The sequence below is a fragment of the Lactuca virosa genome, chromosome 4 (genome assembly GCF_052849685.1).
Source record: "Lactuca virosa cultivar CGN04683 chromosome 4, Lactuca_virosa_CGN04683_v6, whole genome shotgun sequence".
In the NCBI taxonomy this organism is placed as follows: Eukaryota; Viridiplantae; Streptophyta; class Magnoliopsida; order Asterales; family Asteraceae; genus Lactuca; species Lactuca virosa.
Genome location: NC_136429.1, coordinates 3,183,195 through 3,255,283, shown reverse-complemented (window position 1 = coordinate 3,255,283; position 72,089 = coordinate 3,183,195). Strand labels below are relative to the sequence as shown.

At 37.8% G+C, this 72,089-nt stretch overlaps 5 protein-coding genes and 1 long non-coding RNA gene across 8 annotated transcripts; 2 read left to right on the top strand and 4 right to left on the bottom strand.

Annotated features, from left to right (window-relative positions):
- Window positions 1–22,002: 22,002 nt before the first annotated feature.
- LOC145109604 (uncharacterized) lies at window positions 22,003–23,264 on the bottom strand. 2 transcript variants are annotated; one of them, XM_079046800.1, is made up of 2 exons: window positions 22,509–23,264; window positions 22,003–22,353 (listed from the first exon to the last, which is right to left on the bottom strand). In XM_079046800.1, the coding sequence occupies exons 1-2, from the start codon at window positions 23,115–23,117 to the stop codon at window positions 22,153–22,155; spliced, it is 810 nt and encodes a 269-aa protein (XP_078902926.1). In that variant the 5' UTR covers window positions 23,118–23,264; the 3' UTR covers window positions 22,003–22,152. The 2 variants fall into 2 exon arrangements, with proteins under 2 accessions (XP_078902926.1, XP_078902927.1); XM_079046801.1 differs by having other exon boundaries at window positions 22,620–23,264.
- Window positions 23,265–39,194: 15,930 nt separating this feature from the next.
- LOC145169159 (Gap junction beta-4 protein) lies at window positions 39,195–41,299 on the bottom strand. Its single transcript, XM_079087726.1, has 4 exons — window positions 40,515–41,299; window positions 39,984–40,224; window positions 39,796–39,913; window positions 39,195–39,720 (listed from the first exon to the last, which is right to left on the bottom strand). The coding sequence occupies exons 1-4, from the start codon at window positions 41,114–41,116 to the stop codon at window positions 39,623–39,625; spliced, it is 1,059 nt and encodes a 352-aa protein (XP_078943852.1). The 5' UTR covers window positions 41,117–41,299; the 3' UTR covers window positions 39,195–39,622.
- A 4,076-nt stretch (window positions 41,300–45,375) lies between these two features.
- Window positions 45,376–48,608, bottom strand: LOC145109625 (uncharacterized). The gene is made up of 7 exons (XR_013709102.1): window positions 48,466–48,608; window positions 47,987–48,377; window positions 47,585–47,887; window positions 47,195–47,319; window positions 46,665–46,746; window positions 46,474–46,587; window positions 45,376–46,392 (listed from the first exon to the last, which is right to left on the bottom strand). It is a non-coding gene; the product is annotated as an uncharacterized LOC145109625 (long non-coding RNA).
- Window positions 48,609–50,118: 1,510 nt separating this feature from the next.
- LOC145169158 (glucose-6-phosphate 1-dehydrogenase 2, chloroplastic-like) lies at window positions 50,119–54,061 on the top strand. Of its 2 annotated transcripts, none has more exons than XM_079087725.1 (10): window positions 50,119–50,539; window positions 51,650–51,717; window positions 51,808–51,902; window positions 52,007–52,121; window positions 52,246–52,451; window positions 52,531–52,680; window positions 52,753–52,873; window positions 52,967–53,196; window positions 53,257–53,457; window positions 53,557–54,061. In XM_079087725.1, the coding sequence occupies exons 1-10, from the start codon at window positions 50,338–50,340 to the stop codon at window positions 53,810–53,812; spliced, it is 1,644 nt and encodes a 547-aa protein (XP_078943851.1). In that variant the 5' UTR covers window positions 50,119–50,337; the 3' UTR covers window positions 53,813–54,061. The 2 variants fall into 2 exon arrangements, with proteins under 2 accessions (XP_078943851.1, XP_078943850.1); XM_079087724.1 differs by having other exon boundaries at window positions 50,120–50,539; window positions 51,479–51,717.
- Window positions 54,062–55,314: 1,253 nt separating this feature from the next.
- LOC145169157 (cation-chloride cotransporter 1-like) lies at window positions 55,315–60,443 on the top strand. The gene is made up of 13 exons (XM_079087723.1): window positions 55,315–55,469; window positions 56,140–56,283; window positions 56,610–56,688; window positions 56,874–56,968; window positions 57,059–57,173; window positions 57,264–57,364; window positions 57,450–57,511; window positions 57,597–57,821; window positions 57,911–58,025; window positions 58,103–58,297; window positions 58,384–58,784; window positions 58,866–59,027; window positions 59,176–60,443. The coding sequence occupies exons 1-13, from the start codon at window positions 55,315–55,317 to the stop codon at window positions 60,264–60,266; spliced, it is 2,940 nt and encodes a 979-aa protein (XP_078943849.1). The 3' UTR covers window positions 60,267–60,443.
- A 467-nt stretch (window positions 60,444–60,910) lies between these two features.
- LOC145168624 (uncharacterized) lies at window positions 60,911–62,171 on the bottom strand. The gene is made up of 3 exons (XM_079087394.1): window positions 62,079–62,171; window positions 61,323–61,472; window positions 60,911–61,249 (listed from the first exon to the last, which is right to left on the bottom strand). The coding sequence occupies exons 1-3, from the start codon at window positions 62,169–62,171 to the stop codon at window positions 60,911–60,913; spliced, it is 582 nt and encodes a 193-aa protein (XP_078943520.1).
- Window positions 62,172–72,089: the final 9,918 nt, after the last annotated feature.

Below are 72,089 nucleotides of genomic sequence, written 5' to 3'. Positions count from 1 at the left end.
AACCTGAGCGAAGGAGGCTCAGCAGACAGAGTCCTACCAATTCTAGTCCGCCGGGTTGCCCGAAATGAAATTCAGGGTAGAACAGCCATCAACCAAATCAGGGAAGTTGTTGCCAATGCGAGAATTAATACAGTCCGCATTCTTCGTCTTGAATATGCTAGCGAGAGGCCTACGAGAGACAATGAGTATCTACTGCAAGAGTTAGCAGAAACTCGAGTTGAAGTCATAGAACTCTGAGCACGTCTGTCAGTATATGAAAGACATCTGCTTGCTGTGGAGCGTCAACTGGTTGAGTTGAGGTTTCATCCAAGAGATACCCGTCGCCAGTAGAAGATGCTCTACTCATTTCCTGTTCACTCTTTTGGTTATAGTTAAGTCTACGGATAGGTCCTAGCGTTATTTTTCATGTTTTTCAGTAAGACCACGGAAATTTTATTTTCGGTAGGTCTGTATAATGTCGATGTTTTCCCTAGAATTAGGTATATTTTAGATCTGTTTAGGGTCAAGTTTTCCAAACTTTATGTAATCAATATGCCAATTCAATCGACATGCATTTTCATAGTCTTTGAAAAATAACCATTCAATTTCATATCATTCTGTTACAAGTTGTACTTGTCGTAGACTTCTATTTTCAATTCATTACAAGATTCATGTTGAACTATATGTTTTAGTTCAGAGATATCAAAATTCATATTCACTTTTGATATCTTACCATCTTTGTATCTTTTTACTTTTATAGAAAAAGATGCCTCCTCGTAGAAATCCAAGACATAACATTGTTAATGAAGCGCCTGTGCCACCTCCGCCACCACCTCCTCAGTTCGACCGCGCTATGTTCCAAGCGGTGGTCACGGTGGCTGTAGCTGCTGCCATGTCTCATATTAATACTCCTGGTGCTAGTGGGTCAGGAGCTGGTGCAAATCCTTCTAACCATGGCGAGAGTCATGGGCACTCGTGAGAGTGCACTTATAAAGATTTTTCCAATGCCAAACCTAGGACCTTTAATGGAACTGGAGGAGTTATGGCATTAAGACAGTGGATAGAAAAGAAAGAAGCAATTTTCGAAATCTGCTCCTGTCCTAAGAGAAGCAAGGTCAAATTCGCTGCTTGTACTTTTTCGGAAAGAGCTTTAACGTGGTGGAATGGCCACATTAAGTCACTTACTCTGGTAGTGGCTAATTCGATAAGCTGGGAGAACTTCAAGGCCATGCGAATGCGGGAATACTGTCCGCGAGGAGAAGTTCAGAAACTCGAGCAGGAGCTCTGGGGTCTTACAATGGTTGGTTCTGATATATCAACCTATACTAGTAGATTCTGTGATCTGGCAATTCTTTGCCCGGATATGGTTGCTCTGGAGAGCAAGAAGATTGAGAGATATATTTGGGGACTGTCACCCCAAATTCAGTCAAGTGTTTTAGCTTTGAGGCCTGTTACTTTTGACAGTGCCAAAGAGCTGGCACAATCTCTTATCGACCACGGGGCCCATCAACACTCAGTGGTTGCTGTACCAGAAAAACCGAAGGGAAACAACAACAACAATGACAACCACAACAACAAGAAGAAGGGTCGGAACAAGAGGAAGGGCAAGTTTTCACAAGATTCCTCAAAGAAACAACAGCTAGTTACAGTTAATGCTGCTACTATACCTGCTGTTGTTCATGTTAACCCAGTACCAGCTAAGCCTTATGCTGGTAATCTCCCCAAGTGCAACAAGTGCAATTTTCACCATAATGGAAATTACAGGGAAATGTAGTGTCGTAACTGCAACAGAAAAGGGCATACTCCCCGATTCTGTAGAGCACCACCCCAACCACTTAACCAAGTACATGCTGCTGGAGTAGGACAAGCGTGTTATAATTATGGTGAAGTGGGACATTTCAAGAAAGACTGTCCTAAAGCTGGAAATGCTGGTGGAGTTGGGAGAATTTTAGCCTTAGGTCACGAAGAAGCGGTAGCAAATACTGTCGTAGTCACGGGTACGTTCCTTCTCAACAACACTTATGCATGCATTCTATTTGATTGTGGTGCTGAGAAAAGCTTTGTGAGCCATAATTTCAAACACTTGCTAAATCAAAACTCTCAACCATTCACAGTCGAAATGGCTAACGGGAAATTCGAATCCACCAACGATATATACATAGGATGTACTCTTACCTTGAATAACTTTTCGTTCCCAATAGACCTTATGCCAGTCTCTATCAAAAGTTTCGACGTCATAATAGGTATGGATTAGTTATGCCCTAACCGTGCTGACATCCTATGCTATGAAAGAGTCATTCGTCTGAACTTGCCAACTAACGAAACTCTTGTTATTTACGGAGACAAACCCGAAACGAACCTCCATATCATTTCTTGCATCAAAGCACAGAAGTACCTTCGCAAAGAGTACTGTGATTTCTTAGCTCACGTGGTAGACAAAAAGAAAGAAGTGAAAGACATAACGATCATTCCTGAAGTTTGTAACTTTCCCGACGTTTTTCCCGATGATCTTCCAGGAGTGCCTCCCGAACGACAAGTCGAATTCAGAATCGACTTAATTCCAGGGGCTACCCCAGTAGCCAAATCTCCCTATCGTCTTGCACCTTCTGAAATGCAGGAATTATCCAGCCAGCTTAACGAACTCCTTAGCAAAGGTTTCATAAGACCAAGCTTCTCACCCTGGGGAGCACCGGTCTTGTTCGTGAAGAAGTAGGATGGATCATTCCGTATGTGCATAGACTACCGCGAGCTGAATAAACTTACCATTAAGAATCGATACCCTCTGCCTCGCATTGACGATCTATTCGACCAACTTCAAGGTGCGAGCTACTTCTCAAAAATAGACTTAAGATCTAGGTATCACCAGTTACGGATTTTGGAGAATGACATTCCCAAAACCGCGTTCAGAACTCGTTATGGTCATTATGAGTTCGTAGTGATGCCATTCGGATTGACGAATGCACCTGCTGTGTTCATGGATCTAATGAACAGAGTTTGTCGTCGATTTCTGGACAAATTCATCATAGTCTTCATTGACGATATCCTTATCTACTCAAGAAGTGAAGAGGAACATGGACAACATCTTCGTCAAGTTTTGCAAATTCTTAGAACAAAGAAACTCTATGCGAAGTTTTCAAAGTGTGAATTTTGGATCAGGAAGGTTGAATTCCTAGGTCAGGTAGTCAGTTCAGAAGGAATACACGTCGACCCTTCCAAAATTAAGGCAATTGAAAACTGGTCAGCACCCAAAACACCTACATAAATTCGTCAATTCTTAGGTCTTGCTGGCTATTATCGTAGATTCATCCAGAATTTCTCTCGAATAGCTAAACCTCTTACCACCCTGACGCAAAAGGGTGTAACTTTTAGCTGGAGAGAAAAACAAGAAACGGCGTTCCAAACGCTGAAACGAGCCTTGTGTAGTGCACCAATCTAGTCTCTCCCTGAAGGGACAGAGGATTTCGTATTGTACTGTGATGCTTCTAATCAAGGGCTTGGATGTGTTCTTATGCAAAGAGGAAAGGTTATATCCTACGCCTCAAGACAGCTAAAGACACATGAAGTCAACTATAAAACACATGACCTTGAACTAGGAGCAGTGGTATTTGCTCTGAAGATCTGGAGACATTACTTATATGGCACGAAATGCACAGTATTCACGGACCATAAAAGTCTTCAGCATATCTTCAATCAGAAAGAGTTGAACATGAGACAACGACGATGGGCGGAGCTACTGAACGACTACAATTGTGAGATTCTTTATCACCCTGGTAAAGCTAACGTAGTAGTTGATGCCCTTAGCAGAAAAGAATACTAGGGACGCCGAGTAAAGTCGTTGACCATGACAATCCATTCACATCTGTCCACACAGATCAGAGAGGCTCAACTCGAGGCCTTAAAACCTAAAAATGTGACAGATGAAGCCTTGAGAGGAATGGATAAAAACTTCAAAGTCAGGGATGATGGAGTCTATTGTTTCATGAACCGGATCTGGACACCAAAGTTCGGTGGTTACAGAGACGTAGTCATGAATGAAGCACACAAAACCCGATACTCCATTCATCCAGGTTCAGACGAGATGTACCTGGACCTCAAGAAACTACACTGGTGGCCTAACATGAAGGCCGAAATTGCTACCTTTATGGGCAAGTGCCTTACTTGTGCCAAAGTCAAGGTACAATACCAGAAACCTTCAGGATTATTGCAACAACCTGAAATCCCTGAATGGAAGTGGGAGCGGATTACAATGAATTTCATAACCAAGTTACCTAAGACATCGGGTGGTTATGATACTATTTGGGTAATCGTCGATAGATTAACCAAATCCGCACACTTCTTACCAATCAAAGAGACAGACAAGATGGAAAAGCTAACAAGAACTTACCTCAAAGAAATCGTCAGACTGCATGGTGTTCCAATGTCTATTATTTCTGACCGAGATAGTAGATTCACTTCTCGTTTCTCGCAGTCTTTATAAAAATCTTTGGGAACTAGGCTAGACATGAGTACAGCCTACCATCCACAAAATGACGGACAAAGTGAGAGAACGATTCAAACTTTAGAAGATATGTTGCGAGCTTGCGTGATAGAATTTGGTAAAGCATGGGATACTGTCACACCCCAAAACCGGAACGGCGGAAACATTCGGGGGTGGTTGACGTCATGTGTAGTATCACAATAATTGTATCATAGCAAGCATAGTAAACACAACCAAACATTGAATACATATATGAAAAAGGTTTACATTTGTCTTAATACATAATTTTGTTCATATCAAAAGTAAATAAAAAGGCGTGACTCTAACGCTCCGATTTCTCCAACTCCTGGAAGTACCTGTCTACTAATTCCCTGAGAATACAAGCAGTTTTGAAAGAATATCAACATAAAGCTGGTGAGTTCATAAGCATTTAGTTTTGGTGGAAAAATGTTCTTTGATTCTTTTGAAGAGTGTTTCTCAAGAAAATCCTATATTTTCTTATGAAAGCATGTTTAAAAAACCCATTCCTTCCATGACATCCCGGTTCGTACTAAATACGCACAATCCAAGGAGTCATGGAATGAATACAAACGTCCATTAGTAGAAAATAAACCATCAGTTTTAGAAATGCCAGTGTTATCCTGGGAAAATCCTATATTTTCCCTAAAAGCAGGTTATCTGTCCTAGAGGTAGAGATGCCAGTTTAGAAATCCCCGATTACTATTAGCATATAAAAAAGTAGTTTTACTACTCAAAATAAAACAAATGAAGATTAGAGTCCATAAACCAAAGTTAGTTTATACTTATTTGTGAGTCGTATAACCATACTTGATATGACCTAGAGACCTTTATAACGTTCTTCAGGCGTTAAGCTAAATGACATTTGTTCACCCCAGGCGTGCCCGCCTAACTGTAGCTAGCAGTTCAAGTGTGCGATTGTCAGTCCCGAATAGATCTATTCACAAATCTCACGCTCTCCCTCCACGAGACTCTGGTTATACTATGATAGGATTTAGTTCCGTACACTAAAGGGTACAGTATTGAAGTAGAGCCTCACAATTCTGTATAATCTAGTTTACTAGCGAGAAACAGTATAAAACAATAATTAACCTTGAATAATAGTACTTTATACTCCTGAGAAAATATATAACATAAACTAAATCTGCCATAGTTTATACATATTTATTCATGAAATCTGATTTGGTGAAAACTGCCTAGAGGGTTATCCCAAACTATACCCATTATAGTTTAAGAGAATTGATATGAAAATGCTTTGTAAAAACCTTTCTGAAAGCTATGAAATTAGATTTCCAATATAAAAGTTTCCCTTATGCTCAACATATTAAAAAGGGATAAAATATCCGAATATGTTATTAAACGTAGAAATCGTTGGATTGTATTAATAATTTTAAAACTTAATAAAATACTTTGAGTTTGGCTTGTATTCCCCACCCCCTGAAAACATTAAAAACACGGAAAATGTAGGGGTATGAACTCACCTGTATTGAGTGGTTCTGACGTGTGGTTGGAAGAGGAGTGCAGAGTGTCAGGTGTAACTTTGAGCACACAACAATCCTAATAGACACATATAGACATGTATGTGTATGAATTTAGTGTATAGACGACTAAATAAGAAGGGTAACACCCTTATTGGCTAGGAAACTCTAAGATTTATGGGATACAATCATATATGATTGCATAACTAGGGTATATGGCCACCCTATAGAGTTTACGGTCAAAGAGGTATGACCATTGGAGTTCACGGTCCAATGTTTACGGTCTTAGTGTTTACGGTCCAATGACCTTACGGTCATGGAGTTCACGGTCTAATGACCTTACGGTCATAAGGTTTACGGTCCATGGGTTTACGGTTCCATGGGTTCACGGTCCATGGGTTTACGGTTCATGGGTTTACGACCCATGAATATACGGTCATTGAAGGGTGTACGGTCTAAGGAGATACAACCGTAAACTCATCAATCTTGCACAAATGATGGTTTTCAAGGGCTTCATTCAAAGGCATCGGATTCTAGGGACCATGCTTAGCCTTAGGAAGGGTAAAGGCTATAAGAACACCCTTTATAAGGGATTACGGTCTATGAAGATTCATAGGACCGTAAACTCTTTTGTTCAAGCAAAGAGTGATGATCTTAAGTCCAAAATGAAGGATTTTAACTCGATTCATGAAGGGGAAGATGATACTTACGGTTTTTGAAGGCAAAGAAGGTGTTTTCGATCCAAAACACAACCGTGTTCTTGAGGATTCTTGAAGATAACTTGAAGATCTTGGAGGAAACTCGATAAAGGTAGAGAGAGAGTAGAGAGAGAAAGCCTTTGAAGTGTTTAAAGTGTGAAATGAAGGCCAAATACTCTATATATAGGGTAAAGTTCTCGGTCAAAAAGGGGGGCCACCTGACTGTAAACGGGTTTACGGTCTACATGAGTTTACGGTCGTAAACTCGTCCTGACCGTGAACTCGGTGATTTTTGAGTGAAGGTTCGAGTTTTTTTTTCGTGATTCTGGTTCAATCCGACTCGTATAAAATAAATATTATTTATTTAAAACGTAAAGTCTTTCTCAAACTAAGAAATTTGACGGAATTAAAGAAAAACCCAAATTTTTTAACGGAAACTGGGTAAGGATAACGGGAAAAGTTTCGGGTTGTCACAGATACTCATTTACCCCTTGTCGAATTCTCTTACAATAATAGTTATCACACTAGCATAAAGGCTGCTCCTTTCGAAGCTCTCTATGGCCGCAAGTGCAGATCACCTCTGTGTTGGGCTGAGGTGGGTGACACGCAGCTAGCTAGAAGTCAAGTTCCTGACAGTACTCTCACTGGTCCGGAAATCATTCGTGAAACCACGGAGAAAATCGTATAAATCCGGGAGCAGCTTAAAGCTTCCAGAGATAGACAGAAAAGCTACGATGACAAAAGAAGAAAACCTTTGGAGTTCCAGGTTGGTGATCGCGTCATGCTGAAGGTCTCCCCCTGGAAGGGCATGATACGCTTTGGAAAGCGTGACAAGTTGAATCCAAGGTATATAGGACCATTCGAGATTCTTGCTAGAATCAGTCCCGTAGCTTATAAACTCCGACTACCTCAAGAACTAAGTCACATACATCCTGTTTTCCACGTCTCAAACTTGAAAAAGTGTCTGTCCGACGAGACTCTTGTTATCCCACTCGACGAAATCGAGATTGACGAGAGCCTCAACTTCGTGGAAGAGCCAATAGAAATCATGGACCGAGAGGTCAAGCAAACAAAGCAAAGCCGTAATCCTATAGTGAAGGTTCGCTGGAATGTCAAGCAGGGACCTGAATTCACTTGGGAACGCGATGATCAAATGAAACTGAAATATCCTCATATTTTCGCTTAGTTGTTTGTAATTGCTTGATTGCTTAAACTCTAATTTCGGGACAAAATTCTCTCTAACGGGGGGATAATGTAACATCCCGTTATTTTCTGTTTGTAAAGTCAACTCTAGTCAACCAAAGTCAAACAAAAGTCAACTAAAGTCTTTTTTTATTGTTTGGGTTTTTATTTAGGTTATGATAATAACCTTTATTTGCTAAAATCCTTATAATATCCATAGTTGAATTTAGAAGGAAAATGTTTGAAAATCCGAGAAACTTCGCATATTATTCATTGCCTCGGACCGCAAACACTTCGGGCCGCAAAGAGTTTACGGCCGTACACTCCTCGGACCGTAAACTCCTCGCAGCCGTAAACGAGGCCTCGGTCGTAAACCCTCGTATATATATATATATATATATATATATATATATATATATATATATATATATATATATTCTTCATTTTTCCTTCATTTCTCATATCCTCCAGTCAAGAACTCTCAAATTCTCTCAAGTATCATCAAGAACACTTCTAATTCTCACCAAATTTGTAAGTGATTCTTCCAATCCTAAGTTGATATCCTTGTTTAATCTAGTTAAAACTTATGATTTCATCCATGAAATCATCTCTTTTGGTTAGATCTTCAAGAAAACCAAGAACACACTAGTTCTTTAGACCGTGAACACTCCCTTCAAGCTTCAAAACGTAAGTAATCTTCTATATACTAGTTATCCTATAGAAACTTTCAACATACAACCTTGAAAACAACCATTTACAAGAACAACAAGAGTTTACGACCATGAGCATCTCCCTTGGCCGTAAACTCCCATGAAGAACATTGGCCGTAAACTCCCCTTGGCCGTAAACACCAAAGGTGTGGCCGTAAACTCCAATGAGTGGCCATAAACTCCATTTGATTCAATCACATGTGATTGTAACATTTCAATCTAAGTGATTCCTAGTCCCTAAGAGGGTTTCTTAACATAATTAGTTGTTTAAACACTAATTATATCCATATATGTATCATTATATGCTTAATAGGATCCGTTATGTTCAAGACTTCACTTGAAACTTAGCATCCTACATCGATCTTTCATTTGAATAACTTACAACCGGTGAGTACATACCCCCGTATTTTTATAGTTTTTATTGTTTTAGGGGGGGGGGAATACAAGTCTAACACAAAATTTTTGTGTTATAAACAAGTGATTTTCATATATCTTATCAAAATGGATTTCAGTTATCATCAAATCAAATGGTTTTAAATGATTGTTTCAAAATGACATCAAGTCACCAAAATGGATTTCAAAATATCAAACTTCTTTTAAATGTTTTTATAAACTTATATTTTCCCCAAAAATTATACTAGTATACGTATATTTATATAAATAAGATTTAAAAGGCTTAGGACTGATAACCCACTTTGGTTCCTTTTCCTTGTTTGGATGTGGGATTATAAGTATCAGTTATTTGTCCGAGTGTCATTTAAATTTTATTTATATATATTTGTATATGTATACAAGTATAAAAGTTTGTTCATTAAGTTCAATTACCCTTTGTAACATGTTGAGCAAGGGGTTACATTCATGAATACTCGTTACCAAATCAGAAGGTACATATAAATTATTATAGGTATAATTTATGATTCACAGAACATTAATTCACGATTCAAGTATACTAGAGTACATTGTTTTACAAGAACAAAGGTTTAATTCAAAACTATTCAAGGGTATACATTCTTTCAGATACATGTTAAGAATACTAATCCAAGAATATACTATCAATCATTTATTTCAGAATGATTAGGTTTTCATAACTATTATACATGTAACGTTTATATGCTTTTATGAGTCAAGTAGTACAGGCTGTTTAATTCATTTAAACAATATATCAAAGTCCTGACATTATAACCAGAATCTCCAGCCGGGGATCGAAACAATGTGTGTATAGATCTATATTGGGATTGACAACCCCGCACTCGGACTGCTAGCTACAGTAAGGCATACATGCCTGTGAGTGACAAATTGTTATCAACATGTTTTCAGCGCACTCATAGCGTTGGGTCAGGCCATCTAGTCGGTATGGTTATAATAACTCATATAAAGATATTAACAATACGTTAGTGTATAGTTAACTAAACTCATGTATATTTTCAAAGTACAAAGTTTACAAGATACAGTTTTACAGTATTACATTACAGTTTACAATAACAGTTGGTGAAACCAGACATACTCTCAGATACAAGTTTACAAAAGAATTACAAATACAGAACATTGGTTTACAATAAGAACAGTTTTATGTAACTAAAACTACTTTTCTATACAGCAGAAATTATAGGATTTTCTGGAAACAGATTACATATTCAAGGAACAGAAAACATTCTTTCAAACATAAATACTTATGCACTCACTCAACTTTTGTTGATACTCTCTTTTCAAATTACTTGTATTCTCAGGGAACCAGTAGACAGGTACACCCCGAGATTTTGAGAAGATGGAGCTATTTATGTCTTGTCTTCTTCTTTTGTACAACTATTTAGTTTCAGAATACAATGTTGAAACACATGTAAAAATTTATACTTTTTAAATACGGTGGTTGTTTGTACTCTGATTACTATAATGCATGTGTTGTGATACTACAAATGAAGTCGTCCACCCCCAGACGTTTCCGCCGTCTGGTTTGGGGGTGTGACACATACTACTCATAGGAAACGACATCCCGAACCTGAAGGAAGTTAAGTCCTGGCTTGGGAAGTGTTTCGCTATGAAGGACCTCGGAGATGCTGCCTATATTCTGGGAATAAGGATAGTGAGAAACAGGAGTAAGAGACTAATAGGACTTAGTCAGAATACTTACTTGGATAAAGTACTAAAGTGTTTTAGTATGGAGAATTCTAAGAAAGGGGAGTTACCAATCCAAAGCAACGCCAAACTGAGTAAGACTCAGACCCGAGTACAGAGACCGAGATAGCAGAGATGAGCCGAATACCATACGCTTCCGCAGTTGGCTCAATCATGTATGCTATGACTTGTACTCGCCCTGATGTGGCCTTCGCTTTGAGCATGGTCAGCAGATATCAAGGAAACCCTGGCAGAGCACATTGGACCGCAGTCAATAATATCCTTAAGTACCTTTGGAGGACGAAGGAATGGTTTCTAGTCCTCGGTGGGAGTGATGACTTAAGGGTGCGAGGGTATAGTGACGCCAGTTTTCAGACCGACCGAGACAACTACCGCTCTCAGTCGGGCTGGGTCTTTACCCTAAATAGAGGAGCAGTGACTTGGAAAAGTTTCAAGCAGGAGACCGTAGCTGATTCAACGTGCGAATCAGAGTATATAGCGGCGAGCGAAGCGTCAAAGGAGGCGATATGGTTGAAGAACTTCATTGGAGACCTTGGAGTTGTGCAAGCCATAAAGGAGTCTATGGAGATTTTCCGCGATAATGAAGGAGTGGTTGCCTTGACCAAGGAACCAAGGGATTATGGCAGATCTCGACATATCGACAGGAAATATCACTTTATTAGACATCGGGTAGAAGAGGTACTCCTCGTAGTGAAAAGGGTATCGTCAGAGGATAACCCAGCAGATCCCCTTACGAAGGGACTGAGTAGGGTTAAGCACTTGCAGCATGCTAGGAGCATTGGGATGAAGGACGATATTAGTTTAGATAGATAGCTTCAAAACATGTAATAGATAAATTGTTATTAACATTTGATGATTAAATAAAGGAGTATTATTTATAAGTAGAGTTACTGTCTTGTGTTAATCATTTACCTATTGTTTCACTTTGCATGTTTTGACTTCCTGAATAATAAGATTATTCGAACAGTCCACAGTCGCTCATACTTTGGAAGTATGTATGAAAGAAGACTGTCATGAATTGGTTTGTAGATTGTCTAAAGTGTATTAGACATAGCAAAAGTTTGCTACAACGTTCATGAGTGCTTATGAACTAAGATTTGAGCATTGGATTAAACCCACGCTTGCTGGTATCGCTTCATGGAATTTATCATGAGTGATCGCAAGACGATAATATCATATAGTCTTTAAACCTAGATATATGGTTTATTGTTTGCAAGTTGGTTGTGAATTGATAATGCGTAAACGCATCAGTAACTTGATGTTATAAAACGCATTGTTGTGTACGATTTGATGAGTGAATAGTAAATGCATATAAGTCGAAGTTTATTTGTTCCTTTTATCCTAAGAGGTTAAAAGCGATATTTGGGCCCCTCGATGATTTGGTTTGACTTATGTGTCGGGCCCGATCAGGACTGAATTGATGTGTTCAATTAAGTTCTATGTCTGCTGGACAATAAGTATGACTATGTTCCATGTATTTTTCCGCACGATATCTAGAACGGAGGATTATACGATCCCTTATCTAAAGGACAGGTTACTGATAAGATCAGAGTTCAACAGTGTCTTTGAGAGCTACGATTTCTAATCGGATCCTAAATTCGTACTTGCATTTATAGTTACTAGACTTATCCAAGTGGGAGACTGTTGGATTAGTGTCTAAGCCCGTAACTATATTTGGTATGTATTTGACCCGGTTGTGCATGGTCCTTTTGGGTTGCCTTCACCAAAGCAACTGGACAGGATGATTTCTGGAGAGAAAGAGGTTATTATGGTTTATTAATATATTATATGAATAATTTATTAAAAGAGAAATCATATTGTTTAATTAATATTGGTCAAGAATTAATTAAGAATTAATTTTGTGGCTAAAAGAGATTAATTAAATAAGGGGGACTGGAACTGTCAATTATAAGATAATTGATTTTGGGCTGTGAATCCTTATGGATATAAGGGAGGACAAAATCTAGAGTGGAAGCCCACTCTAATTTCGTCCAAGGGGCCTTATTCCAGAAGGTTCTTGAAGCTGCTTAGGGCCTAAGTTATCCAATTAGGGTTTTGACTGAAACCCTAGTAGCTCAACTATTTAAGGGACCCCAGGGCTACAGATTTCGGCCACCTTGAGAAACCCTAGAGTTACTATAGCCGAAATTGTACCTCCTCCTCCCTCTCTTCTAGATCATCTTCTTGCTTTGGTGTTTGTAAGCCATTTGAGGTATTACACTTGTGATACTAAGCTATTGAAGATTGAAGATTCTTGCAACTATTGAAAGGTATCATCTAAACTTGTTTTATTTCAGATTTCGTTTTCATAGTATGCTATATTAGGGTTTGCAAGCTTTGGATAAATTTGCTTGTACAATAGAGAAACCTAGATCCAAAGCTTTAGGGTTTTGCATGTGCATATAGGATGTTCTTTTGCTCAAAACCCATCAATAATTGTCTTTGTGATAATTGTATGGTATATCACTATCTGTTGATATTTATGTGCTTGTATGCTATGTTATTACGTGGTAGTGATAGGGGTGAAATAGTCCCCGTAACCGTTCGAAAGGATCGAATGGGTAGGCCAGCACCCAGATATGCTAGGCAGTATGTGATTTATGTGTATATGCTAGGGTATTATGTGGTAGTGGTAGGGGTGAAATAGTCTCCGTAACCGGTTGAAAGAGACCTAAGGGGTAGGCCAGCACCCAGGTATGCTAGGCGGTTACCGGTTGAAAGAGACCGAAGGGGTAGGCCAACACTCTGATATGCTAGGTGGTTACCGGTTGAAAGAGACCGAAGGGGTAGGCCAGCACCCGGATATGCTAGGCAGTATGTTTATTGTATGGTATGTGGTATGATGGGCGAACTCATTAAGCTTCGTGCTTACGGTTTTCGGTTTTGGTTTCAGGTACTTCTTCTTCGAAAGGAAATGAGTCGGCATGATCGCAGCGCATCACACCATGATTTCCGCACATGAGATCTTTGGGAGTTATACTCTAATGTTTTTTTTATTATGACTTGTTTTGAATATTGACGTATTGGTTTTGATATGGGATGATATTATGGATGTTTTCAGACTATTGGTTGTACAATTACTTAATTAAAAACAAAATTTTTGACTCTGAATTTTGAGATGTTACATAAACAAAATACGAGATAAATACAATTGGTTTTATGTATTTTTTCTCAACAACTTCTATATTATTTTTTAAAACAATATTAATCTAAATAAAAACTCTACAAACCAAGTGACTGCTAATTTTAATAAACAACATAAAACCATTTTTTGGAAATATGGATAAAAGGACATTATATATGATATACATACTTGTGGATCGATTATAATCGTCAAATAATTAAAAATTACTAATTTCAATGATTAGTTAACGATATGAAAAGTATGTTATATGTTTATACCAAATAAAATATGAATATATCTTTCATGATGTAAATTGAGTTTTTTGTACACCAATCGTAATAAAAGTAATTTATAATGTATAAAATATAAAATAATTGGCAAGAAAATCATATGGATAATGTTCAATCAAATTATCCCATGGGGCAGAGTTAAGGATGCATATTATCTCTCATTTTGCAATTTGTAATTTCTTTTAGCTGCTTTGTGTTGCTTCTTAGTACTTTAATGTAAACTAGTAGGAATTAGATGTGCCGTTGGCGTTGGATTGGATGAAGTTTACCTAAATGTTGATGCATTTTTGTTTTGTATTTGGTTCACTTCACTTTAAAAATGGGGTTGTGTTAAGTAGAGAATAGTTTTCTTTTGTGTACAATAGTCGTTTATTTTGATAGTAAACACTATGAACTTAATTTATATTCACGTTGATTACAACTGCATGGATGAAACAACATACGTTCACTTCTGGAACCGAAAGATAGTCAAAAGAAGAGAGGGTCTACATGCATAACATAAGGCAAAAATACTCGTACATCCTTTGATTAGAATAATGTCTGCAATCAGCCTCCAGGCACTGGACTTCAACAATGTAACTTCCTGTAGAATAATTACCATCAACAAAGATAGTAAATAAAACTTGTTTTGCTTTTCAATCGTTGGTTTCTTTTATATCCCAACAAATAATAAAATACCCTTTAGTAAAAACCTCATAAGCAATCTTCGTTGGGAAACTCTCAATCTGTATATCCCACCAAATACTAAAATACCCTTTAATAAAAACCTCATAACCACATTTGTTGAAGGGTATTAATGTATTCAGTTTAACTCTTCTATTTGTTGTGATTAGCGTTAAAAGGAAAACAAAAAAAATAAAAATGTAACATCATCTTGCTCAACCAATTTCAGAGTTTGAGTTTGAGGGGTATTTTGGTAATTTTGCACTGCCAACGTCTCTCGTGCTGCGATTGAATCCTTGTGCCAAAATAAATAAAAAATTAGTAAAAATATATAAATAAATAAAAACATGTGGTATTTATAAATGGGGATCGAAATAACCTTCATAAAAATATATTAATGTCTAGCCGTAGGTGTACGCCAATTCAACTCCGAATCAAGATCCAATCTCAGCAGCAAATCACAAAAAAAAAAAAGGTAAACACACACATACTCAAATACACATCAGCAACATAAGTGATCATATTTCAAAAAAGAATCTGTTACTCTTTTATTGAAAACAAAAAAAAAATTTAAAACCAAATTTTTGTAAACGGTTAAACATACATGAACAAAGCGTACACACACATCAAAATTAGTGTAAGAGTTCAAATTTGAAAAAAAATATATATCGCCCATGTTACTCATCTATTGAAGAAAAAAAAATTCAAAAAAAGATTATAACCTTTTATTTTCGACCAAAATACCCTTGTGTTTCAAAACATTCCAGAACCGCTTCAATCTTATTCGCGTTTTCAAAAAATAAGTTTCTCAAAACCATTTCCATACTAATTAAAACCTACTTTTCAAAAAATAAGTTTCACAGAGCATTCCAGTGTCGTATAAGTTGGAAAAGGCTAGGACATTCTCCTAACGTGATAATAAATACTAAATGCAGTTAAATAGTTTTTTATGAAAAAAAAATCATGATTGACACTATTGGACATGCATTTACATTTTCACAGTCAACGGAAAAATAATAAAACTGTCGATGGCTGTTTATGGTAACTCTTGATAGGTATGATGTTCATGGCCATGAACATGTTACCAGTATGTGGTATCATATCAGGTTGCTCAGCTTGAAAAACCTCAGAGATTTTGTTCTTAAAATAAATTAGAAAGGTAAAAAATATATATATTTTTTACTCAAGTATATTTTAATTTAGATATGATGATAGATGGTGTACATAATTACCTCATTTCACATGTAGTTTTTGTTGACATCTGAGGTGAATTGAATTTACCTTCACCCACTCCTGAAAGAAATTACACGTTTGATTATTGCGTTACCGAAAAAAAAAGAAAAGGAAAATCTCACCAAAAATGAAACACCACTAACAAACTAACCTTGATTGAGTTTGCATGTATACCAACCATCCAAGGCATAAGAAACAAAGCTGAAATAGCAAAACGACCTATTAATATTTGAATTTCAAATACTTATAGTTGATATGCCTTGTTCTTTTGCACTTGTTATGCAAGATGGGATATGACAAACTATTTACAGTATTTGGAATGTATTTTACTAGAACTTGAATAATTCAATGGTGACACGCTTTCGATTTGGTTTGTGTTTGTGTAAAATACGTGAATGCCCTTCCATCGTCACCATAAAAAACAAAATAGCCCTAGAAAGGTTTCCCAGTATAACAACACAAAACCATAACTGGAATTCGATTAAACCAAAACAGGAATAGGAAGTTAAGGTCACTACAAAACTTGATAAAATTGAAGTTTCAAGTGAAATTATTGAATAAAGATTTGACCCATGAAAAGTCAAGTCAAAATCAGTATCTTTTTGAGACTTTAAGATGAATTATGGTGATGTTGAGGTAGCTAGCTGAATTTCCTGCCTGTCAACTCCTCTGCCTCATAAAATATGTGATTTATAAGTCCTCTTGCTGCACTACAAAAATGCAAATACACAAAAATCAAAAAAGTTTCTTCTAAAACTGTTTCTGTAAAAACTGACATAATTAATACAAGTCAAGTCTAACACCAGAACAATCAAATATAAAACTATTCATAGTTTATACATTGAAATTTTAGTCTAGACCATCCAAGAAAAAGAACTCATTGTGTTTTCAAGTTGGAAAGAAAGTGAAGGAAAACTGACAATCTTACAATTCTGCCTTATATGATAAAAAATACAAGACGCATCTAATCTTCTTCCTTATATGATAAAAAATTGGGTGAAACCAAAAACACAGCAGAAACAGTGATGAAGTCTGGAGGGAAGTTACAATAAAATCAAACTCTAAGCTATTTCAAATCCAAAATTAGGGGTGAGATACCTGGAACTCGCAAGCCAACCTTGAAGCCCCTTTCAAATTCGACGAAACCTACATAAGAATGAAATGAAATTAGACGTAGCCAGCCGATGCAAAACCGGAACGAAGCAGAGTGATGTAAGGGACGATGATAGAGACGTTGGAGGGGTCGATGCTCCGTCGAGCACTTCCACCGACCGCCTTCGCGAACACCGGTCGCCTTCAACGCCGACAAAGCACCTCCGGTATATCATTTTCTCCCACGAAGCGACTAGGAACAACAATGCTCCTCAAAGGCACTCCTCATGTATCGCCGCCTCACAAATGTACAGGAAGCCATCAAAGGAAGAAAATGGTGGGTTGAAGAGAAAACGATGAATAGCAGAAGAAATTGGAGCCAGGCAGCAGCAGAATAGCAACGAAAGTAAAGAAGGAAGAAGAACGAAATAAGGAAAATGTATTGGACGACGAGGGCGGCAAGGCGGCCACCAAAGCGGATAAGAAGGAAAGGAAAAAAGAGAAGAGTTTGGCTGCTTTTATGAAAATGTAAACTTGAGTGACAGAAGAAGAAAGATAAAAAAAAGTTACTGTTCCCCAACTTTTTAAGCTTTTATGGTATATATAATTCATTCAACTTCAAAGTATAGTTTGTGTTCTCATGTCATCATTTCTTCATCTTATTCTTTGAACCTTAGCATTCTAATATACATATATGAATTTTATCTATATCTCCATTTTAACCAATTATTAGATGTCATAAGTATTAATTAATTATCATAAATTGAAAAACTCTTGTATGATTAATTGGTTGGAACCTGAAGAGTTTTAATAATAAAATAAACTCTTGAGTTGTATGGTTAATTATTTTGAACCGTATTTATTTGGATGATCTCTGTTACAGTACAAAATAGACTAGGCAAATCCTCGTGCGTTGCGCGCGAATATAATTATTTAATTAAAATAATAAAATTTTACAAATTGTGATTTAGTATTTATAAATGCAAAAACCAATTTCAGTAGCAAAATAAAACATATAGTTAACCTATTAGTTTTATTAACTGTAGTAAGTTTATATCATTGGTTATTTCTACTATTAATTGATAATTTTATAGACCGTTTTATGTTGTATAAATTGTATATCAAACGTATGTTGATTTCTATATATATCAAATAACAAAGTAGTATGAAAAAATAAATACTATAACTTCTGATGATTTTATAGACCGTTTTAAGTTGTGCAATTCTATATAAAACATATGTTGATTTGTATATAAAACAAATAAGAAATAATATGGAAAAATACTACAACTTTTAACAACATAAAAACATTACAACATTTAGTATAACATTTATATCAAACAAAACTTATTAAACACTTATAAATCATTCAAAATCAATATTTATAAATCAACATACATTTGATATATAGAAACATTGTTATAAAAAAAATCGCGTTGAATCAAATATTTTCAAAACAACATTTAAAATAGAAACTCTTGAGTTGTATGCAATAATGTAATATAAATATCGACAATTATATGTTATAATAACAATATTATTGGAATTTATCATTAAAATAATGATTTTTACACTAAGTTGTAACTAATTTTATAATTATTTTAAGTATACGATAAGATAGATATAATAAGTTGTGTTTGAATTAAATTAAATAAAGTTTTTTATTTAATAATAATTACAGGTAGTTTTAAATGATTTCGAAATAATTTATTTAAGTATTTTTATTTCATTTATTATTATTATTATTATTATTATTTCAAATAACAATCATTTTTTAAGAGTAAATTACACGAAAGGTCCCTATGGTTTGGAGTAATTTGCGCACTTGGTCCTTAACTTATTTTTTTAACTTGGAAGGTCCCTACTGTTTGTTTTTGTTGCGCGCTTGGTCCCTATTATTTATTTTTGTTACACGTTTGGTCTCTGTCTTACCTAAAAAGACTATTATTTAAATAGTGAAAAATGGTAGGATATATGTAAGGTAAGGTAAGAGTGTGGGATTGGAGGTGTGTTTATTTAAATAAATTAAAAAAATCAAGGGCAAAATAGTCTTTTTAGGTAAGACAGGGACCAAACGCACAAATTACCCTAAACCATAGGGACCTTCCGAGTTAAAAAAATAAGTTAGGGACCAAACGCACAAATTACCCTAAACCATAGGGACCATGCGTGTAATTTACTCTTTTTTAATATAATATAATCCACTTTGTAGTTTTACGTTATTTTAAACTATTATTATTTTTACTTAATTAAAAACTATTTGTTTGAAATTTTTTCATTATTATATTAAAAAAAAGTTAGCATACTTAACTATTGTACTTTTACTTTTGTCCTTAAAACTTTGAATATGAGATATTGGTAGGGAATGAAATGTCCAAGTGAAATAATGATTTGAAATTCAAATTTATAGTAATTGTTAAGTACTAAGACCAATCTTAAAAAAACATGTTTAAAAGTGGGTTAGGAAGTGGGGAGTGTTATACGTGAAATATATTTTTAGCACTTATATTTTCTTATAAAAGTATTAATATTTTCTTTATTTTTACTTTAATTTTACGGTGAAGAACAAATAGGAAAAAGAAAATTGACTAATGTAATAAGATATAATAGAGTGCTTATTTTTATTAATATAAAAAACATTTAAAAAAGGATACATAGATATAAATTTTGCGAGAACATAATGAATGTATTTTTATAATACATAAATAATCCTTGGGTTTCAACAATGAAGTCATATCATATTTAAAATCATTCGTTCTAATTCGTCGTTATCACCAACAATTTGGAATAATAATTGTACTCCTTTTATCAAAATCAATTATCAAAAGTTTCATCAATGTTGTTTACAACAAAATAAACGAAAGAAACTAACATAGTATTTAACTAATAGCATGAAATACATGTTGAATAATGTTCTTTTGGACAGAAAAATAGATTGTTTTAACATAAAAGAGAAAGACGACATAAAGATACATACATGTTAACAAAGTTAATTGCTCTAACTACAAATAGCCTAAAGGTTGATTTACCAAAAACTCATGAGAAGTAATTATCAGTCTCACTTCATCATCTTGTGTTTATAAAAAGATCCATCACATAAAATTAAAAATATCGTCTCAAAGTATACATTTACACATATACCCAAATTTAAAGCTTGGTTAATATATAAACTTTATATGTACCAAATTTGTATTTACTTGCATTTACATTTGAAAAAGTTGCAATTGCTCTCATACATCCATGGAACCACTCGCATAACTCTTCAAACTCTACCAATATAATCTATCATTTTGTGTTGACATACATGCAATATGTAAGCTATAATGTTCTTATATAGGCTAAATATTTCATTTAACCTATCAATTAAATAGCATGATTTGAAGAGTTTTAGAAGTTACAAATCACAACATTTCAATTAATCATAAATTAAATTATATAAGTTGAATAGTCTTGAAAGTTTCAAATGCATGAAGTTCAAAGAAAAATATTTGTTTTATAAGATAGATAAATATAGATATAGATATAGATAGATAAAGAAAAATGTTTGTTTTTTAAGATAGAAAGATATAGATAGAGATACACATAGATAGATTAGTAAAGAAAAAACACCCTCACCTCCCACACACTCATCTTATTTTTCTCTCTCTACTCTTCATGTTCTAACTAAACACTCCCTGCTAAAAGAGGAAGTCTTGGCAATATTAAACCAACTTTAGCAAGGTGGTATGGAGATCGGTATCGTGCTTGAAGTGGTAGTGCATTGCAATATAATTTTTATTTTATTTAATGAGCTTATTATACATAAACACATATTCATGCATTGATATGCATATATTACTCGTAGGCACATTTTATTTAATTTTTTCAATCACGTTAGTTTGGAATTATCTTTGGAATTATAATTTTGGAACTTACTTTCAACTAGTGATTTTTTGTGAATGTTTGATCTAAATCACTTAGATCTTTATTCTTAGCTTGTAAATCATTGGATTAATGATGAAATAAGGATGTTATTTAATGTTTATAACAAATATTTGAATGTTAGTAATCATCCAAAGTCATTATATTTTGAAAGAAGGAAGTTAGTATTGGTTTGGATAAGTTTTGAAAGTTCAAATGAAAATAAAGTCGAAGTGTTGTTATCAGGAGAATCTAATTACAAGACAAATTCTATTTGACAAAGTAAACCTTTATTACTACAGGAAAAAAATGTCAAAAAATAATAAAATCAGTCTCATATGTAATTAGTCCCCAACGCATGAGAGACTGGTTTAGTCCTTCATTGGCTAGTCCTAAATAATAGTTTTTTAGTGTATCTAAATAGTTTTTTTTTTACGTATTTAGGACTGAAAATCAGTCCCTAATAAAATCTTTGATACAACCTAATTCAGTTTCTAATATTTTCTTTATATTCTTAGTTTTATATATATATATATATATATATATATATATATATATATATATATATATATATATATATATATATATATATATATATATATATAAGTCTTGATACTATCTTCTGATTAAAGTCCTTAATGTCTATTTGAAATCACTTATGGTTTATCAATGACTAAATTCGTCAGAGTTTTAATGAGTTAAAGATTATTTTTTTTGTGTATGATAAAGGCCATTATTGTGTATGGTGATAACGTAATACCTATCTAAAAATAGGGCCTACATTTGTTTTTATGGATTTCCAGAACAGTTTGAGCATTCAGACTCTTTCTAGCAACGCTGGGCAATAGTGTATATATTTTGTATTGGTTTGTATTGTATTTAGCCTTTTAGCATAGCCCATATGGACAGGCCCTTGAGCCCATTGTATCATGTATTTATATATACTTTCCTGTTTAATGAAATCAGTTATGGGAAAACATCCGTCAAAAGTCAAAACACAAAAAATATCATTTACAACTTGCAAGTACTAGTATATAAGGAGGAAATTGTTCAATTATCCTTGATGTAACTATTAAACGTATGGTACATACCCAGCAAAACTGCCAACATAGCTTAATTATATCCCATACAGACAGACGCTGTTTTTTGTTTCTTCTACTCAAAGCTACAAGGAATTAATCGGACTTTTTATCTCGACGCACACCCGCAAACTGTTTGTCTTCTCCCATCTTTCTTTGGATTTCATTTCTTTCCCTGAAGTATTGATCGAATGCTTTTGGAAGGAACCTCGGAATCAAAAACACAAACATATTGATCGAAAAATATCCAAGATTTGCCACGGCTAAACCCCTTCCAAACCAAAACCATGCTACATCCTGCTCCAAAAACATAACACCGGCTAGAAGAATGAATGAACGGAAAAAAAATAATAAATTATAAAAATAACTTGATCTAAGATGAACAAAAAAGAAACATTAACTATATATATATATATATATATATATATATATATATATATATATATATATACCTGGATTTGGGCATTTGGAGAGAGGGTCTTGTTAAGCCACACATCTTGAACCCAATCCAAAATAACAAAGATCCTTCTAACAGTATACAAAATTGGTACTAAAGCTCTTACCGGAGGTGAAAACAAAGATAAGCCACTTATGATGTTCTCGGTGAGTATCTGACATGAAAGAAGAAATAAGTGGGGTGTTGCTGACTGGACAGCATGTTCGTCTCCCCTTGCAAATCCGCCTAGAACATAAGCCAATGGTAAAAACAATCCAACTGTGGTACCGAATATCACGTATGCTCGGAACACCCGGTTTCCTTGGAATATTTCTTTAGAAGTGGTGGTGGTGGAACCGGGAAAAGCTAGCCGTGATAAGAGGAGGAGGTAGATGGTGGTGAAAACCGGGAAGGCGAGGTCAAAAAGTGGGACCAGACCACTGGCTGAGAACACCATAATGAAAGCTACCAGTTGGAGTTCAATCACACGAAGGGACCCCATTATCCCACCCACCACCGTCTGTTCTTGCTGACGGTGGTGCTGGGTTTTCTGGTCGGCCGTGGTCGTGGTGAAGGTTTCATCGGGATCGGATCGAGGAGCCACCGCGAGGGATACACCCGACATATCGAGTAACTGAAAGCTAAGAACGATGAAATAAGAGATCTTAATAGTTAGCTCCTTGAAGTAGATTTTCTTTCAAACGTGCACAGAAAAGAAAAATGAAGAAGGAGCGAGGCATGATAACGGATAAAAGCTAGCGCAGAAGATGATATCGGAGATGCCGGGATTAGATACGTGTCATATTTACAGCTCATTTGTTACCACGTTGCATTTATCGCTTTGCACACGTGTAAATGAAGATTTTGTTGCTTATCAAAATCACCTCCCATCTCAATGCAATATTATGTCGGATCATTTGCGCTAGATTCGTTTGGTTCATTTTTTGGGAGGTTTTTACCAAAATATTGTAAATTAAAAAAATATTTACGAAAGTCTAGTAGTTTTAAAATTATTTACAGAAACATGGTAAAAAGGATTTTACATGTGAAACCATTTTCCTTATAAAGATAATAAACAAATAAAATCACTCTTTTTATTTGTAAGGACCATCATACCCTTGAGATTGGTTTGCTCGCCGGGATGTTTGCTTAATCCCTAATTTGAAATTATATACAACCTCTACGTAGGGATGCAAACGGGTGCGGATATTGGCGGATACTGCCATACCCGTCCCCGAACCCGACCTCCGATACCCACACCCAGCCCCGCCAAATGCCCGACGGATTCGGGTGAAAAAATCCCCGCCGGATTCGAGGAACCCGATGGATACCCGTTAAGTAATAAGTATTATTTTAAAAAAACATAAAATATAAAAAACAACAATATTAACAACAATCACTTTATTCTGGTATATGAAAATATGAAATTGTTTAAAATATTAAAATATGAATTTTTTTAGTAAATAAACAATTAAAAAAAACGGATTCTTAAGTAAAAGTTTTGACACTCAACTTTCGCCATTTGAAATTGATGTATAGTAATTTCATTATGGGGTTGGCTAAAAAGACACCCTTTTTTACCATTTAGACAACCCTAATTAATTTTGAAGTATTTTTATTGGTTGAAATTGCATTGTTTTCCGAAATCGAAGAGCCACTTAGACACCCCTTTCATTATTTGTTGCAGTTTGCTTACTAAATCGAAGAGCCACACTTCCACACGCATACTAAACTCATCAATACCCTATGCCTCGGTTACTTAAGATGCATTTAATAAAAGCGATTTTTGGTAATTTTATATATATATATATATATATATATATATATATATATATATATATATATATATATATATATATATATATAACCAAAGGGCTTCTAGCCCAGCGGTATCCGGTGTTGCCCTCCCTCCTTGAGGTTGAGGGTTCAAGTCCCGTCGTGGACATAGGTGGATTTAAGGTGTAGTTTTAGGAGTAGGTTAGATTTGCCGTTTCAATATATATATATATATATATATATATATATATATATATATATATATATATATATATATATATATATATATATATTGGGTCTTTAACGGGTCGGATAATAGTATATCCGTCCCCGCCCCGTCCCCGCTTCGGGTAAGAAATCAAATACCCATCCCCGACCCGTTACCCGATCCGCTTGCATCCCTACCTCCAAGTGTTTCTTGAGTTCTCAGAAACCATGCATGGATCTAACCCTCTCCTTTCATCGCATGATTCCTCCATTGTTTCTCGCTCTTAAAGTTCTTCACTCCTCTCAGTGAGCTATAAACCTCATTCGCCATCCTCCTCCACATCGTCTGAATCCACATCGTTGTAACCATGGTCCATGGCGGTGGTGGTATGGTTGCGGTGGAGGTTGCTACGATGGCAACAACATGCCGCACATCCGAGTGCTTTTGTTGTTGCTTGAAGACATGAACTCCATGTATCCTCAAGTGATATTCTCATAGATGAAAGCCGCATCGTTCTTTAAGCGCTCTAGGGTACAACACTGACGGTGGCTTTAATAGTCAATATCCGACTGCTCATTTCGGTGTAACTGAAATACCAGATCCACCATATCGATATGGGTTAGATTCATCCATGATTTCTAAAGAGGACTCAGGAATTATATCAAGTGAAAACATTGTATATTATTGCCATATAATAATGGTCTCTGGCAAGTAAACCAAACTCAAAGACAAGACAGTAAGGAGCATTAACAAACTAAGCTTGTGTATAGATTATTTTTGAAATCCATTCATGAAGATTAGCTAAACGGCTAGATTTGGGTGAAAACAGAGAAACGACCAACCAAGTTGTAGCAATATATAGTGGAGAGATGGTGAAATGGATGGAGTACAGCCTGTGCAAAGATGGTGAATCGATGCTAAACCATTAGGTTTACAACCGTGAGGTTCTTAATAATATCTTTAGTAAAATTAACGGTGAGCTATTTTAAAATTTCCGGCGAGATCAATGCATGTGAGAAGAAGATGAGTCCATTTATTTTTATTTTAAATAAAGAGATGGAAACTCGTGCTCCAAAACAACGTTTTCTAATTTCTACTATGTTTCCGTAAATAATTATAAAACCACAAGACTTTGGTATATATTTTTCAAAAGTACAAGCCTCTAGAACAAAACTCCATTTTTCGGATGGTGTGGTTCTTTTGTATCTTAGGCTGGAGGGAGTGGCCCTCGCTAGGGACTCGCCTCCAGCTCGTCAACCTCGCCAAATCCACTCCCATCAAACTCGCCAGAAGCATCTCCAACATTGTCTCGCCATCCCACTAACGAGAGGAAAGAGAAAGAGAAAAGAAGAGAAGAGGCTTCCTATTGGCTGTTTTATTTTTTTTTCTTTTTTATTCCAAAATAAAACCTAGTATTAAATAACACAACATTTGGGATGCTACCACTCTTTACCTTTTAACAACCTCATGCTATCATTTTCTTTATCCTACATGGCTTCAAAAAATCTTATGTGGCAAAGTGTTAGGAGTGCTACCACTCCTCTTAGCCTTAGAGTCAATAGTTTTTTCGTAAATAAATAAGAAAATGTGTAAATTTTATTATGCCACATGTGATAGGTGGCTAAATTTCATGGATGGTATGTTTAGTGTAGTTAGTAGCCTGTGTATTTAGTCTTTAATTTTTTTTGTAACATTCTAAAAATTAAAAATTAAGATAAAATTTTCATTTTTCAAAATCAAACCACAAACCATAAATGTTTATAAAACTTAGTTTTCAAAAGTCAAAATCACAAATCAGAGTATCTCAAAATCAAATTTCATAAAAACTGAAGGATGTGCACGATCAAACCTTCACTTTGCCCCGATCATCTGAAATACCTAAAACATAAAACTTAAACTATAAGTCAAAGTTTAGTTTCCCCAAATACCACACAATAGAACATATACAAATAATACATTCTGGGTCCACAACCTCCTGGTTGGATTACCCCTGGCCTACAATCTACCGGTTGGATTGCCATACATATTGCATACTGGGTCCACAGCCTCCCGGTTGGATTACCCCTGGCCCACAACCTTCCGGTTGGATTGTCTGGGTTTGTTGACTGGCACCACAAAGCAGTACAGTCTCAACCCAACCACACTATGTCGACATGTATAACAGATAAAACACACAACAACAAACAAATAATCATGCAGATCTTAACAGATTACTACAAAATAACAACATTCTAAACCAGAATACACAATCTACTAGGTTGGCATTGGTGTCTTCGACCCACAAGTACAGTGAGGAAAACTCACCTCATAGTCTGAAAAGATAGCAGAAAAGAACATTGCTCCAAATGCCAACTCTACAGGTCACATATACAACAAACAGTGACCTAAACTCAAACTACAACTCAAAATACCAAAAATGCCCCTAAGTCAATTTGGTCAAACCCGTAGTCAAAGGTCAAAGTCAGCAAGATAAATGTAACGTCGTGAAAATTCAAACTAATTTTTCATTTTCAATTCATAAAAACATATATTATATTGTTCAACTCCAAATATTCATTTAACAAAGTTTTCAAATCATCACATAAGATCTAGGATCCACAGTAGCTCTTCCCAAAACATAGTGTGTGTGTACAATCATGCCGGTGCCTTCCCGCGATCCTGATAAAAACCTGAAACACATAACATGGTAAGCACGAAGCTTAGTGAGTTCCCCAAAATACTACATACAGCACATAAGCCACTCGAGGCTATAGCTCTACGAGACCTTCCGGTCAATGTGTCTCAGGGGCCTTCCGGTCCCACAATCTGAGTAGACCTTCCGGTCCTACTCTGTCGACCTTCCGGTCCATACCATATTGACCTTCCGGTCCATACACTGCTGACCTTCCGGTCCATACACTGTTCACCTTCCGGTCCATACCATGCTACTCATAACATACATAACATATACATCTCACCTAACAACATATATCACATACTCGTCATAGTACATAAGACCTTCCGGTCACACATAATTACCACTCTAGGTAAGGTATAGTGAGAAGACTCACCTCGTATGATGAACAGCCTCTAGTAATGCTGCCGCTATACTTCGTTCTCTAACTCTGTGCAAAAGCCCACAATCACCCCAATTAGGTACTACGTCCAACTCTCACTCTTTAGGTCTAATAATAGCCCACTGACCAGCCCAATAATGACCTAAACCCATTGGACCCACCAAGGCCCAATTCTCAATCTAATTGGCGGGCCCAACACTAGATAAACTTCCTAAGTCCACTAACGGCCCACTTTGCTAAACTGGGCCCACTCCCTCCAATGGGCCTCACCCTAAACTCAAATACATCATTGGCCCATAACTTCAGACTATTGATGGCCCAACTGCCCAAGGCATGGCCCAAAGCATGGCCCAAAACACAAAGTCCAATACAGACAAGTTACGCGGGGCGTACTCCTACGTACGCTAAGCGTACCGACTCGATGGCGAGTACGCTGGGCGTACCTGCACGTACGCTCAGCGTAACCTTCCTGTTAAGCCCTTTTTCCATTAAGTGCTTAATACTTCATTCCAGAGGCCACAAATTCAGATCCAGGTCCTTATTATCCTCTTAATCCTTAAAGTCATAATCTTGGTGACTTGCAATCCACCAAATAAGCTCAAACTCAAAAGGCATCAACATATTTCCATAACAAGGGCTAGATATCATGCATGAACTCATTAGGACCATCAAGATTGAAACTTTACTACTTATGGGACCCTTTTAGCTCTGAGGGTGGCAACCCTAAGCTCAAAAACAAGATTCCAACATAAAGGTCCAAACTTGGGACCAAAACAACTCCAAAACTTCACTACACAAGATCTATGCATTCTTAAGTAAAGTTATGAACTTTATACCTCAGAAGAGCTCCAAATGATGAGGACATTCCAGATCTATGAGCTCCAAACTCCCAAGGTCTTCCTTGCCAACTTCTTCTTCCAAGCTTACACCACCAAATGAGCTTCATATGGAGAAAATCACTAAAGAATGAAGGGATGGGGCGTTCTAGGGTTTTCTGAGGGTAAGGGAACGGATAAGGAGGCTAGGGTTAGAACCAATATGTTCTTTATATAGTGGCACACCCTAAATTTAGGGTTTCTGGACTCTGGATGTACGCTGGGCGTACGCCAAGGAGCACCCGCGACCATTTCCCTTATATGCTGGGCGTAACCCAGCCTTACGTTGGGCGTACCCACGCGCTTCCATTTCACATGCATGGCCTTCCATGCCAACTTTTCTCCTTAAGGGACCGTTTATGCCAAAAACTTCCAAGTGTCATATCTTCCTCACCCGATGTCCGTTTTCGACGAACTTTATATCCATGAAAAGGTAGCGAGAAGTTCTACACTTGAATCAACTTTATTTCTCCTAGAGCCCACTCGAACACAGATCCAAAATTCATGAAAAGTCCAAACCAACACTTGTCGATACCCTTGGGACCTAAAGCACAAACCGAACCCTTTTCTCACACAATCCACCCTATCCATATCCAAGAAGACCTAAACATATCTTTTTCAAAATCTCGAAACCTTCTCATATTCAGATTACGGCCCACGAGTCTTGAATCTCAAACAATCTGAAACAGGATGTTACAATTCTCCCCCACTTAATTTAGATTTCGCCCTCGAAATCGTTCCTTTTCTTCGCATAGATCGAAACCAATAGTCCGGGAAGCACAACCGGAAAATCTCTTAACATTCAACGATCCTCCTCCCAGGACATCCGAAACCAAGTAGAAATTCCCAAGCCGGAGAAGGACGGACCCCTTTTTCCCGTGGAGGTATCTGCTCTAACTCTCCAAAACTGGAAGACTACAGTGGTCTGTCTCCCCGCCAGACCGCCCATGAAGAATATCACCCTGATAATCGATCATCGATTAACAGACTCGGATAAAACACTTCCAACTCTAAGTACCAGGTCAGATCACGACCCAACGGTTTCACCTCCAACGGCTACCCCTTGCACACCCAATATGATAACTTTACAACCCTCCTGCTCGCGATAGCTACCTCAGCTCATCGTGACGCACAAGTCACGTAGTTCGCTTTACCCCAAGCGAATGCTGCAATTTATCTGATATCGCCTTACCTTCGACCTCTGCCGTCTACCATCCACTGATTCCATGCGTTTCACGGTTCTTCCCATACCGATGAGCTAACTCACTCTGGTTTAATACATCTGATGGGGAACAATACTTCTCTAAATGAACCCATCTACGAATCCGACACCTCATATTGCCTACTAAACACACGAACGAATCCAGACTCAAGCTCTAGAGTCGGATTCAACAACAAAATTGGGTCCACTAAATTCCAATCTGATACTCAACTCATGATCCAAGATTCGCAATCCACGCGTACACCACTTCTTCAATTCCCTTCGATTGTGATAACCACGACTCAACTTAGAATATAGCGATTTCTGACAAATATGGAGACCTAGGCCTCGCCCCTGGTCCAACCACCAGGCTCCCAAACTCAATCATTAGGGCTACCCAAGCCTAAAACCCTTTTGTGTCATGCTCTGACTAGTGAGTACTACGGCTCCCCGTAGTATCACAACACCCTCTCACTGAATAGTGAGTACTACAGCTCCCCGTAGCATCACTGCAACCTCTCATTGAATAGTGAATACTACGGCTTCCTGTAGCATCACCGCAACCTCTCACTGAATAGTGAGTACTACGGATCCCCGTAGCATCAACGCCACCTCTCACTGAATAGTGAGTACTACGGCTTCCCGTAGCATCACCACAACCTCTCACTGAATAGTGAGTACTATGGCTCCCCGTATCATCACCGCAACCTCTCACTGAATAGTGAGTACTACGGCTTCCCGTAGCACCACCGCAACCTCTCACTAAATAGTGAGTACTACGGCTTCCCGTAGCATCACCACAACCTCTCACTGAATAGTGAGTACTTTGGCTTCCCGCAATATCACTGCAACCTCTCACTGAATAGTGAGTACTACGGCTCCCCGTAGTATCACCCAACCTCTCACTGAATAGTGAGTACTACGGCTTCCCGTAGCATCACCGCAACCTCTCACTGAATAGTGAGTACTACGGCTCCCCGTAGTATCACCGCAACCTCTCACTGAATAGTGAGTACTACGGCTTCCTGTAGCATCACCGCCACCTCTCACTGAATAGTGAGTACTACGGCTTCCCGTAGCATCACCACAACCTCTCACAATCTCATCCTCAGTTCGACGCCGCACGACGATCATTAACTCATGTCCTGCGGACCAACCACCTCGAAAAATTTCCTATCTACCACCAGGCCTCTGATCAACGGCCACCTGCCGTGCAGACACTCATCCTTTCTTGAACACGTACAACATGTATTAACTCTCTCTGCAACTCACTTCGACCACCAATAACCCTGGTCTCATGAATCCATAGTGCATGTCTCCATCCAGCTCCCTAACCACTCTTGAACAAATCTCTGATCCTCTCGATAGAATATCCAGTTCTCCCCCACTCAGGGTTCGAACCATCACCAATTGGCGCACCAGTAATCTATTCCACAGACTGTTTCCACCAGAAACGTCACACTTACTCTTGGAAGGTACTACGCAATGCTCGGTGGTCTCCCCGATAGAGACCTCGCAGCTCCAAATACCCCGAATCTCAGATGAAATCCTCAGAAACTTCTCATCATGGTTGCTCTAATCATACAGAATCTCATACCATCCCATTACCGGACATCTCAATTGTCCAGTAGTAACTCTGACTCTTAATCTGAAAGTAATGAACTATCATACTCCTCATCCTCGACTCCTCAACCAACGTTCCATCACGTGGGTCGTAATAAGAGTGGAGACCTCATTACTACACTCGATACTCATCATAGACAATAAGGGCCACCGCCCCACTATCCTCTTTTTGATCGTCCACCGCTGCAGCTAATACATGCCCTACTATGCTCAAATAGGGTGTATCCTTGTCCTTAACCATCTCAGTCCCCACTAACAACCTGCCCATGCTCTAACATTACCTCTCGGCAGACATACTGCCCAAATATTCTGATGGAAAGTCGCCATCAATGCTAACCCGCAAGGTTTTACCCCCAAGTTCAGAAACCGAAATCCCAACACCTCTTATGTTTCCCACAGGAAACGGAAATAACACCACCCAGGTCACAGAAAGTGACATCTTTACTATTGGCCGGTCGCTCAGCCCAGACCGTATTCTTCCATAATGTACCATCCCTACACAACCGTGAGTCTTGCGACTCCAACTGGCATCTCACCAACAATTCCTTGGAGCTAACTCGATTCCCCTCTCAAGGGATGCTCCACTAAACTCGTTCATCATGGCCTTCTAGCCCCATACTCTTTCATATCTAATCTCAGTCTAGACAATCACTACGGAATAACTGGTAAAACCAGAAGCACTAACCGCCACATGCCATGGTGCTCAAACCGTGTGGCCACCTCTCGATCTGCTATCTCCTTTTAATCTACTACGAATCATGGTACTCGAACCATGTTCTCTCTTCTCAATCCGCCTCAAATCATGGTACTCGAACCATGATGTCACCTCTCGATCTGCTACTTATCATGGTACTCGAACCATGTCATCACTTCTCAATCTGCTACTTATCATGGTACTCGAACCATGACATCACTTCTCAATCTGCAACTTATCATGGTACTTGAACCATGCCATCACTTCTCAATCTGCTACTTATCATGGTACTCGAACCATGACATCACTTCTCAATCTGCTACTTATCATGGTTCTCGAACCATGTCATCACTTCTCAATCTGCTACTTATCATGGTACTCGAACCATGTCATCACTTCTCAATCTGCTACTTATCATGGTACTCGAACCATGTCATCACTTCTCAATCTGCTACTTATCATGGTACTCGAACCATGTCATCACTTCTCAATCTGCTACTTATCATGGTACTCGAACCATGACATCACTTCTCAATCTGCTACTTATCATGGTACTCGAACCATGTCATCACTTCTCAATCTGCTACTTATCATGGTACTCGAACCATGACATCACTTCTCCTCATCGCTAACACCGCTGCTCACCGGTTTGTGTCGTGTACCCACCATGATATCTCACATCATAAAAGAAAACAGAGACTCTCTTGAGTATGCTTGCACTCGATCACTCAGCCCTACTTGTTCCTTAGCATCCCAAGGATTCTTACTTGGACTGCTCACTGATCCGGTGTTTCCCGTTGTACGGGCCCTATACTACCTTCCACACCACATCAGTTTTCACCCCAAGTCCTCCTCCTAGGATTCCAGATCACAAGTACTCTACATCTTATCACACATAGACCACTTTCCAGTAGACCTCTCATAAGCTCCTCTCTGCTACCTACCCATTCTCGAAGTAACTCATAGTAGCAGTAACTCCTAGGCTAAGGCATCACAAATCAGGCCACTCTAGTCCTAGATATGAATACCTAGCCTACTCTCTAGCGTGCATACCATATCACATAACATCTCATAACATATAACGTAAGGGTATTTTGGGAAATCACCGTTCGGGCGCTGGCTGATTGTACACACTGCTCCTTTCCGCTTTCTTGAAAAAATTTTATGTATCTTAGAAAATCGTTTCTTTTTGAAAACTTTTCTCAAATCCTCAGTTTGAGTTCAGATATGCCCGAAGGTGTATCCGAATCCCTCAAACCAAGGCTCTGATACCAACTTGTAACGTCGTGAAAATTCAAACCAATTTTTCATTTTCAATTCATAAAAACATATATCATATTGTTCAACTCCAAATATTCATTTAACAAAGTTTTCAAATCATCACATAAAATCCAGGATTCACAGTAGCTCTTCCCAAAACATAGTGTGTGTGTGTACAATCATGCCGGTGCCTTCCCGTGATCCTGATAAAAACCTGAAACACATAACACATAACACGGTAAGCACGAAGCTTAGTGAGTTCCCCAAAATACTACATACATCACATAAGCCACTCGAGGCTATAGCTCTACGAGACCTTCCGGTCAATGTGTCTCAGGGGCCTTCCTGTCCCACAATCTGAGTATACCTTCCGGTCCTACTCTGTCGACCTTCCGGTCCATACCATATTGACCTTCCAGTCCATACACTGCTGACCTTCCGGTCCATACATTGTTGACCTTCCGGTCCATACCATGCTACTCATAACATACATAACATATACATCTCACCTAACAACATGTATCACATACTCGTCATAGTACATAAGACCTTCCGGTCACACATAATTACCACTCTAGGTAAGGTATACTGAGAAGACTCACCTCGTATGATGAACAGCCTCTAGTAATGCTGCCGCTATACTTCGTTCTCTAACTCTGTGCAAAAGCCCACAATTACCCCAATTAGGTACTAAGTCCAACTCTCACTCTTTAGGTCTAATAATAGCCCACTGACCAGCCCAATAATGACCTAAACCCATTGGACCCACCAAGGCCCAATTCTCAATCTAATTGGCGGGACCAACACTAGATAAACTTCCCAAGTCCACTAACGGCCCACTTTGCTAAACTGGGCCCACTCCCTCCAATGGGCCTCACCCCAAGCTCAAATACATCATTGGCCCATAACTTCAGACTATTGATGACCCAACTGCCCAAGGCATGGCCCAAAACACAAAGTCCAATACAGACAAGTTACGTGGGGAGTACTCCTACGTACGCTAAGCATACCGACTCGATGGCGAGTACGCTGGGCGTACCTGCACGTACGCTCAGAGTAACCTTCCTGTTAAGCCCTTTTTCCATTAAGTGCTTAATACTTCATTCCAGAGGTCACAAATTCAGATCCAGGTCCTTATTATCCTCTTAATCCTTAAAGTCATAATCTTGGTGACTTGCAATCCACCAAATAAGCTCAAACTCAAAAGGCATCAACATATTTCCATAACAAGGGCTAGATATCATGCATGAACTCATTAGGACCATCAAGATTGAAACTTTACTGCTTATGGGACCCTTTTAGCTCTGAGGGTGGCAACCCTAAGCTCAAAAACAAGATTCCAACATAAAGGTCCAAACTTGGGACCAAAACAACTCCAAAACTTCACTACACAAGATCTATGCATTCTTAAGTAAAGTTATGAACTTTATACCTCAGAAGAGCTCCAAATGATGAGGACATTCCAGATATATGAGCTCCAAACTCCCAAGTTCTTCCTTTCCAACTTCTTCTTCCAAGCTTACACCACCAAATGAGCTTCATATGGAGAAAATCACTCAAGAATGAAGGGATGGGGCGTTCTAGGGTTTTCTGAGGGTAAGGGAACGGATAAGGAGGCTAGGGTTAGAACCAATATGTTCTTTATATAGTGGCACACCCTAAATTTAGGGTTTCTGGACTCTGGACGTACGTTGGGCGTACGCCAAGGAGCACCCACGACCATTTCCCTTATACGTTGGGCGTAACCCAGCCTTACGTTAGGCGTACCCACGCGCTTCCATTTCACATGCATGGCCTTCCATGCCAACTTTTCTCCTTAAGGGACCGTTTATGCCAAAAACTTCCAAGTGTCATATCTTCCTCACCCAATGTCCGTTTTCGACGAACTTTATATCCATGAAAAGGTAGCAAAAAGTTCTACACTTGAATCAACTTTATTTCTCCTAGAGCCCACTCGAACTCAGATCCAAAATTCATGAAAAGTCCAAACCAACACTTGCCGATACCCTTAGGACCTAAAGCACAAACCAAACCCCTTTCTCACACAATCCACCCAATCCATATCCAAGAAGACCTAAACATATCTTTTTCAAAATCTCGAAACCTTCTCATATTCAGATTACGGCCCACGAGTCTTGAATCGCAAACAATCTGAAACAGGATGTTACAATAAAAGTCAAAGAAGATCAAACTGACTGAGTACACCCCGCGTACTCAGTCTCTACGTTGAGCGTAGTCGATACTTAGCCAAAAACACGGGTGTTTAACCTAGTACGCACAACGTACCTTTTGGTACGCCCAACGTACTCCGCTTGGGTCCAAATTTTCTTATTAATTACTTATTCCTTAAAGACCTTTCATCCAAATTCAGATCTAGACCCAAAACATCGCTCTAAGTCATAAAGTTTCCACCTTTTTGACTTTCCATGGCTAGAAAAGGTCCAAAAGCTAAAACCTTAACTTAATAATCCATTAAGACATCATAACTCTTGCATGGAGGGGATAGAAGGACCAAGATCAATTTTTTATGGTTCCTAATAGCTCCATAATGGATAAACTTTCCAACTTTATCCATTAGGATGGTCCAAACAACCAAGATATAGTCTTTAAGTCTTAAATGGACCAAAAATGCATCTTTCTCAACTTAATCCATTGAGTCCACGTCTCCAACCTTCATATCTGAATCAATATGATGTTTAGATGGATAAAGTTTCCAACTTTATCCATAACAAGGTCACAAATTTTCAAGATCTAAACTTTATGCACTATAGTGACCAAAAAGTGACAAATATGAAAATTAACAAGATCTATGAAACTAATGAGCAAGTTTGAAGCTTTTTACTCACAAAGGTTTAGAAATGATGTAATCTTGCTAGATCTATGCTTGAATCCTTCTTCCATACACTTTGTCACCACCTTGTTCTTCAAGATCCCACTTTCTAATGGAGATTTAAGCTCATAAATGATGTCAATGCTCAAAATAAGTGAGATGTGGCTAGGGTTTCGAGTTAGAGGCTCAAGAGAGTGGAGGCTAATGATAGGAAGGATCCCCACGTGGTTAGAGACCTTAAATAGAGCTCAAAACTATGAAATTAGGGTTTTAAGACTGCGGCGGTATGCCCAGCATACCAAAAGTTACGCCCAACGTAACACCCTAAAAACGCGTTCCTTCAGCCTAGTACTCCCAGCGTACTACCCAGTGTACGCCCATCGTACTGTCAGCCTTCCTTTTCCAGCTTAACTTCAAACAACCATAACTTCTTCGTTTCAACACCGTTTTCGGCGTTCTTTATATGCGCAGAAAGGTATTGAAGAGCCCCACAATCCTATCTAATTACTTTTGACCCAAAACATACCGAACTAAAACTCTTAATTCGTGAAAGAAGTCTGAAACATCGTTTTTCCCATTTTACCAATGGGGTCTAAACCCTATTCCTTGAAGCTCAAGGCCTTCACCTGATCTATTTATTGTCCAACATCCTGAAATAAAAACTTCTCGAAATAGGATGTTACATTTTTTTTTGAGTCGTATCCTATCATCTTTTAAACTTTATTTGTATATAAAAAAGTATTTTTCATTTTTATCAATATTTAATGTATATAATATTCATTTGTTATTAGTTTTACAAAGTAAATAAGATAGGCCACTTAGGCTTGAGGGAGTGACCTCGCCTTCCCTCTCGCCAAAAGGCTCGCTATGAGATGCTACACCATCCCCACCAGCTCGCTAAGGCTGGAGGGAGTGGCTCATTGGCCAAGCTCGTTTCCAGCTCGCTAAGGGCGCCAAGTCTATTGTAAGAAACTTACCAGGTGAGGCTCGCTGCCTGGTTAGCGAGAAGAAAGAGAAAGAGGTGAAGAGAATAAAGGCTTGTGATCGGTCATTTTTTTTTTCTTTTGTTATTTTAAATTAGGCCTTTTAATTGGTTTTTTTCAATTGCTTTTTTTTTCTAAAATCCAAGTGTAAATTTTTTTTAATGATAAAAGCTTAGGTGAAAGGTAAAAATGTGATGTGACAATGTGATTAGCATGTGTTAAGTATGCTACCACTCCTTATAGCCTAAGGGACTCGCCATCATCAACTCGTTGAGGAGCTAACGACATGAGAGATAATGAAGAGCTGGAATCTGATTGGCTCTTTCCTTTTCCTTTTCTTTTTCTTTTTTTTATAAATAAACCTTATTAAAATAAAACACCACCACTCCCTACCTTTTTCCAACTTTGATGCTAGTATTCCCTCTAGCCTACGTGGCTTCAAAAAATATGATATGGAATGAAAAATTATAATGTGGCAAGATGTTAAACATATTACCACTCCCTTTAGCCTTATCATTTTGCCTTATCATTTTTCTTCCTTCTGAAATCTTTTTTATCCCCATCATTTTATGAGACACTAAAAATCCTTAATCTACTGTTACTTGTACCACCCACTTCAATTTTGACGGCTCTTTCATCTTCTTCTTCTTCGATAAGCTTTCTTTGTCCCCACTTTCGATCATCTTGCCGTTCTACTCTAATGATATCGGCTTCAAATCGTAACCTATACAATCCTCTCACATCAAGTTCAATCCTCTCATGTTTCTTATCTGGTGACCTGGGTTCCAAATCATATACTCGTAGAGGTAGAAAAAAGATTAGAGTTCAAACATCCGAGTTAAAAAAGAAATTAAAAACAAAAGCACAAATTACCACAATCATTGGACCATTCCTTTAATTTACTTCAAGAAAAAAATGTTCATCATATTAATTTGATTAAAAAAAAGGTTATTTGATGATTCTTTCTTTCACACGAACTGTTTATTATATATAAACGATCAATATCAAATTATCAATTATAAACGATTGCATGTTTGAAACAATAAAAAGGAAAAAAAAAATTGAGTGGTAATTTAAAATTGAAAAATCAGACACTAATACCAATTTTGAATTTAGACAACGTGAACAAGTCAAGATGTTGGGATTTTGCTTTAAGGGTACACGAACCGTGCAAGAGGAGATGCATGTTTAATGCGGTATCGTTGGAGCCATCGTTCTGTGGTGGTTAGTACCATGGTTTTTGTGGGTTGAGCAGGTTGGGTACTCATGTGCTTATGCACTCATCTTTCTTCTCTCTATTTGTATTAAACTTAAACTTAAATTGTTATGGGTTGTGGAAGATGAATTTTCAATTGTTGTAAGTTGCAAAGAAAGAAAATGAAATAAAGAATTTGTGTAAGCTAGATGACACCAAGTAAAAAAAAAAAAAAAAAATTAATAAAAAAATAATATAATCCTTTTAATCATTAGATTAATATAATTCATCATCTTATATTCTTCTTTGTATTGTCGATTGTAACAACCATGTATATTTTCATATCCATTTTAGTTATATCTTTTCATCACTAAAATAACACCAAATTATCCTTGTTAGGTCCCACCAAATTAACACTCACCACATTAGACCATAACCCCCTCCCCCCACCAAACCAAACGGGCATGGTTTCTTTCAACTCTGCCTAAATCACCACTACAAGGTAAATGGAGAATTCCCCACATAGCCACGATCGTGGAAGAGAGAAAGAAAAGAGGAAGATAGACAGCTCCCTTTCTAATTGGTCGTGGTGTAGAGGATGAAACACCATGCTCGTGCCAATACCTACCATAAAAATATAATTATAATTTTTGTCGACTATGTTTTGTCACCAATTACCCATATACTTTCTGTCTGTGTTTCTGTAATCAAAATTTATAATTCATGCTTTAAAAAATATTGAGAAGATTCTAATAATTTAATGGAACATTTTTTGTGTTTATGAATTGCTACGTTGATATATAATCAATCTAGTTCTTGGAATGTTCCACACGCACCAAATGCTAAGTTATAGCAGTATTTGCTCAAATCTTTTCATATTTTTATATTTGAGAATTCGGATCAAGTAAAAAACAAGTTGGAAGCATGATGCAGGCCTAGGCCTAGGCCTAGGTAGAGAAATGAAAGGGGAGAGTGAAAATTAAGGAGTTCCACCACAAAGATTAAAGGAGAAGCCGGTGTCTTGGCATTAAAGTAAGTGCAAGTCTGGCATTTGGTTTACTAGTACAACAAACTGGTACCATTCTCATTTCTCAGTGTACCAACCAAAACAATAACAATACAAATCTAATAACAACTCCCTCAATCAACCACAAACAATTCATTCTATACCCCTCTCCTCAGATATGACTCAACAACAACAACAACAAAATCATCATCAAAAACCCAAAAATGAAAAAGAAAAAAGCCGGTGATAAAAACTACTACTACTACTACAACTACACTTACCAAAATTTCATAAAAGGTTTTCCTGACTTGAGATAATTGGGCGCCATGTGATGAACAGTCATCCACAGCAGCAAAAATTTGGAAAAGAATTGGGCACCTATTTCTATCATCTCCCCAACAAAACTGCAAAAATCCATGGGCATCACAGCACCAATGCAACTTTCTCATGGGAATGAGATACCACAGAAGATGAATGAGCAATTAAGGGCTCATAGTGATCACCACCAGCTCCACACCAACCTGTCATGAGTAATTGAAACTTTCTTTCAACATCCATTGCTGCTGCATTTACATCATATCATAATGTTTTCTTACCTGTTCCTTTCATGAAGAGAAAAAAGGGAGGTCCACATATTTCACTTCTAGGACGATGTGGCAGGAAAAACACACAATTATCTTCATCAACCATGGCGTCTGATCCATGTGCTTGCACCTGTTGTAATTGTAATTCTATTATTATCCAAATCAAATGCCCATAAAATGAATTTCTAAGCAAACCGCACCACATAAATTTCTCTTTTGAATTCAGTAGCAAGAGATTCAATTGCTATATCATCACCAAAAGCTGCAGCGTGTCCTTCTCTGTTCTCATCTACACTTAATAAACCTTCCTCTGTGTATTGCAAAGTGATGATGTCATACTCATCATCTGGAGATCCAGATATCGACATATACTTGGCCCAGTTTTCACCATTCTCTACACCAATGCATCTCTCTTTATAAATAGATTCCGCACCCAATTCCCTACGTATGTAGTACAAACACAATCAATCAATCAATCAATTTTCAGAAAACATTATTATGGTCAGCTCGATAGATCTACGATTTTTGGGTTTAGAAGATGAAAATGACCCTCGTTCTGAAAGATACGATTCTTTCTGTACAATTGTATCAATCAATTTTCACGCAGCTTGGATCTGAGATATCTGGGTTATAAATCTTTGTAATTCGAACTGATTCCGGATATTGGGCAATCTAGGACTAATTGATGAATCACATGTATTTATTACAAGAAATAAAAAAGTTTTTTATACCTCTGCATACCGAGATTAACGAGCTCCTCGATAGCTGAATCTAGAGACTCACGATCTGTCTTCTTCGCAAGAAATTTCACCTCTTGAACCACGTGTATACCCCAACCAGATCTTAGATCTGGCACATACATATGCTTAATCGCCGCGTCTATGTTTTCTCTCTGCACCCCACTCTCAGATCCAAGATCTTCCAAGAACCTTCTCACCGTCCGCCTCCGTAGATCTTTGGCGTTGATCTCCGTCAGCCCCATCGCCTTTTGCGATGCAGTAAACAAACAATTTCCATCCGCCTCGACATCTCCGCCGTGACTCAGCCTGAAAACCACCGCCGCTGGGGACGTAGAATCGTCTTCTTGACATTGATTAAGGATTTTATTCCCTGGATGTTTCCAAAGGACTCCCTTGGCGTGAAGCCTCTGTAGGTGCCTTTTCTGCTGGTCTTCTAACCCCGACACGTCATCCCAGGTCGTGGTGGTGGCGGCGAGCATCTCCTCTGATAAATCGACGGCGGCGATGGTATCGATGGATGGTGGAGCTGCAGTTGGATCTTTCCATGGGATTACCGGAGAAGAAGTGGTTGAATCACATATGAGCTTCCCCATTTTTATCAAAACGAGATGAATTTAATCAAAAGATCAAGGAAATCTTTCGGTTTCAAGAATTGTAACTTTCCCTAATTTTTCTTGAATGGAGGAGTTGCAGAGAAACAAGAGGGATGGGAGGTGAGAGAGAGATTAGGGTTAACGGATAGATCGACGACGCGGGAGGAATTGGACACGTGGCTTTATCTCGTCATTTAATCGTTCGAGGATGTACGCTAACATAAGCCGGGTAGACAAGTGGACATATTTTTCGAGTCTGGTTATGTGGCGGACACGTGGAGAATTTTAAGTGGTTGATTGAAATGTAAAATGTTGATTGTTGAGGTGGTAGGTATGTTTGGCTGTGGCGGGAGGATGCGTTTTGTTTTTCTGGAATATTCGTTGCACCGTTGGTGCTGTGGTCGCATTGACCTATTTCAAATATTCAACACTTAACTTAGAGATAGACAAAATTAATAATAATATTATTAATTATAATAATAATAAATATTTTTCTAATTTTTATATTTATCCATCCTCCTATAAATGATAATTTAATTAATTCTATTAAATATGACAAACCTTATAATCTTAAGTGGAAGAAATTATAAAAATAAAAAATAGAAGGATATTTGATTTCTTATTTATAAATAATCTTTGTGGTTTTTCAAAAGATTAAGTTTATTTTTTAATTTTTTTTCTGTTTTATCTAAGGTAATTTTTATCTTAGTTGATCTATTACCCATATAAAATGACTTATTTATTCTTATTATTTTTATTTTTATTTAGTTGTAATTTAGTTAAGACAAAATTGCAAAAATGGTCCATGTGGTTGTCAAAATTATGTGGTTTAGGTCCAAAAAAGTTTGGTGGTGCATCAGTTGTCAAATTTTGGATGCCTTGTGTGGTTTTGGTCCTTATTATTAACATTTATGTGTGGTTTTGGTCCACACCCAATTTGAAAAGACGATCATGCCCTTATGTAATTCTTTTTTAATTTCTTTTATTTAATTTGTTATTACTTTATTAAAATAAAAGAAAATACTACACCTCTCTCTCTCTCTCTCTCTCTCTCTCTCTCTCTCTCTCTCTCTCTCTCTCTCTCTCTCTCTCTCTCTCTCTCTCTCTGGACCACCCATTCCAATTAAGTCACGCCCCACCACACCCTAAAATAAGACCACCATCACCACCACGCCGGCGACGACTCTGTTACCCTAGCTCCGGTGGCGGCTTTCTTTGCGAGATCCACAACAATATACATGTACGACGACTCCGCTACCTTAGATCTGACGGCGAGAAGGGGCCCAATGGTTTCAGATCGTGGCATAAGGAGGTCGTTGATGGCGGATATCCAGTGGCAAAATGCAAATCTGGTGGTTCATGTGGAGGTAGAAACGACGTCAGAACCTTCCCCTTCGTCGCCATTTGCGTCTCCTGCCACCGTCGGACGAACCTTCGCTTGTTTTGGTTCCTAGATTGACGCTCCAACGTCGTCGCTGCCTTCCTTTTCATTTCCACTTGCATCGTTTGCCTCCGTCTGCTTTCTCTAGTGCCACCTCTGTTTGCTTTCTTCGTTGCCACATGCATATGTCCCCCCCCCCCCGGGTTCCTAAATCGACGAGACGGTTCATCAAAGAAAAAGAGAGATGAGGTAGGTGGAAGTCGCTTTTAATAGATCTAATTGCTGATGAAACTAGTTTTGTAGTGGTGGTTCGTCATGTGGTATAGTTTATCAGAGCATCCATGCGAGGGAGATGAAGGGTTTATGTTTTCCGGTGAGAATTGTGACCGTCGGTGGTGGTTCCCGTCACCGGTGATGGAGGGTGGAAGTGGTGATAAATGGGCTTCTCTCCTCTATAAAGTTAAGAGGGGGTTGGGTTATTTTTTTGTTTTAAGTTAACAAAAATAAATTAAACTGAATTATGTATTTCAGCAATTAAATAAAATGGAAAATATAAATTATAAGGGCATATTTGTCTTTTTAAGTGTAGATGGACCAAAATCACTAAAAAGATCCAAAATTGGACTATTGATACACCACCAAATATTTTTGGACCAAAACTACAAATTTTTTTACAACCACGGGGACCATTTTTGCAATTTTGTCTTTCGTTAATTAAAAACAGAAAATAACACACCGGACCCCACCCCACTACCTATTTCTTTACCGGTTACACTTTAAATCTTCTCTCTGCCTCTTATCTTCTCCTCTTCTCATTGTCTTTTTTGGTGACCACGACTAATCATCGCCACATTTCACCAGTAAGTCGAAATTTGTTTGCGTCTGAATAACCCTCGCCAATCACTGCCAACGACTTACCTCCAAAGATCAGAGCAGCATATCGAAAACGGCACAGGTGGAAATAGCTTTGCTCCAAAACCCTGATTTTACCTTTCAAAATCAAGTCGGAAGAATATGATGAAATGGAGAAACGATTGTAGTTAGAGGTTGGTGAGCGAAGGCAGTGGACGTCCGACGGCGACGATCGGTTGTACGACAGTGGCACAATCGTCGGAGTTGCAAGGACGGACAGGGATAGAGGAAAACGATGTGTGATAAAAAAAATAGATCTTGATATTGTCATATTTAGTCATATATAATGGGTAATTACCTTAATAAATTGATCATAAATGTCATATTTTAAATATAAATGATACTTAATGTAATAACCCGTACTTTTCATAAACATTTAATACTTAATTACTAGGAAAAATATCAGAGTTTATAAGTGATACCAAAAACTAGAGTTTCAAAAAAAAAACTTTTAAAAGTATTCACATCACGGGTGTTCAAATGAAAGATCTAGTATGCTCAAGAGTCATATTAAAGTGATATTGCTAAATAACATATGATACTAATGGGTCACACTAACAACAACTTGATACAATTTATTATTTATTAGAAATTGATTTTAATAAATATTCAATAAAACTCTTATAATTAAATTGGGAATTATTTATTTCTAGGAAATATTTATTTTTCATTAGCAAGTAACATAATATATCATATGGTATGATTTATTAAGTCATGTACAACATTTTGGACCAAAATGACTTTTTGTCTTTTACCTAAATGTTAAGGTTTATATTTTATAAACTTGGGTTTTATAAAATATACAATCTTCTTCTCCTTTTGTATATAAATTTCGAAATTATACTTTAAGGGACATGATTTGATACTTTGATTAATTTAATCAAAAGTATACATAACTTTAAAAGCATGGGGACAAGTATGCTTTAGGGGACAAGATTGTCTAAAATGGAAGTACTTAATGGGTAAAGACTTCACTTTAAGACATTATAAATATGAGGTTTCCACTCTTGAAGAGGTACTCCATTCTTCTTCCCTAAAACCGTAACATGTTTAGAGCATGTTACTCTCTCCCTTTTTTGTTCTTCTTTTCTTGAAGTTACTTGCATCTTCATGCCTTCTTTAAGTTCATATTGGTTATGAACTTAAAGCTTAGGAGTTTAAGAGTTTTGGACTAGCATCTACATCAAGTTGAGTCATTGTTGGTGTATCAAAAGTTCAACATTCTTCATCAACTTCCAAGCCTCCCGAGAGGACCCAAAGAACTACAAAGGTTGTTATTTCTTCATCCTTTCTATGATTGGTGTTTTAATCTTTCCACAACTTGCAAGAAGATCCTTGGTGGGTATAAAATGTTTATGTTATTTCAAAAATAAAAAGTCTTCCGTTGCCATTTTTTTTTTCTTGTTTGTGAAACTATTTTTGAACTAAAACCCAACAATTGGTATCAGAGCCATCTTGCAAGTTTGGTTAGATTTTTGATTTTTGGAAATCTTAGTTTTTGGAGAATATGGATAACTTGTTTTTTTATAAAAAAATAAGTTCATACATATTTTCTATGACAACTTTATATATGTTATTTTTTTTATGTAACAAAAGTTTCATGCATCTTTTGTCATTTAAAGTTGTCTTAGAAAAACAAAGTTTGTTTTATGTATATGTTGATGTATGATGTGCATAAACTAGTCAATGACCAATGTGTTGTTATGTTGTTGTGTTTGTTGTTTTTGTTGTAAAAATGGTTGTAATAATTTATTTATTCATATGGTATGTAATAATTAAATATATTAGTTTTTCTTGTTTATTTTTGTAAAGCAACAGATTAGTTTTTAGAAATAATTTATTTGTACAAAGATGTAACAAGAAATGAAGTTGGAGCCATTTTTTGAAGACAAAAAGGCAATTTTCGAGTTCATACATGTGCTGGGCAGAAAGATGACACTTTCTGAAAAGTGTCATGAATGCTACACATGTGCTGAACATAAAAATGACACTTTTTAAAAAGTGTCATAAAAGCTGCAGTCCCTCCTTTAAAGAAGCTTTTCAAACCTTTTGCAAGCAATGAGTGTTTACTCAAGTGGGAGCAGAGCAGGAGACTGTGTGATCAATACACATTCCTTCTGTGTTAAGAATTCTTTAGGGTTTCCGCTTTTATCGAATATATAGAAGCCGTCTTCTTCCTGTCGACGGTAACTCTGGTTTCTGATAAAACCCTAATCTCAAGTTTACAGGTCTGATTCTAGCGGCTGACCATGTCTCACGAAGACTCTCAAACAAATCCCATCAACATCTCTAACAGCATTGGATCCACTACCAGGATTCCCATTCTTTACACTCAAGACTATGAAGTATGGGCGCATCACTTTGAAGATTATGTGGTCGGATCTGAGGATAATGGTTATCTCATCTGGGAAGCCATCACGCTAGGGCCGTTTGTTCATTCTGGAACGAACATGACTGTTAAGACCCAAAAAGAATATAACAAGCTGGTGGCGGATGTAGACAAGATGCCACAGGATGAGAAGGACAAATTGCTGTGTAATGTAAAGGCCATGAGAATGATCAGATTCGCCTTGCAATCTGACACTTTTCGGTTAGTTGGTTCATGCACGACGGCCAAATAAATCTGAGATAGGTTGAAAGAACTTTACTCAACCGATGAAGATCTAGAACACTCTATTCAAACCTTACTGCTCTCAGAATTTGGAGTTTTCGAACAGAAACCTGAAGAAAAACTTATACAAACTTTCGATCGGTTCAATCATCTCCTAAGTAAGATGATCAAGCATGAAGTTTCTTTATCTCCGAGCAATTGGCGAATAGTAGATGAGTTTTTTTACTTGGGATCAATCATCTTTTCTTTTGCTTTCAACGGACAAGGAAGAAAGTGTTCCATGGTCGTCTTGTTCACATAGATGTTAACAATCCTATCTTGACAAACAAACAATTCACAATAGTAGTGAAATAAACCTTAACAGCATCAACTCTGCACCAAAAAACAATAAAACTAATCAACAACTGGTGCACCAAAAAATACTAATAATGAAAAAGTTAAAAAGTTACCAACCTGATCTCCATCTGCACAAGATCTAATTAGATTAATATGAGGTTTCTGACGTCCCGTCTTCACCCTCGTTTAAAACCATTGCGGTTTTCATCCATTTTCTTGTAGTTTCCGTGACTACAAAATATTAAATCAAATAATAATAAATTAATGTCAAAAACCGGTAACCAAAGGTTAAGGTTAAGAAAGCATACCATTCTCTGTCTGGTCTCAAGACGGAGTTTTACTGAATTTGGCATGTCATATTCACCGTTCTCAAGGTGTCGTTCGTCTGGCCTAAGTATATGTCCATATCAAGATTTATTTATAATCAACAAAAAATTATGAATATCAACCATTTGTCTTTACGTTCCTTATACTTCTAGCTTTCTTTTGTTATAAAGTAAGCATCTTTATGTGTTATTCTTGTTTGCATAAAGAGCGAAAGTCATGATCTTCTTATTGAGCTCCAGTTAAAAATTTACAGTTTCTCATTTCATATGGTACATTGCTATTTGACACGTTTTGCTAAAATGAGATTTATAAAAGAGCAGTTTCGTCATTGCTCATCAACATCTCCAAAAAGATAATGATCTTTTATATGTTGAAAAGTAAGATTAAGATTTTCAACACTAACCCCGACATTGATGGTTTAAACAAAACATTAGATTGGTAACCAATATGCATAATCTACACACACAAAAAAAAAAACATTAAGCTAATTATAACGACAACTGTAACTTACCAATAGCCAAATCTTTGAGCGGGTAATTGCAATTGTGGATAATACCAGATTAGATGGTTTTGGTTGCCTAAAAAAAGCCCATTATGGTAACTGACATCATCGTAGGTTGAAAAGAACACCAAAATCTGAAAGTCACAAAAGGATTGTTTTCTATAAATAGGGGTAAAATGGGCATTGACTTTCTTAAACTGTAAACATGAAAACTATATGTAGTTATGATAAAAAAATGAAAACTACATTCGGTTAACGTTTATAGAAGTAGGGGTAAAATGGGCATTAATGGATTAATTTTTTTTTGTTTAACATTAAGGTTGATGTTTAAATGCAATTGACTTTCTTAAATTGTAATTAATTTTTGATTTAGTTAAAAAGGCACAGAAAGAACCGAACCTGTCGTAGGAGTTCGGCAAGGACAGAACCGACTGAACAGACATCAATTGTGGCTGTGTATTCAGTTGCCCCGAATACAAGTTCAGGTGCACAGTAATATTATGAACATATATACAATATATACAAAGATAAGTTGCATATAAATGACAAATGTGAAAATTTTCTATCTCTTTCTTCTGTTAAAATAAAAGATATTAGTCTAGGAAGCCTTATAATGAATATTAGAAATAAATGGGGAAAATGCATACCTAAAACTACAGATTCAACCGACGGTTGTTGCTCCACCAACGATTGTTGCTCCAACTACAGAAAATAACAATGTACGTTCATTAAAATATATAGCATCCTACTTCCACTGCTAAAATTGGTTAGCTATTTCAAAATATAATGACAACAAATTACCTATTTTACCCTTTTGCAGACTTTTTTTTCGTCTGATTGCATTTCATTTCTAAGTCAATTAAGACGTTTGTTTAAATAATTATCATAACTTTTTTGTTTAATCCTTACACTCCGTGTGCTTCCTTTTGTTTCTTGCTTGCTTTAATTCGGTTATGTGTAAGACAGCATAACCAAAAAGTTAGATGAAATGATGAAAAAATATTATACTTTTGTCTGGTACAATCCACCTAAAAAATGTAAGATTTCAACAAAAACAAACAACACCATTATAAAAAAAAATTACCCTTCTTTTGCTCTACCAATACCCATATCACTTGGACTTGGATGTTTGTCTGCTTGGAATATCTACAATGCCCTGTGTAGTGTTGACTCCACTGTAAGGAATTTGTTTCTGCATTCCAAATGCAAAAATTATATAGGCAGAACCATGGGATTTTACTATGAAGAAATGAAAAGTTATTCACAAAGTCAATATTAACCTTGTAGTCTTGTACAATCCCATTGGAAAATCACAAAATGAAAGTCAAACAAAATTTAACGCAACACATAAAATCCAATTTGCAAGAAAATATTTCAAAGATGGAAGTTTAAGTTACAAACTGATTAGTTGGGTAGTGAATCAAGCCCTAAAATAAACAGATGCAACAGATATCATTAACAAAATTAAACAAAATAAACAATCAAATTTCAATGAAACCTAAAACTGTGTCTTTCAATTCACTAAACCAACCTAATATTGAAACAAAACTCTTCCTTGTCCCTTTCAATTCTTTGAAACCTGCAAAAGAAACAAATAGAAAAAGAATTTTATACCAGATATATTAAAATCCAAAAAAGCATAACACAATCTGTTGAAAGGGGGAGTGTTAGGGTTCAAGCAATTCACTAAGGGCGCTGATGATGAGAACGTTTAAATAAGAAAAAAAAAGAAAAAAAAAGGATGGAGTAGAAGGCGGACGATTCCTCTAACCTGGGCAATGGTCGTCGACAATCGGAAGACGAGAAACGGTCTGATGGTCGTGGTGACTGTTTCGGCGAGTAAGAAGCAGAGAAGTCACAACACTGAGTTCGGTGTTCTCCGGTAGGCAGAAAAGATGAAAATTCGGAGGCGGTGGCGTCTACGGTTCAACTGGTTTGATGTTGGCCGACGACGGTCAATAGGAGACGCGGTGAACTGAACGGCGATAACGATTGTGTTCAATTGAAGGGGCGGCTCCAAGCGTTAATCAAATGGAGACAACGAACACTGTCGTTGGTTCTAGGCGTTGCAAAGAATCAATCCATTTCTCAAGCAAGAAATAAACTCTTTCTGTGATGGCTGCTTTGATATACCTAATGAACCCACGAAACTCTCAACCCATTATGTAGCTTCAAACCTCCTCCAAGGTACGAAAAATTTATAAAAACCCTAAGTTAATGGGATATTCGATTGCTATGATAGAACAAAACTGATACAGTCAAGAAAATGGGTTTTCTGCGTCAACACCGAATCTGACCTCAAATTCTTGAGGAAAGAAACCGAAAACCCTAAACTGTAGAAAGGGAGAGAGAGAAAGAGAGAGAAAGAGAGGTTGCTGAATGAAATGAGGGAATCACAAATCTATGGGAAGCCATGAAAGGAAGAAAGATAAGAAGAAAGAGACGAGGTATAGTGGTGTTAAAACGACTTGTTTCTCGAGAAGACATGGGAAACGAAAATCACTTACAAAGTGAAGCAGTGGAGGAAGAATCGCAGAGCCACACATGAAGTGGTGAAAGGAAAGGAACTGGAACCTGGTTGACAGAGAAAGAGAATTAGAGAAGGATGGCAGCGAAGGCGGCAAATCGCAAGAGAAGAATAGAAGACAAGGATAACAAAATTGTAAGGCGGTTTGTGTGTTTCCCCTGAGAAATAGAAGTTTCGGCAAAATAAGAAAGCCAACAAAATTCCGTGTCCAAATAGGCAAAAATGAAAGAATCTTCTGTTCATCAAGTTTTTAACCATTAATAGTATATATAATGGTAAAATTGGTAACCGCTATTGCTAACGGCCAAGAGAGCAAACATGTTTCGGCCCATAAAGCCCAAAACGCTAAAACAATTAGGCTGAATAGAAGCCCAGATGTACCAGACGTCAGACGAGAACAGAAGTCGGCGTACACGTAAGATATTGTTGCTTCTTGCAAAGCGAACAGACAAAGGCAGGGCAGCCTTTCGGAGATATCAAGGGACTTCATCTCGACCACTCCGAACTTCCTTATTAACGTCCCTCTTCTCATTTTCAACTCACAAGTCGACCGATCCATAGCTTCCGTGCATCTGTATCTACGCGCACAAACTCATATACACTGTGCGTGTAGTCCACGAGTATCATGGCGACGTTTTCTCCATCGACACATTGTCCATCGTCGTCGGCTTATTCGAATAGTTCGTCCGTCATGAATGGTAGTAATCGGCTTCAACAACGTATAGCGTTATCCTCAATTCTTCCTAAACGATGTCGTTCAAGAAAGTTGTCTCTACAACAATCATCCAACGGGGTCTCACTCTCGAAAGCTGTTCATGTTCAAGATGGTTAGTTAGTTTCCTTTCCTTGTTATACCTAATTCTTGCCGTTTATTTTCACAAAATCTATATTCTCAATTTGTGCTCATGGGTTATTTAAGCAAGCATTTTATATTTGGGTTGACCTATTGATTATAAGTTCAAGGGGTTTGAAGTGATGTGTGATTTCAAGTTGCCCTGGTGTTAATTTACCTTTTCCAAGATCAACCACTCAGTTTCATACTAGCAAAAGAAATTTGATTATGAAATTTCAGGAGAAAATTGCTTATATCCCCTGATCTCTTAAATAATCAGAATTTGTAGAACATTCAGCAGATGAAAAACCATTAATATAATAGGGTTGATTATCTGGTTCTAATTATTCAGTAAAACATAATGACCATCTATCTGTTTGAATCTTGTACCTTTTTCTATGACTGTATGCACAATTGCCCATGCTTCTTTATAATGTTTGTTCTATGTCTCTAATCTTGAACTTACATTAGAAATACAACAAAAAAATTGAATTTGTTCAGGACAAGAAATGGGATGCTTTTTCCAACATGAAAATGCAACATCCGAGGTTCGGATGTTGACAAAGTTGTTAGCTAAAGGAACAACATCAAAACTATGTATAAGAGTAGAATCCAAGAGATCTCACAAAGATGAGCTAAGAAGCCTTGGTGCTTCAGCCCATTGTAGAATCCCTTATATATGCATTGACCGTATGGGTACACATGGATATGGGATTTGGGAATATATGAGGGAGGCTATTGGTATTTTCTTAAAACGTACGGATTAATTCCCACAAGTCATGATTAGGGTCATGTACCTGTGGTAGCTTAATCATGAAAATTACCAATGTTTTCTCTTTTTGGAAGTTTTCACCATAAATTTTTGTTTTTAATTTTTGGCTCTTAATCTTATATATATATATATATATATATATATATATATATATATATATAGGTGCTACAAACATGAAAACATCCCCTGTTGAAAATGATGGTCCTGTTAAGATATTGAAAGATGGAATATTATCCGTACCAGTACCACCCCCAGAAGAAGTCAAAGACATTGCAAGCTTTGATTTTGATAAAGACAAGTCTAGTGTCAGTATAACAGTTGTTGGAGCCTCAGGTGATCTTGCAAAAAAGAAGATATTTCCTGCACTTTTTGCGCTTTTTTATGAAGGCTGCCTCCCTGAGGTTCGTGTTTTTTCTCATACCTTGAATTCAAGATTTCAACCCATTTACCATTTTGGATTTAATTGTTTTATATTTGCCAACTGTCGACAGCATTTCACGATATATGGATATGCACGAAGTAAGATGAGTGATGCTGAACTTAGAACCATGGTCAGCAAGACACTTACATGCAGAATTGATCAAAGGTGAAGGCATCTTTTAGTACTACTATTTCTTTGTCATGCTTTTTTTTTTTTTTAAAAGATAAAATTTCTTGGGTTTTGATAAATGTTTGAATGGCATCTTTTAGGGAGAACTGCGGTGAAAAGATGGACCACTTTCTTGAAAGATGTTTCTATCATCCTGGTCAATATGATTCTGAAGAAAACTTTTTGGAGCTTGACAGAAAGCTCAAGGAACACGAGGTAATGTATATATATATATATATATATATATATATATATATATATATATATATATATATATATGAATATGATACACACACTGTTTGCAAGATTTATAATTTGAGAATATCTGATTTTTATGTAGGCTGGAAGGGTTGCAAATCGCCTGTTCTATCTATCAATTCCACCAAATATTTTTGTAGATGCAGTCAAATGTGCCAGCTCATCTGCATCCTCTGCAAATGGATGGACAAGGGTAATTGTGGAAAAGCCATTTGGTCGGGATTCTGAATCCTCTGCTGCATTGACAAGGTCCCTCAAGCAATACTTGGATGAAGATCAAATTTTCAGGTAAGTTTAGTGATTTTCTAACACCTTTGTTTTTTTGTGTATTGTAACAAGATTTTGATTTTTGATTACTATCTTGCAGGATAGATCATTATCTTGGGAAAGAGCTAGTGGAGAATCTTTCAGTCCTTCGATTTTCCAACCTAATTTTTGAACCCTTGTGGTCAAGACAATATATAAGAAACGTACAATTCATATTTGCTGAAGATTTTGGCACTGAAGGGCGAGGAGGGTAAGCATTTTTTTTTTCCATATATTTATGTTGTTTCCAAGGGACATTTGCTCATTTTCCCTTCTTTTTTAGATACTTTGACAATTATGGAATAATTAGAGACATTATGCAAAACCATCTGCTTCAAATGTTGGCTATTTTTGCCATGGAAACCCCTGTGAGCTTGGATGCAGAAGATATCAGAAACGAAAAGGTTTTGTTTTTTTAAAAACTTTTAACATTGAAAATGAATTGTTTTCTATGTATATGTATATATATATATTTAAAAAAAAAAAAAAAAAAACAGGTGAAAGTTTTACGTTCCATGAGGCCTTTGCGACTTGATGATGTGGTGGTAGGACAGTATAAGAGTCACACAAGAGGGGGTGTTAAGTACCCGGCTTATACAGATGACAAGACTGTGCCAGCTGGCAGTCTAACACCAACTTTTGCTGCTGCTGCTCTTTTTATTGATAATGCCAGATGGGATGGAGTGCCCTTTTTGATGAAAGCTGGAAAAGCTTTACATGATCGAAGGTTGGTTTGTGTTAATAATTTTTTTTTTCTTTTTAATCATGACATATATATTATATACAGGGCTGAGATACGAGTGCAGTTTAGACATGTACCTGGTAATCTGTACAACAAGAATATTGGGACAGATCTTGACCTGGCAACAAATGAGCTTGTGATCCGTGTGCAGCCTGATGAAGCCATATATCTCAAGATCAACAACAAAGTCCCTGGTTTGGGGATGAGATTGGACCGAAGTAATCTTAATCTTCTCTATGCAGCAAGGTAGGTGCCAGCTAATTTTTTTTCTTCTTTTTTTAAAAACAAAAAAAAAAAAAAAAAAAATTTTTTGTTGAGTTTTGATGATATTGGAAAACAAAACAGGTACTCAAAGGAGATTCCTGATGCGTATGAGAGACTTCTTCTGGATGCAATCGAAGGAGAAAGAAGGCTTTTTATACGGAGTGATGAGCTGAATGCAGCCTGGTCTTTATTCAGTCCTGTACTGAAGGAGCTTGAAGAGAAGAAGATTGTGCCTGAGTATTATCCGTATGGCAGCCGGGGTCCTGTTTGCTCCCACTATCTTGCCGCCAAGTACAAGGTTCGGTGGGGTGATATTGGTTCAGATCAGCAGCAGTAATTCAACGTTTCTTTTTCTTTTTCTTTTTGTATTCACAAATTTGGAGGGAGATGAAAGTTGGCTTGCTTCATTTTATTAGTTTTTTTTTTTTTTTTTTTTAGAGTGTAAGGAAATAAATAGCAACAAGCCGACATAAGATATGTTAAAACTAAAAGGGTTAATTAAGGTAAGTTGGTGTCTTAATCTTATATTCTTATTGTTGTATACTCTGTTTTTGAATAATACTTATTGCATTGTTTTTAACTTTTAGTTTTTTGTTTTTAGTTTTTAGTTTTTAATATTGGTTGGTTAGTTACTCGCAGAATCTTATATGATTTATAAACTATTCAAATATTTCATTATATAATATAATGAATACATGTGAAAACTTTGTTGTTTACGGTATGAGATTCTTTGTATGATCGCTATTGCTGATATGCTCCTTCTAAATCTGACCCTATATCCGTAGCTGATGAATTAAAAAAAAATATAGGTAATTTCATGTTCCCATGATCATTAGGTAAAAGGTAAATCATAGAACACAAACAGTCTAGATATTTGAGATTGCAATACTTGTTTTAGTAGAAACAAATTCTTAAAGGGTATTTATTGTTTCTTTCAGCATTCTGCATACATCACCAAATGATAAGGACTTGTTTCAATTTTAATAAATCATTAATTATTTTTGGAACCATGAAAAATATAATATTTCCAAATGTATTTTCTAATAATAATGATCCATAAAGAAATCACCGTATTATATTGTATTATTGTATTTATGTGCATCATTAACAACTCTTATTGTAAATTAAGCATTAACATACATACACATGGTGAGTTTTGTAGACAGTATAGTAGCATTAACATACATATACATGATGACAAGTTGAAAACCACTTGATTCGTATCGTGCCAATTCTATTTGACGTACTTTTTGTAGACAGTATAGTAGCTTTGGAAAAGCATGTGGAGGGAGGATAACGAATCTATAAATAATAACTAATAAATAGTAAATGCATATCATACACGTTGTTGGCCTGCCTGAATATTTTCATAATCTACAGTACACCATTAATATTTAATAAAATCTAAAATTTGGATAAATAAAAAAGTTAGCTATTTTTTCGGTCTATTCAAAACGCAAACCCTCCCTACCTCATTCCCTCCATCTCCATACCTACGCATGTACCTCTCTCTCTTCCGGTCTTCCTCTTTCAAAGGCGTTTCTATCTCCTGCATACAGCCATACACCTTTCTCCTTCTCTCTCTGTACATCGATAGATAGATTCTACACACCAAATCCGAATCACCACCATTCCATTTCTCTTTCATATTTACAAATACATGCTTCCCTTGATTAATGGTTGATTCAAATGGTGAATCAACATATTCTATCTCCAATAGACCATTGTAAAAACAAAATCACCGCCATTTCTCTTTGGCATCAGATTGATTCTTCATCTTTCTCCCTCATATTTACAAATATATGTTACCGTTGATTAATTGTTGATTCGGGAGACTGAATGAGGAATCAAGAGATCGAAGGTTCTGACGATGACGATATGGCGTCGTCGACACGACAAGGAGGTGGGAGCTACGGCCCAGTTGTCGCCCATGATAATGATCCTGTCGTCCTCGAGATGTTATCCATTGATCCTGGATCTTCATCTTCCTTGAAGTTAGTTTTTCTCCCTTTTATCTTCTCCTCGTCTTCGTCTGTGTTTTTAACGTTCATATACTACTTGGAACAATTAAGGGCCGGACTAGAGAAATTAAGGAATAAGAAAGAAGAAAATCAGCAAACTGAAGTTGTATAGGTTTGACATCGAAAAATATGCATAGCTAGTATATATTGGTAACTGCTCTCATGTAGTAAACTTTGGTACTTTGAGTCTATTTACAGTATATAAGACGCAATAGCAGCCTGAAAATTCTTGTCATATTGTGAGAACAATCCCAATTAACCTCATTGCTGTCCCAAATGTATACCATACTTATTTTAGAAAGAAAAAAAAAAGGCACCATAATTCTATTGGATTTGTGAAGAGGTATTTTTTGTGATTCGAGTCCATGATCTTCTCTTAAACATTACTGGTGTAGTGAAAAGGAGATTAGAAAATAAATGCTCCATAATGTGTTGAACACTTCCACATCAGGCAGACTCACTTTGTGAAGTGTTGTTCAGTTGAGATCCCATTTCTCCTTATATCTATTCAACTGTTGTTTCTTTTAAAAGAAACTCTAATTGAAGTCTTTAGTTACCTAAGTAGACTGTAAAAAGGGTTTCACATGGCAACATGTTGTATATGCTTTGCTAATAGCTTGAAATATTAAATTATGTATGCCAGGAAAGTAAAAACTAGGCAGACAAGCACGGGTGCCAGAGAAGAACCAACACGTAATGACCGAGGAGGAGAAAATGGTGGTCGGGGAGAATCTAAACTGGAATTATTTGGATTTGATTCTCTTGTAAATATCCTTGGTCTTAAAAGGTACAAATTATTCCTTTTGGTATGTATACTTATTTCACTGTTCTTTATTATTACTAACTGAATTTACAATGAATGGTGGCTGTATTTGTATTTGATCTGATGGTGGGAAACTGTGATACTCATACTATAACAAAATTTGCACAACTGTCATTTGTTTCATAGCTCTATGAAATATGCTCTTTTGATGAAAAAGAAAAATCAAAACTATGTTGCATGTTGTTCTTTCTTTTAGGAGATTTTGATATCTGCTGTGGGTGACATTGGTTTTTTATGTTCAATCACTTGTTTTTTGTTTTGTGACTGATGTTTTGAGCTTCCCATCTCAGCATGACAGGAGAGCAGATCTCTGTGCCTAGTAGTCCCAAAAACGGTGAGGATCATTCTGTTGCTGACCAAATTCCAAAGGTACAACTGGTTTTGAGCCTACCCTAACCTAAAACTGGTTTCAGTATAATACTAATAAATAGCCACTTGAAGGTTCTCATCCTAAGTGTTGGGTTGGCTATCATAAACATAATTAAATAATTAATGTTGTTGCAAAAGCAATTGATCGATCGTTTATTCATGTCCTTTGGAATTACTTAGTGCAGGTTAGTAACGGACACAAATTGGGAACAATGATGGGAGTCTTTATTCCATGCTTGCAAAACATTCTGGGAATCATCTACTACATCCGATTTTCTTGGTACATAACATAAATTTTTGAATCTTCTTTTATCTTTCTACCAGGAACATGAATATTCTTGAAAGTATAATGTGAACTGAAACCTGGCAGGATTGTTGGCATCGCTGGCATAAGCCAATCCCTATTGTTGGTTACCTTATGTGGCTTGTGTACTATTCTGACTTCTGTATCATTGAGTGCAATTGCAACTAATGGTGCGATGAAGGTGGATATTCTCGGTTCCTTTAAGATACATATATTATAGATAATAATATCCAATGATGATATTGATTTTGTGGTTTTGTTTTTCCTTTAGGGTGGAGGACCTTACTACCTCATAGGTCGTGCCTTGGGGCCTGAAGTTGGAGTGAGCATAGGATTATGTTTCTTTCTAGGAAATGCAGTTGCCGGTTCTATGTGTGTCAGCATATATATACTTACTTACTTACCATCCATCATCATCATCATCATCATCATGTTGCTTATAGTTGACCTTTTGTAGGTATGTCCTGGGAGCAGTGGAGACATTTTTAAGTGCTGTCCCAAAGGCTGGCATTTTTAGAGGTAATTATTATTATTATGTACAGTACTATATAACTTGTAAATAATCAAAACAAAACTCTGAAAATATAGTTGTGAAATTTGACAGAGACTGTGATACAAATAAATGAAGCGGGGGTTGAAGAACCAATTACAACTCCGAGTGTACATGACTTGCAAATTTATGGGGTTGTGGTTACAATCATTTTAGTTTTTATAGTTTTTGGTGGTGTAAAAATGATTAACAAGGTCGCACCAGCCTTTCTTATACCTGTAATATTCTCTCTCCTCTGCATCTTCCTCGGGATATTTCTCGCACGCAGGGATAACGAAAGTACTATTTCCAAACCCTTAACCCTCTCCAAAAACCATAACTGTAACTAACCAACCTTACTTTTTTTCTTTTTTCTTTTAATACATTAGCCGGAATCACTGGGTTGAGTTCAGACTCTTTCAGAGAGAATTGGGGTTCCTTTTACCAAAAAACAAACGATGCTGGAATACCTGATCCTGATGGTGAAAGATACTGGAACTTCAAGTAAGTTTCAGAATCACGTAACTATCAAGTATCAACAACATTTTAATATTGTTAAATTTTTTTTTTCCATGAAAAAGTGCATTGGTAGGGCTTTTTTTCCCTGCTGTAACGGGAATTATGGCGGGGTCTAATCGTTCAGCTTCATTAAAAGACACACAGCGGTCCATTCCTATTGGGACATTGGCCGCAACACTCACCACTACTTTCTTGTACATAATATCTGTATTCCTTTTTGGATCTGTTGCCACCAGGGAGAAACTTTATACAGACAGGTAACAAACAACTGTTTGCTAATATATACTATACTTTTTTCTTTTTTTTTTTGTGTTAAAATAACTCTTTTTAAGTTTTTATACAGATTACTGACAGCTACTATTGCCTGGCCGTCTTCAACAATCATATACGTAGGCATTGTACTTTCAACTCTAGGTGCGGCCCTACAAAGCCTTACGGGGGCCCCACGCCTTCTTGCAGCAATTGCAAATGATAACATCTTACCTGTTCTTAACTACTTTAAGGTTCCGGATACTGGTGAACCTCATGTGGCAACCTTGTTTACAACACTACTGTGTATTGGGTGTGTCATAATTGGGAATTTGGACCTCATCTCCCCAACCATAACCATGTTTTATCTTCTGTGTTATGCGGGTGTCAATTTATCATGTTTTCTTCTTGATCTCTTAGATGCGCCTAGCTGGCGTCCTCGCTGGAAGTTTCATCACTGGAGTGCATCTTTATTTGGAGCATGTCTATGTATCGGTCCGTTCTAAGCTGATATTCATTTTATCCATTCTAAAAAAGATTTTTTTTATTTAACTGTATATGATTTGGTCAATGCAGTAATCATGTTTCTGATTTCTTGGTCATTTACGGTGGTGTCCCTAGCTCTTGCTAGCGTAATATACTGGTATGTCAGCATTAAGGGAAAAGCCGGTGACTGGGGAGACGGTTTAAAGAGCGCTTATTTTCAACTAGCTCTTCGTAGTCTTCGATCTTTAGGAGGTCAGGTCGTGGTCGTCTAGTCTAGTCTATATAAATATTGGTTCTTATACAATATATATATATATATATATATATATATATATATATATATATATATATATATATATATATATATAACCTTCTTGTTTTTAATTTTAATTTGTTACAGCCAACAATGTCCATCCTAAAAACTGGTACCCGATACCCCTAATTTTCTGTCGACCATGGGGTCAGCTACCGGAAAACGTACCTTGTCATCCGAAGCTTGCTGATTTTGCCAACTGTATGAAGAAAAAAGGCAGGGGGATGTCCATATTTGTGTCCATTCTAGACGGGGACTACTATGAGTGTGCCGAAAATGCCAAAAGCGCCTGCAAGCAGCTTGCTGCGTACACCGACTACAGACAGTGTGAGGGTGTGGCGGAGATAATCGTGGCCCCGACCATGGCCGACGGTTTCCGGGGGATTGTGCAAACGATGGGGCTTGGTAATCTTAAGCCGAATATAGTGGTGATTCGTTACCCTGAGATATGGCGTCGGGAGAATCTGAGGCAGATTCCGGCCACTTTTGTTTCGATAATCAACGATTGTATTGTTGCTAATAAAGCGGTTGTGATAGTGAAAGGGCTCGATGAATGGCCGAATGAGTTTCAACGACAGTACGGGACGATCGATTTGTATTGGATCGTTAGAGACGGCGGTCTCATGTTGCTTCTATCTCAACTTCTTCTAACAAAACAAATATTCGAGAGCTGCAAGATTAGGGTTTTTTGTGCGGCTGAGGAGGATTCCGATGCGGAGGAGCTTAAAGCTGACGTCAAGAAGTTTCTTTACGATCTTCGAATGCTAGCTGAAGTCATTGTGATTTCAATCAACTCGTGGGACCATCTCAACGGCGCGTCTCAGACTCAAGACGAGTCGTTGGAGGCGTTTACCAAGGCTCAAGGGCGGATTAAGGATTACTTGGCAGAGATGCAACAGAGGGCTGAGAAGGAAGGGAAGCCGTTAATGGCGGATGGGAAGAATGTGGTTGTCAATGAACAACAGGTCGATAAGTTTCTTTACACGACTCTTAAGTTGAACTCTACCATTATGTACCACTCCAGAATGGCCGCGGTGGTGCTTGTCAGCCTTCCGCCTCCGCCACTCAACCACCCGGCCTATTTCTACATGGAGTATATGGATTTGTTGGTGGAGAATATTCCTAGGATTTTGATTGTTCGAGGTTACCGTAGAGATGTCGTCACTTTGTTCACGTAGCCCAATTCCACTACTAACACAAGGGTATATAGTCGCATCGTAGATATTTGTTGTAAATTTAACGTTAAATTCATTTTTTTTAATTCTTTTATCAGTGATTGTATTCAGTTGTATATTCTGTAGAGAATTCATACTTTTTCCTATTATTAATTTTCAATTATAACCTTTTTTTTTATATATGGGAAATTGAGTAATAACCTTTATAAACGATTTTTTTTTTTGACAAAAATGACCAAATTTTTGTTTTTTTTTTTGGTAAAGTAACCACATTCTCCGGAACATATTGTTCCGGAGAGTTCTCTGGAATTCCGGAGTATGATTCTAAACCATGTTTCCAGAACACATTTGACACCTTTTTTTTTTTTTTATAATATGTAATACATGGTTTCAGGATACATTTGTAATACATGGTTCCGGAGTATAATGTATAAGTTTTGCTTTTATAAAATGTATAACTTTTAGTTTATAAAATATAAAATGCAATTAAAATGAACAAACAACTTATAAATACATAAACTAAATATAAGATATGTGTCTGGGTCATATTACAAATACGATATTCAAATTATCTTTGTCCTTGTACCTCAAAATATTTCCGCTAGTCGTTTTCTATAACCCATAGCCCATGGACCAGTGGTTTTACCCTATATAGAAATCGATTTCCCGATGATCAACGCCTCCAGGAACCAACACAAAAATATCCCACAATCCCCTCTGTTGCCAATCTGTTGTCGTATGTCTAGGGCCTTTTCGAGGGTCGTCTTGAAGCTCTCGAGTGGGATTGAATCAGATGGTTCGGTACCCCAGTAGTTGACTCCCACTAGCAGTTTGTGGATGCAGGATCTCATACCTATAAACCAATCCTCATTTTTCGAACAATAGCCGCCCTTCCAATGACTATTGTATATAGTCATTTGGAATGTCTTCAAATCCAAAGCACCCAAAACCCAATGAGCATGTGGTATATTGATTGGAATGTAAAGCTACAAAAAAAAGATTAGAAATAATTAATTAGTATATAAATACTCAGGTAATGTAATCCAAACAAAATTATACCGTATCACACTCTGCCCAAGCTGGGTAAACGGATCCGTCAGCCATGTCACTCCAGTCAAATGTATCGGTGTTGAAAGCTGGCGGCACAACCGTCCACTGAGCATCATCCGCTCTACACTCTACCAGCAATGAGATCCACATCATGATGTGCTGCCAATTAATTTTTTTGCAGTAAAGTACGTATTGTTATTAGAAGCGAATTATGTAATAAACAAATAATTATTTTACTTACATCACATGACAACTATCCTCCATGACTATCTGCATATAACCGTGTCCAAAACTCAAGTGTAGCAAAACCGGTCAAAAAGATTGTCGAACGGTGCTGGTTGTAACAACGAGCCATCCCGTTCTTTATAAACTGTGTGTATAGTAGGATCTAAAAGATTGTCCAATGGTGGTGGTTGTTGTCGTGTAACACCTTTCCTTTTCATTTGTATCCATGGCGACTTATACCATATGGAAATAACTTTTTGGCGCTTAGAACGCCTAAGAGGTGCTGGCGACGGTGTTTTGTAATCATTCCGCGAAATCTCTTTTACATCCGACGAGTGAATAATCGAAGACGGCTGCTAAGGGTCGACATTCAGCGGCTGTTCAGGGTCGTCATTCAGCGGGTTTTCGGGGGTGTTTAAGACATAATCATGCTCCCATAACTCATTATCATTGTAGTATCCCTGTACGGTTCAATAATGTATACTTGTAAACGATGCAAAAACATAACGACCATAAACGATGAAATAATTAAGAATGTACCTCCATACCCTTCGAGGTACCAACATCGTCTCCGGGAGTCTTATTGATAAGTTTTAAAACCATGGCTAAAGTAGCCTCATGCTCTGCTAACATTGGGTGATGGTGTTAGGGAAGGTGCCCTGTAAACTTCAGTGTCGGGAAAATCAGGGCGATCAATCCATGTCGAGCTAACATGTCACAACTAGCATTTTTGGCTAGGAAATTTTGTCTTCATGTAATCAACTCTTGTATAAATTGTAACTCTAAGTCGATGTTATGCACAATGCTTATTCAAAAACAACTATTCAAATCAAAACTCCCTCATGAAACCCTAAAACTAATTCAATGTACTACATTCACTCGACTTTGGGTTGTAACCCTAACTTCCCGGTTCAAACCTTTGTTGGGCCAGAAATCCTTTATTGGGCCTAATGGGCCAATAAACTCTCAATTGATTTATTTTGGGCTAAGGATCCCCATTTGGGGTCTAAGTGGACCCACATTCATTAAACTATAACATTTTGGGCTATAAGACTTTTATGGGCCTTATTGGACCTAAAATGTCTCACTATGCTTTTATGGGCCTTATTGGGCCGTAAACAACTTTCTTGAACCTCAATGGGCCGTAAACCCATTCCTTTTAACAATTTGGGCCGCAAACCCAATTCTTTTATCATTTTTGGGCCGTAAACCCATAAAGAGGGCCCAATGGGCCGAAAACTCTCATATTGGGCCTTATAATTTCGAGAATATCCAATACTAGCCCACACATTTATTTTCTCTTTTTCCTTCCTCCCATCCTCGGTTTACATATTATATATATATATATATATATATATATATATATATATATATATATATATATATAATGAGGATTAGTGTTGACACCTCAATATTGTATGGTGGTTATCCATGGTAATTGTATCACATGTATCCAAGGCTTAGCTCAAGGAGCACTCCAAGGCCGAAATCTCCTTCAAACTCTTCACCAAAACCAAATCCAACACCCCAAAGTGAGTTCATACCCCCTATTTTCGGTTTTTACTTTGTTTTGGGGGAGAATACAAGTTGCTTTGTGTTGATCTATGTGTATATGCATGTTTATGTGTGTTTTTCATGATATGTGTTGTGATTATGTGTTGAAAACTTCATAAACTCAAAAGATATACTAAAACATGATGATGTTTGTAAACTAAAACACTTGATGCATCTTATCATGAAAATGAAAGGATTCAAAACATTTTAAGGATGTTTGAAACAAAGAAAAACCGTGTAAGGGGCCAAAAATTGATAAAATGAACAAAAGTGACGTTCTTATGTAATTCACTGTTTTGAGAGGACCAAAAAAATGGGTTATTTTAAATAAAAATGAATCCTTATGATATTTATGGTTTTTAAAGGGCTAAAAGTGTAAACTTTCACAAATGGGCCTCAATTTGGGCCTTCACGGCTTCATGGGCTAATTTTGGAAACTTTTGACTTTTGTGGACTTAATTGTTATTTCGAACAAATTTGAGCCAAAAATGTTATTTTTCGGATTTATGGGCTGAAGATGACAATTTTATTAAACTTGGGCCGAAAAAGATAATTTTTATACATTTGGGCCGAAAATGTAAATTTTCATAAAATTGGGCCGAAAATGTTATTTTTGACAAAAGTTGGCTAAAAATGTTATTTTATTTTATACAAGCCCTTAAATGTAAACTTTTGGTCTTAAGGGATCTAAAGTGTCATTTTTACCAAAAACATGCCTAAATTGTAAATTTTTAGTCTAACGGACCAAAACTGTCAATATTACAAAAAGTGGGCCTTTTATGTCATTTGGTAAACTATTGAACAAGAACGAACAATGCAATAACAAACGAGTCAAATATGTTAAATTCACTCCTATTGGGCCTGGAATATACATTACATGTCTATTGGGCCTTAGTGGCCCACTTACATGCTTATTGGGCCTGAAATATACATTACATGTTGTTTGGGCCTTTGTGGCCCGTTTACATGCTTGTTGGGCCTAATAAACTAAAAACATACACGGAAACAATATACACTGTGTAATTCAATATTCGCGTAAATTCAGTTAAGACTCTCGTGAGACATTTCGTTTGTTCACACCTATCTAGTGTACAGTCGTAGCCTGTAGTTATAACATGTAACACCCCGAATTCAGGAGGTCTAGAAAGGAAAGAAAACCTCAAATTAAGGAAGGGACTCGTCGAGTAGATGGAGTGACTCGACGAGTAGGAGCGCGGATAGGGTCGCGAGTTAAGTGACCTACTCGATGAGTCAGAGGACTGACTCGGCGAGTTGGCCAGGTTTGGGGAAAACCCTAAATGCGGGTCTTGTACCCTATTTAAAGAACATTATAACCTCTCATCAGCCTCCTTGATACTCTCTCAAGTCCAGAAACGAAACCCTATCCACCCAACTCCATTCTTGAGCATTGTGAAGCTAAAAGTTGTATTGGTGCTGCACTCCTTGGAAGATTGGAAGCAAGGCACGAGGAGGAGAGTTTAGATCCAGCATCATCATCCCATTTCCATCCTTTTCTGGTAATAAAGTCTCCATCTTGGTTTATAGTCTCTTAGATCTCTTTATGTCCACTTTATGAGAGTTTTGGTTCATGGAGCTTGATATATGGGACAAGGACGTCCCAAGCAAAAATCTTTTCAGATCTGGTGTCCCTAAGAATGGTTAAGGCATAAAGGTGCAAGCTTTATGCCATTAGAAACCCTCATGCAAAGTTTAAGTGGTTATTATGGCCTTTTGAGCAAAAAGGGCCATGCAAGGGTGCAAAGGTAGGAGCTTTGTGTGATATCCCGACCCTAGGAGGCCAGATCTGGGTCTTGGATGCCTTGAGCTTGTCTGAAATCGTCTGATTAGTGTTGTACATAGAGATACTCGGCGAGTCAGTTGTGGCACTCGGCGAGTCTGACCAGTTCTTGCCCCAAAACCCTTTTGTTAAGGGTATGAGTTGAGATTGGAAAGGGACTCAGCCAATCTGAGTCCATAATGGTCATGAAGTTCATCGTACTCGACGAGTTCAAGGAAGAACTCGGCGAGTCTAAAGCAATCTCCTTAGTTATGAAGATGGACTCGACGAGTTGCTCATACAACTCGGCGAGTCACAAACTAGACACATTCATATGTGGATGATGAACTCAACGAGTTCAAGGATGAACTCGGCGAGTCGGTTGAAGATGGTCCCAATAGATGGTTGAAGGAGGACCCGTCGAGTTCTTGCTAGACTCGACGAGTTGAGTCGAGGGATGTATTGGGTTGTAGGGGTATGGACTCGACGAGTTGGTAGACCAACTCGGCGAGTCAGATCAACTGGATGTTGACTTTGACCGTTGACTTTGACTTTGACTAGAGTTGACTTGGTTTGACTTCTGGAGGACATTTTGGGACTAAGTGTTATGTTGGTATTGGTAGCTCGGGGAGCTGGAGGAGCAGCAGTTCGGGGAGTTGTCAGATAGCTGTCAGAAGGGTATCAGCAAGAACTTCAGCAGTGCAAGGTGAGTTTCCCTCTGTGTGAATGGGTCTAAGGCCACAATGCCGGCCCATGTAGTTATGAGTAGGAAGACCCGGGGGTTAGCCCTAGGCACTGTATGCTAGTATGATTTTCGGACCAAGGTCCAATAGCGGGCGGAAGCCCAAGGAGTTAGATTATACTTGTTGTCTGTGTGATACTTGTATGTGCCTGGTAGGGAGGTGAGTGTGGGCGAGGTCTTGTATCTCACCACTAGCTGAGTACGGACGGAGTTCCGTATCTCATTAGTACCATGGCAGGGGCGAGGCCCGAGATAGGAGAGAGGTGAGTGTGGGCGGGGGGCGTATCTCACTATCGGTAGGAGTGTGGACGGGGTTCCAATACTCATTAGTAGCAGGACAGGGGAGAGGCCCAAGACAGGCGAGGCCTTAGTACAGGAATGCAGTAGAGTAGTTATAGCTTATATGTTATGCGATATTTTATACGGTTGTATGTGTTTAGCGGGCGGGGCCCAGAGACAGGTGGGGCCTAAGGAAAACAGATATGTTCATCGAGCGGGGCTCATAGCCAGGCGGGGCCTGGAGCAGGTGGGACCTGTTACCGGATTCATCCGGAGCCGGGCGGGGCCCGAGGTAGAGGGCGATGCCCAGTACTTGCAGTATATGGTTATGTGTATGGTATGTGGTGGGTTGGGGAACTAGTTAAGCTTCGTGCTTACGGTTTTCAGTTTTGGTTTCAGGTACTCAGTTTTCAAAAGAGGAGCTCGGGAGGGTTGCAGTGCATACACCATGATAAGTTAGCCTGGGATGTTTACTCTGATAATTGAACAAGTGTTTTGGAAATGAAACTCTGATTTGTACTAATGACTAACGTTTTGGATGGATGAATTATAATTATGACCTGATTAATGATTTAAAAATGAAATTTTTGGACCTGATTTTTGGGATGTTACATAACCAGAGTCTCCTGGAGGAAGAGCGAGAGTTTGTGTATAGATCTATACGGGGTTGACACCCCACACCTGAGTTGTTCGCTATAGTTAGACCAGGCCAGTCTAGGGTGACAAACCTTACCTTAAACAAGTCGGCGTCGGAAAAACGTCATGACGGGCGGACCAGTCATTATCAAGTATGGTTATAACGAATCACAAATAAACTAACTCCCATGTAAAATTTATGGAATACGTAAACGATTCTACAATTACAATACTATACAAATACCAACTCACAGTCTTTGGGTTTTTCTTTTTATACTACCACACTTTTACAAGAAGAAAATATCGGATTTTCTGGGAAAAACGTACATTATACGTCACCTTCTAATTACAAGAAAACATCAGATTTTCTGAAATACTCGTTTTATACATTTTTCAAAACAGGAAATACACATGCATAAATACATGACTTAGGCCTGGCAATTAGGTTGGGTTCGGGTTGGCGGGTCACGGGTTGACGGGTTGGCGGGTCAGAATACATTGACCAAACCCAACCCATATAATAAATGGGTTGGTGGGTTGGCGGGTCACGGGTTGGCGGGTTGAAAACATCAACCCAACCCAACCCAACCCATATAACCCGTATAAGTATATGGGTTCATGGGTTCGTGGGTTAGTGGGTCGAACCCAACCCGTATAACCCATTTAATAAGCAACACATTTTAAAATGAAATTAAAAAATACAAATAAAATGAAGTCATAAAGTCTTAAATATTCAACATAAAGTCATAAACAAGAGTGACGACGACGAGTGGTGTGCGACAGCCGGAGGACGAGAAGACGAGTGGTGTGCGTGCGACAGTCGATAACTCGATGCCTCAATCGACGGATACGGGAGACACAGAGTCGTGAGTTTGGAGACTGAAGACTGAATTTCTTTTTGATTAGGGGCTTCTTATGGGCTAGGGCACGCTAAGTCGACTCGAAGATGTTTTGCAGTTTTGGAATTCGGAAAACGATTAAACGATAATCAAATATTCAAAACTGATAAATAATTAAATATATTTTTTAAACATTATATATATATATATATATATATATATATATATATATATATATATATATATATATATATATATAATCGGGTTGGCGGGTTGACCCGCGAACCCAAACAGGTAACCCAACCCAACCCATGAAATAAACGGGTTGGTGAGTTGGCGGGTCAAAAATCTCAACCCAACCCCGTTTATTTTCGTGTTGGGTCAGTGTTGGGTTACGGGTTGGGTCGAGGATTGCCACCCCTAACATGACTCGATACACTACTTTCAACTATTTTACAGAAAATATCGGATTTTCTGGTGTTTACAAATTTATACAAAACTTTTCATACAAACATGCTTATGAACTCACCAACATTATATATGTTGACGTTTTCAAAATAACTTGTAGTCTCAGGAAATCGTTAAGCGGGTGGGCATCAAGAATATGGGGAATTTGTTGCATTTTGTTGCTATTATAAACCTTTATATTTTGGGATGTACCTTTTGTAAACAATTACAATGATGTAAACTCAAAATTGTTGTATTATTTCTCGTGTGATGATGATGCATGCTTTGTTTCAATTATATTCACTGTGATGATATTACAAGATGAAGTCACCTCAACCCCCGGACGTTTCCACCGTACTCTTCGATTCGGGGGTGTGACATATCAATCCACCATTCAGCACACATGTAACACCCATAAAAATCATGCCAAATTTAATCTTTTAAAAACATTTCAAAACCATTAACCATTACAAAACTTGTTTTCAAGATGTATCATATCAGAGTATCCCAGAATTTAAGTCATAAAGAGTGAGGAGCGGTACGATCACGCCTTTGCCTTGCCGCGATCCCCTGATGTACCTGAAACAATAAACTGAAACTGTAAGTCGGAGAGCTTAGTGAGTTCCCCCAAAATACCCATACCCACAACAATACACATATAATCATAAACAACATATTATGGGTCCAGTCAACCATCGGGTTGGGATACCCCAAGCCCTCAACCATCCGGTTGGAATGCCAACATACTATGGGTCTAATCATCCTCGGGATGGAATACCCTAGGCCCACAACCAACAGGTTGGAATGCCCACATACTATGAGTCCAATCATCCTCGGGATGGAATACTCACGGCCCACAACCAACAGGTTGGAATGGCCAGGTCTATTGGCTTTCGCACAAAGCACATAAGCCTCAACCGCCAAACAAACATGTGTACATATAACAGATAATCACATAACAGTCTATAGACAACAACTGAGCTAACAGATCATACCAAATAACACGTAATACCATCCTATCTACCAGGATACCGATCTAACAGATCATACTAGCATAACATATCCATATAACAATCCAAAGGGCCGGCCTTGGTGCCTTAGACCCTTGAGTATAGTGAGGATAACTCACCTCTCAACTGTCGACTCGAAAGATAAGTTCAAACTCTCAGATCACCGCCACAAACTCCACCACCTATATTCACCATAGAACCATACTCGTAAATTTCCAAATTCCCAAAATGCCCCAAAAGTCATTTAGTCAACTCTTGGTCAATAGTCAAAGTCAACGGTCAAGGTCAACAGTCCATGTTGACCCGACTCGTCGAGTCCTTCCAGAACTCGAGTAGTCGTGAATTCCCCCCACTGACTCGTTGAGTTTCCCTGCAACTCGTCGAGTTCATGCGTGTCCAAATGTCGGGAAAACCCTAGTTGACTCGCCGAGTCACCCTACTGACTCGTCGAGTCCATGCAGAAGTCCTTGCACGACAATCTTCATCGGACTCGCCGAGTTGACCATGCAACTCGTCGAGTCCCTTCAGTCCTTTATCCATTCAGATGCTTTTTAAGCCACTTTAAGGTTCCATATTGTAGATCAAGCTTCCCAAGGCATGTTTATCACGTAAAGTTGCAAACTTTACGTGCATGTAAGGCTCTAAAGGCTTAGAATGTCAAATCCAAGCTTGTAATGGAGTTTTACACCTAAGGAGAGGTTTACACTTGCTAAAGCTGAAACTTTATGGACTTAGAGACCAAAGAGAGTTCAGATATGAAGTTGCAACTTCAGATCTTAGCTCATACCCAAGAATAGCTTCTTAACATGCTAGAAAAGCCCTAATCTCTAACCAAATGAGATCTAGAAGGAAATGAGGTCAAGGTAACGACTTGATACCTTCAAATGATACTACACTGAGGTAGACTTCAGATCCACACACATTTATTGTTGCTAGCTACTTGATCTTCAAGCTCCTCTTACTAAGATCCCCCTTCCAAAGCTTAAAACACAAGAATGGAGCACACACACGGATTAGGGTTTGCTGGACTCTCAAGAGGTTGTAAGGGAGGCTATGGGAGGCTAATGACCCTTTAAATAGGGTGCAAAACCCCGGAAATTAGGGTTTCATCCTCCAGCTCCTACTCGTCGAGTCCTATCCTGGACTCGGCAAGTAGGTCACTTAAACACGTGGCCAAACCCGCTCCTACTCGAGGAGTCAGTGCATCCAACTCGTCGAGTAGACCTTACAATTTATGAAAATTAAAGCCACAAAATTAATACCTGAGTGTCGGGGCATTACAATTCTCCCCCACTTGAACTAGACTTCGTCCTCGAAGTCCGCTGTGGTGAACAACTCCGGATAGTGCTCCCGCATCTCAGCCTCCAGCTCCCACGTCCACTCGGACCCTCTTTGGTGCTCCCATTGTACCTTTACCAAAGGTATCTCCTTGTTCCGCAGAACCTTCACCTTCCTCTCCAGAATGGCCACGGGCCTCTCTACATAATTCAAGCGCTCATCGACCTGAATGCCATCCAACGATACTACCGCCTCCTGATCCATAATGCACTTTCGTAATTGCGAAACGTGAAAAGTGTTGTGAATCTGACTGAGCTCCTCCGGTAGCTCTGGTTTGTAAACCACCTTGCCAACCCTGGCAATGATCCTGAACGGCCCAATATATCGGGGACCCAATTTCCCCCTCTTCCTGAAGCGGATCACACCCTTCCAGGGCGAGACCTTCAGGAATACCATGTCACCAACCTGGAACTCTAACTTAGATCGGCGTCTGTCGGCGTAAATCTTCTGCCGACTCTGAGCGGTCTGCAGTCGCTGTCTAATCTGCTGAATCTTCTCGGTAGTTTACAAGACTACCTCCGTCCGTCCCATCACCCTGTGTCCAACCTCACCCCAACAAACCGGGGTGCGACATCTCCGCTCATACAACGGCTCAAAAGGCGGGGCGCCAATGCTGGAATGATAGTTGTTGTTGTAGGCGAACTCTGCAAGGGGTAGGTGGGAATCCCAGCTCCCACCGGAGTCAATAACACACGCCCTCAACATGTCCTCGAGGTTTTGTATGGTCCGCTCGCTCTGACCGTCGGTCTGCGAATAATATGTTGTGCTAAAATGCAGCCGCGTGCCTAGTTCCTCGTGGAACTTCTGCCAGAATCGGGAGGTAAATCTAACATCTCGGTCGGAAACAATGGAGACTGGAACCCCGTGGCAAGCGAATATCTCGCGGACATACACGTCGGCCAACTTCTCAGCCGATGAACTCTCCCGTATGGCCAAGAAATGGGCACTCTTGGTCAATCGATCCACGATGACCCTGATGGGTTTTGCGCATTCTAACACTCCTAAGTGTACATGCAACCCTAAATACCTTGGATCTATGTTTTCTCTATTATACATGCAATTATGAACTTTCCAAGGTATTACCCTATCTAGCATACAATACTTGATACTTGGGTAATCAAATGGATAGAATACATACCTTTGTTTGATGTAGCTTGTCTCCATGAAGCTTGAGTACCTAGTGCCCCAAGTGTGACACCTCAAATGGTTCACACAACACCAAATGCACATGGAATGACTTGAGAGAAAATAGAACACTCCTTGAAATCGTCTAGCCCTCATATTCACACATTAGTGCATGATTTCTTGAGCCATGAGATTCTTTTATATGGTGGCTATTAGGGTTACACCATGTAACTCATAACTTTACCCATTACTTATGCTCCATGGGTTTTAACCTCCATGGAGTATCCATGGGTCACCCCATGGACTTAGTCAACATAAGGAATCTTGGATCACAAGCCCACATATATAAGAATGAATGATTTACACAATCAACCCATATATTTAATTAGTCTCCTTTTGATCACTTAATTAATTCCAAATTAATTCTTGATCAATACTAATTAAATAACCTTATTAATATATTAGAACTTATAATATATTAACCAACCTTAAGTGTTATTTCTCTCATTATAGTCTATCCAAATGCATGATGCCATGCAACCCAAATGGACCATGCCGGGTCGGGTCAAGTCTTACCAATTATAGTTATGGACTTAGACATTAATCCAACAGTCTCCCACTTGGATAAGTCTAAAACTATTATTGTGTATGACTTCAGGAACCGATCAGCAATCGTAGCTCTCAAAAGCTTCTGTTGAACTCTGACCTTGTCGATGAACTCTGACCTTTGTCAATGACTTGTCCATTAGATAAGGGATCATATATTCCTCCATTCTAGATATCATATGGACTGAGACATGGATT

Excerpts from the sequence above, each read along its gene's own strand:
- LOC145169158 (XM_079087724.1), top strand. The coding sequence starts at position 50,338 with ATGGCGACGTTTTCTCCATCGACACATTGTCCATCGTCGTCGGCTTAT. Across the intron at positions 52,681-52,752 it reads GGCACTGAAGGGCGAGGAGG|ATACTTTGACAATTATGGAA; the intron begins GTAAGCATTTTT and ends CTTCTTTTTTAG. Across the intron at positions 53,458-53,556 it reads AATCTTCTCTATGCAGCAAG|GTACTCAAAGGAGATTCCTG; the intron begins GTAGGTGCCAGC and ends AAAACAAAACAG.
- LOC145169159 (XM_079087726.1), bottom strand. The coding sequence starts at position 41,116 with ATGGGGAAGCTCATATGTGATTCAACCACTTCTTCTCCGGTAATCCCA. Across the intron at positions 39,914-39,983 it reads TCAAAAGAGAAATTTATGTG|GTGCAAGCACATGGATCAGA; the intron begins GTGCGGTTTGCT and ends CAATTACAACAG. Across the intron at positions 39,721-39,795 it reads TCTCTTCATGAAAGGAACAG|GTTGGTGTGGAGCTGGTGGT; the intron begins GTAAGAAAACAT and ends TACTCATGACAG.
- LOC145109604 (XM_079046800.1), bottom strand. The coding sequence starts at position 23,117 with ATGTCGGGTGTATCCCTCGCGGTGGCTCCTCGATCCGATCCCGATGAA. Across the intron at positions 22,354-22,508 it reads CTCCAAATGCCCAAATCCAG|GATGTAGCATGGTTTTGGTT; the intron begins GTATATATATAT and ends TTTTTGGAGCAG.
- LOC145168624 (XM_079087394.1), bottom strand. The coding sequence starts at position 62,171 with ATGTTAGCAGAGCATGAGGCTACTTTAGCCATGGTTTTAAAACTTATC. Across the intron at positions 61,473-62,078 it reads GTACCTCGAAGGGTATGGAG|CACATCATGATGTGGATCTC; the intron begins GTACATTCTTAA and ends ATTAATTGGCAG. Across the intron at positions 61,250-61,322 it reads CTTGGGCAGAGTGTGATACG|CTTTACATTCCAATCAATAT; the intron begins GTATAATTTTGT and ends TTTTTTTTGTAG.
- LOC145169157 (XM_079087723.1), top strand. The coding sequence starts at position 55,315 with ATGAGGAATCAAGAGATCGAAGGTTCTGACGATGACGATATGGCGTCG. Across the intron at positions 57,822-57,910 it reads CGCACGCAGGGATAACGAAA|CCGGAATCACTGGGTTGAGT; the intron begins GTACTATTTCCA and ends TTAATACATTAG. Across the intron at positions 58,298-58,383 it reads GAGAAACTTTATACAGACAG|ATTACTGACAGCTACTATTG; the intron begins GTAACAAACAAC and ends GTTTTTATACAG.